At 40.5% G+C, this 72,089-nt stretch overlaps 2 protein-coding genes across 2 annotated transcripts; one reads left to right on the top strand and one right to left on the bottom strand.

Annotated features, from left to right (window-relative positions):
• Positions 1 to 21,637: 21,637 nt before the first annotated feature.
• Positions 21,638 to 23,574, bottom strand: LOC147625851 (LIM domain-containing protein WLIM2a-like). Its single transcript, XM_086817436.1, has 6 exons — positions 23,453 to 23,574; positions 22,954 to 23,117; positions 22,732 to 22,831; positions 22,588 to 22,619; positions 22,400 to 22,489; positions 21,638 to 22,048 (listed from the first exon to the last, which is right to left on the bottom strand). Exons 2-6 carry the CDS (start codon positions 23,086 to 23,088, stop codon positions 21,830 to 21,832), a joined length of 576 nt encoding a protein of 191 aa, XP_086673562.1. The 5' UTR covers positions 23,089 to 23,117; positions 23,453 to 23,574; the 3' UTR covers positions 21,638 to 21,829.
• Positions 23,575 to 45,419: 21,845 nt separating this feature from the next.
• On the top strand, positions 45,420 to 54,148 carry LOC147625850 (uncharacterized). The gene is made up of 9 exons (XM_086817731.1): positions 45,420 to 46,095; positions 46,166 to 46,271; positions 46,361 to 47,155; positions 47,248 to 47,362; positions 47,456 to 47,642; positions 47,938 to 48,335; positions 48,435 to 48,568; positions 48,658 to 48,898; positions 54,134 to 54,148. The coding sequence occupies exons 1-9, from the start codon at positions 45,420 to 45,422 to the stop codon at positions 54,146 to 54,148; spliced, it is 2,667 nt and encodes an 888-aa protein (XP_086673857.1).
• Positions 54,149 to 72,089: the final 17,941 nt, after the last annotated feature.

Below are 72,089 nucleotides of genomic sequence, written 5' to 3'. Positions count from 1 at the left end.
TTTTCTTTATTTCTTCTATTTATCTCCTCCACACATTTGGATAAATCTGATTGGCCCCTCAAAACCTTAATTTAAAATTTTTAAAAAATCAGACCCCTAGGATAAGGCCTTTTGAACAGATTATAATTGATTTCTAATGCACCTTCTGAAAATCTTTTTGAACTTCTGTTTCGGGGGAATTTATTTTAATAAGAAGAGATATTTTTCCATCTAAAAATATCTAAAATCTGAATAATCTCTCTCTAGAATATTTTCTCTCTCTAAGCCAAAAAGGTAGAAACAAGATCTTTTATATATCTGAAGAGGGATTTGATTACAGGGGAATATACTGGACATCTTGAGAGGCTGGGGAGGAATCTTACAGTCATTAGTTGGTTTTAAGATTTTAGTGAGAATATAAATTATATTATGAATCTATGGACCAAGTACAAGTAGCTCTGCACAACTTGGATCCATACAAAATGGCTCTTTCAATAAAATCTTCCTATCAAATAAGTCCATGGGTAGCTCACTCAATCAGTTGTTATCTTGAGACAATAGTGTCTCCTCAAACATTTCAGCCAAATATATAGACAAGATTCAATGTTATTTCATCCACAATGTGCATACCAACTCTAGTTTTAGTTAGATGTATACATAGTACTCTCAAAGTTTCCTTGCCTCCCACATGTAATGGGTGAAAATCTTCTTGCGAGCTTACAAGCTTTTCTTGAGCCCTATCATCATCCTCTATGAAAATCATCCCTTTCTAAGTGCATGCACCTACTTACTCGAAATAGGCTTTAAACCACACATGATAGAAATAAAAAATTTGAATGAATGATACCTTTTTCATTGTGGGTAGATGCCTACCAACTCCAATTAGTCATCTTAAACAAAAAACTATCAACAATTTGAATGAATGATATGAAATTTTCTTTGGCATTGTTACACTACTCAAAAAATTCTCTTCACAAAGAAGATATTAACATATCAAAATATACTTGCCAATATATTATTGGACTCACTTTATGTTGATTCTAAGGCGATTGAGCAGTGAGACAAGTCTAAAGTCAACATACTTAACACTATTTTAGAACAATTATAGGCAATTAAAGAAAACAGAAATAGTTTGTTTTCTTTAAAAACAGACTATTTTAGAAAAAGTATACGCGATTAAAGAAAACATATATAGTCTAAATTCTTTCCAAAACAAGATGTCCATACAAAAATGTCTTCAAAGACCTTACAAAATGTTTCCAGCCATAAAAGTTTATGTGTTCATTTTAGGATGGCAAAGTATTGGGCCTACTTGTGTTCTAGAAAGAGTTGGCTGGTGGATAAACATATCCTCATTCTTATTTAAGCCTAAAACATGGAGGAAGATGAAATATATGTGTTTTCAAGCTAGGTAAGGTTTTCTAGAAGTGGTACATACACCAAGGACAAACACCAAGGTTTTCAAGCTAGGTAAGGTTTTCTAGAAGTGGCACATACACCAAGGACAAACCTTGCAGAGAGCATGCATAGTAACTAGTTGTGTGAAGAGGGGTACAAGATAAAGATTGCATTGTATGGTTCTTGTGTCTCTGACATGGCAAATTCATTGCTACAGAGTGCGAAGCAACTTGCTTACATGGTAGGTAGGCATGTTGGAGATGGACCTAGCCTAGAAGATTTATTACACAGGGCTCAAAGTAGAAACACACCCACACCACCATAAGTAGCATGTGTGGTGCATGAAGATATGGCAAGAACACCAATGTTTGAAGAGCTTGGTACTTTACATGGTGATAAGGAGATAGTTTAAAGGAAGAGAAGACAAGCACCAAGAACTTACATTGAGAAAATATCTCATAGGTCAAGGTATGTGATGGAGACCATGGAACATAAGAAACATGGGAGACCACACAAAATCAGGTTTAAAGTTGGATCTCCAAGCAATGCAAACACAACTCAAGGACATGGGAGAGAAATTTCCACCTCGCTAAGGATCGGCAAAGGTCACACACAGACAAATCACTGATAGTCGAGGAGGGAGACCCATTTTATTTAGTTTAAGAATTTGCAATGAATCATTCTATGTAAGAACTCCAATAAACTTAAACGGGAAGTGCTTGGAGTGGATAGATAAAAAAAAATTAAGTGTAATTGGCGATATTCTAAATTTTACAAGGGGGGTGGGGCTCCTCGTTTCTTCTCTAAAAGGTGACATATTGGACGAGGTTGTCAAAAGCCGCAAATGATGTGGTTCTTCCCCCACGAAAATACACATTATTGGCACCTATATCCAAAATTATATACCAGCTTGATTTTCCTGAATCCATTAAGGTGGATGTGGGGAAAAATATCACATCTTTTGTGATAAGAAAATTAATGAAAGGTGGTTATAAGCTACACGCACTCATAGTTCATGGGCCTTCATAACTGAGAACATCCCAAGTGATGTAATCAACCAAAGAAAATACACCACAATCAACATCAACAATGTCCAAAATATCGAGCAAATGGAGACATGGACTTGTCGAGTTAAGCTCTCTTATTCATTCAACCTCATGTTTATTGCACCCTTGGGTGCCAAGTTTAGGATTTAGACTTATGCATAGAGATATGGGGCATTGTTATGTGTCATCTAAAATGCTGTTTATGTCATGTTAGGAGTGGTTATCCCGTGAGTAGGTGGTTATAGTGGAGGGGAGTCCTTGATCTTCTCACTATTATTCTCTTGTAAAAGAGGACTTGCCTTTGGTTTTAATAGTGGGGAGCATGTGGAAAGTCCTCAAAAGCTATCATCCGAAAGGGGCACTGTCCACCCTGCTTGTCTAAGCAGTATTGTAGGAGGTCTTAACAATGTTCTAATATCACATGTTGTATTTTTTGTCTAAGCTTTAACCATGGATTTTGTTAGAGAAATCGTGTTTTGTTGCCTCATGAATGTATGTATAGGCAATGTCGATCAACCCCTCACACAAGACCCTGATGTGGAAAACCTACTATCTATTATAAATGAACGATATGGACAGCAAGCTTGGTCTCAGTTTACTCAGACACAGTTATGGCTCCATCAAACCTTTTCACATATACAAAGTTAATCTTTTATGCATTTTATAAGTCTTATTTTGTCTTTTTCAATTCTGTAGGGCCCAATGTACCTGAGCTTCAACTTCCCTGGGTGTGGCCCTACTAACTTGGAATTGTAAAGCATGACCCAATCTCCCACTTTGAAGACTTTGAACTTGACATTCCTATTTACCCAAGCTTGTCTCCTTGTAACTGAGTAATTCCTCTGAGCTAAAGTTAGCATTCTACTTGCATAGTAGACAAGTCTGAACCAATTCTTGATTTTTGCCTGCATAAGAACAGCTCCTACTGCAATGTCTGAGGCATCAACAAATACATGGAATGGTAAAGACCAATCAAGAGGCTGCAAAATTGGAGCTACCACCATCATCTTCTTTAAAGTCTAAAATGCCTTTTCCTAGGCCTCTGACCACCTGAATTCTACTCCTTTCTTGGTTAAATGTGACAAGGGTGCACATACATCTGACAAATATCTTAAATGTCTATTGTGCCACTTGATCTGACCCACAAACCTAGATGTTTCCTTCAGATTCACTGGGCTCTTGGACTTTATGATGCTCTGAATTTTTCTTGGATCCACCTGTATACCTTCCTCTGAAATTACGTGGCCCAACAAGACTCCTCTTTTAACTGCAATTGCACATTTGTATGGATTCAATGACATACCATACTTCCTGCATCTCTCAAAACCTTTCCTCAAGTGCTCCAGATGCATCTCTTTGGATCCAAACACACTGAAATCATCCATAAATACCCTCATAAAAGAAGACAAATAGGGCTCAAACACTCTGCTTGCCACCTCTGAGAAAGCTGGTGGTCCGTTTTTTAATCCAAAGCTCATTACTGTGAACACAAATGCTCTCCATTGGCCTTCAAATATTCCTCTTCCTCATCTTCTACTTCATCTGCCAGGTGTATGCCTTGTGCCCACAAAGCTCTTTGCTCCTTTGACATAGTTATAGTAGATGTCATGGGTAAAGTCTGTTTCTAGTTCCCCTGTTTCAAGATCACCATATTAGCTCCCCAATCTTGCTTTAACTTAGCCTGCCTGAACCAGGGTTTTCCAAGGAGCATTGGGTAGGCCAAGTTTCCTGATTGCATCCTGAGTACTACAAAGTTGACCTTAAACTTCAATCCTGCAATGAAGATCTCTTGGTTTTTTAACAAACCTAAAGGTTGTAATCTCCTCTGATCAGCCATTTTAACCTGAAAAGGTGCTGGATGCAACTCTTGGCTCCCAAATTGAATATAAACTGACTCAAGAAGTATGTTAACTCCTGATCCACCATCCAAAAGAACTCCATGTATGGACTGGCCCTGATATTTGACTGATATGGCAGGAACTTTGAAATCAACATCTTCCACCTGAACAATATTGCTCATTGAAAAATTACTTTGAGGTGAATCAACACCTTTTCTCTGAAGAATTCTTTGAAACAGCAAATCTCTGAACCCTGGTACTACTAATGTCAGCAATTGGTTGAGAGAAATCTAAATTTTTGAATGTAACAGAGCTTCATAGAGTGAGTCAACCATAGAAATTTCCTCTTCTCCTTTGTCCTGTCCTTGTTCTTCACAAACCTCTTCTATTTGTTCTGACAATAGTTCTTCCAAAGATGGCTTCTTCTTGTCCAACTTCCTCTGAACCTTACTTTTAACTTTCTCCTGATCCACCCATTGAATTGGACTTTGATTCAACTTTGCAGCTCTTTTCACTGCCAAGGTAGGAACTTGTTGTTTCCCATCCTTATCATTTGCATGGACTACACATCCAGAACAATCACAAGCAACATTCTCAACCATATCAGAGTTGCTCTGAAACTGGTCCTCTGTCACTGTCACTGCATTTAACTGTGTTATTTGTTGGTTTTGCTGCATCTTTCCTCTCCGATTTTGATCTGCTACTACATGGTACCTTACAATTGGGATACCCCTCTCTGTCCTATGCTTGCACCATAACTCACAAGCTGGGCCCTGTCTATGGCCCTCTTTGTCACAATAAGTGCACTTCAATTCTCCTCTAAAATCTGATTGCCATGTTTGTCTAGGCTGTGATCTGAACTGTCTATTTGGTCCTCTAGCTTGAGCAGGGAAGACTTGATTAGATGAAGTTTCTTCCTGCTGCTGCTGCTTTGACCTTTGTACACCGAGGGGAACTCTTCCTCCGAAATTTGGGTTATACCAGCAATTGGTTGCTAAATGTCCTTCCTTTGAGCATATCTGACACACTGGACTGTCATTTGTTAATGCTGAGGCATACTTCAATGCTTTAAGCCTCTTTAACAGTTGTTCATCATCCAATCCTTTCTTCTTCTTTTTGCCCTTATCTTTGGACTTAGAAGATTTCTTCTTTTTCCTTTTCTGGCTAGTTGATTCATCATCTGAATCTGAGTCACTATTATATTCTGAATTATCATCAGAGCTCTTTGAGTCTGTGTCTTCATCAGAGTCAGAGTCCAAGTCTGAATGAGACCTCTTTTTCTTTTTCTTCTTCTTGGTAACACCAAACCTCTTTTCCACTCTTATTGCTGCTTGCACCAAAGCATCAAAACCTGCAACAATGTCTACATTAGCCACTACTGATCTGATTGTCTTCCTTGATCCATTCAGGAAATAGGAAGCTAGCATTTCTTTGGAAAGCCTATCTACTCCTTCCAATCTTCTAGAGAGAACCCTGAACTTCTGAGTAGTCCTCTACTAGCATTTCTTTTTGTTGAAGATCTTTAATTTTATTTATGACATCATTGGCTGTTTTCTCCCTTCTGAACCTGGCAAGAAAACTATCTCTCAAAGCATCAAAGTTTCCAAAATGTCCCAAACCATACTGGCTAAACCAATCCATTGCTGAGCCTTCTAGGGTAGCAGCAAACTGCCTCTTCTTCACCTCTCCCCCATAAAGTGTGTCATAGCCACTAGCCTCCCACCTTGTTTGGAATTGGGCTACATGGCAGTCAGGGTCCTCCTTGGGTTTTCCCCTGAACTTTGCTGATCTCACCTTTGGGTTCTGTGCTGGTGGATTTTGAGGATTCATTGCTGCCCCTCTAACTGGCCTCCTTTCTAAGACTGGTAATGGTTGAAACTGCAACCTTCTCCTACTACTTCCCCTGATAGCTCTGTTCAACAAGGTTCCTCCAAGAAATGTCCTGAAAGTGCTTGAGAATACTGGTGGATTTTGAGCATCCCCAACACTTCCTGATTCTGCATTAACATTTGAATCACTATTTAAAATTGGAATTCCCGAATCAGATTCAGAGTGTACGGAACCTGTCGGAATCCCTTCTCCTGGAACAGCATCCACAAACTGATCATGTACTTCTTCCTCATCATCAATATCCTCTGCTTCTTGATCCAATGTTTCCTCCTCTACATCTTCTTCCAAAACAGTTTTCCAAAGGTCCACTTGTCCATGGAGGAACTTCATAATCTGAATCATAATCATCACCTTCTTCATCATCATTCCTGCTTGTTAAAGCAGTATCAGCATCTCTAGCCCTTAACCTTGTATAATATCGTCTTGAATTTCCCGAATTATCTTCAGACATCCAAGGCTAGCGGTCCTTTGAATATGTCATATCCTCCCAGAACTCAGGGCATTCGAACTCACAGGATCGCTAGTGTATACATAGCCTCTAAAAGGTTCTGTACAAGACATTAACAAACAATACTCACTCAACACCATTCAGAGCACAGACTCTGATTTATCACAACAGCATAATGATTGCACAAACATCAAGAAAGACATGATAAACACTGAGCAAAGACATAGCAAAACTTCTCTTTCATTCATTAGCGATCAGAATCATCGCCATTCCCTAGATGCAACTATCAGGGAATGACCACTTGGTTCAGATCCCAAAAGGTACATCCGCACGTAACTAACCACCAAGCCCTTTGACTAAGGTCTAAGAATTACATAAGAAAGCCCTAACACATGCATGCATATAGATCAAGCATAGATGTGTTACTAAACACTTTTTTTTCTCATAAATGTATTACTTTTTTCACATGTTATGTTTTTTAGGTCTTGCATTGTTGTCCCTTCCTTCGGCTTGACATTGTCACGGGGTAAGCTCTCTTGTTCATGTAATCGTTTTATTACACCTGTAAGATTCCTCCCTCCAACTTTTGAGATGTAAAGGTGTAAGAACCTCGCCTTATGTTCTTGAAATTATTCCCCTCTCTGAAATAGGAGAAAGATCTTGTTTTACCTTGTTTTGGCCTAGAGAGAGATAATCCAAAATTTAGATATCTTTGGATATAAAAATCCTCCTAGTGTCTAAAATGGATTTCCCTAAAATAGAAGTTCAAAATGAAATTTCCAATGTGCATTAGAAATTAATTAAAAATGGTATAAGGGACCTTTGCCTAAGGGTCTATATTTTTAGAAATTTTTAGATTATGGTCCAATTAAGGTTCCAATGGGCCAATTGGATTAATCGAAGTGTTGGGATGAGATAAATCCAAAGAATGAAAGAAAATACCCAAAAATGAGTAAATGCTCACATAAGATGAAGAGGACTGAGTACAAGGTTTATTAGTTAAAAATTATGAGATATTACTAAAAAAATGAGATATTTTGAAATAATGATACATTTTTGACACCTTGGTAAGGACAGGGGGACTCTTGAGGTAGGCGCCTATTTCACATGTGTGAAAGGGTTTTTAATTCAAAAAAATTATGATATTTTTATCTCTTCTCTCTCTTGGATCAAACCATCACTTGTTTCAAAAAGACCCTCTACACCTAAGAAGGTGGTGTATGCCAAACATCATTGATTTCTTCCTCCTTCACATCCCAAGTATGTGCCACATGATGTCTCACCACTTGTGAGAGGTAGAGATTGGTTTAAGGCATGAAGAAGCACTCCCACCACCAAATGGGATGTCTAGACACTGTTTCTTCTTTCGACTTCCATATTGGTGTGACATGAAGATCAATCATCTCTTAGATCCATACATATCTTCAAGAATGTGGCAACAAATATTTGGGACCATTTGATTGGTAAAAGAAATTAAAAGGATGCAAGGGATGACTTACAAAATATTGGATGCCTTCAAAGTGCATGGCAATTGAAAATGAGAGTGGCAACATAGTTCTACCAAAGGCACCATGGGTATTAACCAAGAGGGAGCATAATAAGATGAAAAGTGTGATTGTCTCTTTTTGTACACCAATGGGAGTAATGCATTTATTGAAGTGTGTCTTCATAAAAAGACCAAAAAGAAAGGAGAGAAATAATTATATGGAGTTAAAACTTAAGACACATGATTGGCACAAAATATTATAGGTATATAAATACTCTCTTATTCAATTTCTCTTTGTGGTACATAATTTGTAAGCTCATATGCTAACTTTCATTTTTTCTATGCATAGTTTATTCTTTCAAATGCTATAGTTGGTTGTGGAGACGAGAAGGTGAGAGAGGATATTTACAAAATGTAAAGCTTGTTGAGGTATGAATCTTCCTTCAATTCACTAAGGTTATATTTCTTATTTGGCACTCTCATGCACTCACAAGTTATGTATTGGTAAATAGTACACATGATTGTTATGTATGTAGATACATATCCTTAAAGGAGATAGATCCTACATCCATTGAGATGGCTCGTCGCAATGCTATATTGAGGCCGTGTGTGTGAGAGGGGACAACTTTCCTAGAACAATTCTCACTAGACAATTGCATCTTGTGGTGCATTTGGTTGATGAAGTGGCGTTGTGTGGCGTTGTTCATGTTCAATGGATGTTTTTCCTTGAAAGGTTCCTGAAAAACTTAAAGGACTTTGTGAGACAAAGAGTAAGGCCAGAAGCAAGCATGGCAGAGGGATGGTTGATGCAAGAGTCTCTTGTGTATATCTCAAAACATCTATCTCGCATAGATTCTTCCATGCCACAATTGTGGTGCAATGACGAGGATGTCGACTAATCACTAATGTGCCTCGAGGAAAAGGACAGCAATGAAGACTAGATGAAGCATTATGCCACAAGGTGAATACATTCTGCATTCTAAATAGTCCCATCACATGGAGAAGTGCATTAGGAGATACAAGGGTGAAATCAAGAGCTTTCAGAAGAGCAAATAGTCACTTGCCATTCCCACCTAGTTTGGAACCTCTACCAAATGTGATCAATATAGAATGGCTTCTTATGGCAATATCGATGGCATCGCAAAATGGAGAGATCATCACAAGAGAAGAGCATGATTATGCAAAAGGATGTGACCCTTAAGTAAGTACATTCTTCATCTCTATCTCATGTATATTGTTTAATGCACTATACTAAATGTCATGCTTTTGTTTAATGTTAGTATAAACTATATAATGCAATATGGTCAAAGGGAAGGCACTTTCGCACGGAGCATGTGAATTCTAAAAGAACCACATTTGATTGTGGGGTAGTGAAGCCCCCGACTAATCAATTGGTTCACCAAGAGGAGAAGAGCAACTCCAAGAGTTGTTATAGAGAGAGAGAGAGCTCCAAGATCCCAAGAGAGAAAAATTTAAGGGATAATAGAGAATATGATTATTTTAATATAATACTGGCATGGTGTAGCTCCCATATTTTTTTACAAAAGACTAAGGATATATTTATAGGTGAGGGAGGCCACTAAGCAAGTCCAATTGGTTGATGTTCAATATCAATATCAATATCACTCATGATCCAATGAAGCATTTCCATGATTGATAGGTGGCTCATCATCTTCTTTGGATTGATGTTCCTCATGCTCTTGATAGGCCCCCTCCAAAATGTTTTCTTCATCGTCTTCTTCTAATGAGCCGATTTGAGGTAGTACTTGCACCTCATCTAGAGATTTGGCCTCCACATCTTGATCTTGAAAGATATGTTTTGAACGAGGGGAAACTTGTATAACATACCAACACTTTGGATCAATTCAATAGATGTGAAACATAACCTAATATATTAAAGAAAAGGGGTTATACTTTTATTAGACTACATCAATATTTAATTTGGGATTGGTTGGGTTACTAACCTGTTGACAATGTTGAGGTAGTACAAAGGTATCTTTCTCATTATCCCAAAACTTGGTGGAATTAATTTGAAAGAACCCATTCGGATGTTTCTTCACGGTTGCTTGAGCATCTCTATATATCACCTTGAACCATTTGACATCAAAGATGAATAGACTAAATGCTCTAAATCCAACCTTAAGAATATCTTGAATAGTTTCACAGTACTCAAGATTGTCCTCTATGACAGTGGTATCACATCTACTAGCAGAGCAGTGGACAAGGACAGTAGAGGGGACCTGCGTCGACTGTATTTGAGAGGGAGCCGTCTTGGTGAAGGGTGACGGGCTGGCGACAGTGGAGGGCGCCGGCTGTGAAAGAAAGGCAGGGTCCTTGGTGAGTGCGCAGGCAAAAAGGTGGAGACGCAAGGTTGGCAAGGGGAGCCGCCAAAGAAAGGATTGGAAACAGGTGGGCAGAGAGAGATGTTTGGGAGCCACTTAAGTGAAGAGTCCTGGCTGTGGTGGATGTGAGAGAGGCTGGATGCCCAGGAGGGCTCGCGACCAGTGGAGGTTCGCCGTAAAGAAAGCAGAGGGGAAACCGTGACTGGATTGAGAAGGACATGTGTTGCTGCTTGGCTGGTGGGACCGGTAGCACTGCAGATAAGCTGCAGGTGGCAGAGGATAAGTATAGAGAGAGAGAGAGAGAGAGAGATGATGGTGTAGCTGCTGCTGGCGACACATACAGAAGTGATGGGCTGCAGAGAGTTGAGGGTTAGCTGGTGGGGCGCTGTCGTGACGTGGGCGGTGTCGCTGGAAAAGCGCGGGGCTTCTAGCTATGAGAGTAACAGGTCACCAAAGACGGCATTCACATTGTCATTTCACATAACCTCTTGCTTGATTACATGACAACACAAAACCTGCATGAGATACAACTCAAAGGTGCTGATTTTTTTACATAAAGAGAAGGTATTCACACCAAAACATTAATTGCCTTTCACAAAAATTACTTCACTTTGGTGTCTCTGGAATTCCATTCTCCATTTCCTGGCACTGTATACATGCAAAATCAGCATAAACTACTCATGGAAATCAGGTCCACCACCAAACATGCAACATGGCCCTCCTTGATTATGAAAAGAATTGCCTCTCCAAGCTATCAGCAGCATGCAGCAAAGGTGTTCACCAGCGCTCCAAGGATTCCAGCACCAATACTCGTGACTATGAACAGTGGAAAATCACTAAGGACAAATTCAGGCTGAAGTCCATGCAATGATAAGGTTCCAGGAAGCGAAAAAGAGAACGCTTTTTCAGTTAGCCAAGACAGAATCATCGTTGCAACTGTGGTACATACTAATGATCGCCACATCACCACATTGGGCTTCCACCTTTCTGGACCAAAAGCTCGAAGCTTCTTCTAGTGAATAAAGAACACCACCAACTGGAGCCCCAAAGGCAGCAGCCAAGCCTGCTGCAGCACTCCTCTGATGCTCTGCAGTGTTCCCTCCTCTAAGCGGCTCCCTTCTGCGCCTGGCTACGAGGCGGCGTCTTCTCTGTGTATGCCCCCACAAGGCGATTCTTCTCTGTATACCTGCAGCTGCGCTGCTCCTCTGAGTTGCCACGCCTGTCAGCTGCACTCCAGTGTGACCCTAAACATCACAAGGCCGCCTACTGTCCTACACATCTCCCCGCTTTATCACCAGCCCCGCCTCCACGCTCACCAGTATCACAAGCAATACCAGGCGGCAATACTTCTTCCTGTCTGTAGGCTGCCCGGGGTATTCACCACCTCGATCCCACCACCTAGGCTTGAAAGCCTTCGCCACCACCGCTTCTCAGTCACCCACCGCACCTGCTCTTCCACGAGGCGGCTCGCTTTCTTTTTTTTTCCTGGTCCCCCCACGACCCTCGCCAACTTCCAGAACTTGTCTTTCACGCGCATAGCAGCAGCGCTGGTCATCTAATAAGCAGCCATGTGGCTCCTCAATAATTAGCCACGTTAATTATTTTTATTATTTTTGTAAGGTCTGATGAATGGCCACACATATTGCTTTCACACCAATGCTTTTAGATATAAGGCAACCTTGGCCCCCTTCACCTATTAATTGCCCTTCCTTCTATACACACTTCAATACAGCTTCAAGGGCCTGTTCTTTTCTTTGACACGCCCACAATCAAAGCCATCGAGCAGCTGATATCACCTCTATCTAAGCTTACTCCGGGCAGGCAAACACTCAGGTCTAAAACAAAAGTCATCCATCCTGTACACCTGGCAATGCCCTCAAAAGCAAAACCCTCCACACGCCATACATCTCATATGTACACAGGCACTTGATCCCATGCATCTGGATTTGCATTTAATTGCCTCACATGCATGGTTTCACACCATAGACGTGCCATGGCACGACATCCACCCCCTCTAAACCTGCACATCCTCTAGTATGTGCCACACAGGTCCTGGAATTCAGTGTCCATGCATTATTTGCACACCAACATTGGTATATGTACAAGCATCCAACTAGGCGTCTTAAACCCTGTCAAACCTGACCCAGTAAACATGAAACAGTAGAAGAATATACATAGTGGTACTCACAAGGGGTTATCCTTTGTTGAAACATAGCATGACATCTTAACCTACCCCCCTAGCCTACAAGATATTTATATCTCAGTAATCACATCTGAATGGTTCTGCTTTCCCACCTGGATCAAATACCAACCGCTTTTGGCATATGTGCCATATCCTTTGCTCATATGAAGCCCTATCCTCACTTAGATTCTCTGCATATGCATAATTACCCTCATCATTCAAAGTGGGATGCTCTTCAAAATGATTTACTTCAAAATTTTCCTCAGGCCATGTTTGAAGCCTTTGCACCACATATTGTATGGCCACACCAAATAACAACTGCATTAACAGCATGGAACACACACTTGATAACATCCCATCCAAATCTACCTTGCCTGGATCCAGCTCACCCACTGACAAACTTTCATTCTTCTCATCCAAAGACGGAAAAGCATCAACACATACAAAGTCCAACAAGGCATCATCGAGAATAGCCTCCAGCTCTGAATCAATCTCATCACAATCATTTGGCTTACATAACACCTGTACATCCTCACTTGCAACCGACAGTTGACTAGCATCAAGCATAGAAGAGCCCAAAGCTGATGGGGATCTATTATATACCATGAAATCATCCAATGCATCATCTAAGATAGCATCCAATCCAGGATCAATCGCATTAAAGCCATTATCATCTTGCAATCCATGAACATTCATACCCCCATAACTATATCCATTTGGTTGCTCATATGCAGCCTCTTGAGGCTCTGTGACCACACTTTGTATATCCTGCATGTTATCTCCCAGTATTTCTTGATACCTGTCTGCAGATGGGCTTAGATTTATGGGTCCCTCACCCGAGTACTCTTGAATCTGTATGTCATTGAACCCTGTATGATTCAAAAAGACAGATTCAATTTTCCTCTCCAAATCATCATCATAAACAGGCTTCCAAGCTCGAGATTGTTGCTCACAAATGTGGTTGCAAGGTAACCCTGACACTGATGACATAGCATCACCCTGTTTATTGTTGGAACACCCTGTTAGCATTCCAGAATAACCCACATCCAAAGAACCTTGGCAACCAGCTTCAGAAGCAACATCACTGTTGGAATCACCCATATCACTCACCCCCTCTAAATCAATCACACATACTTGTGGCCCGTCTGCATATTCATGTACATCATCCTGCTTATAAGCATCATAACCAGATAAGAATGCAGTAATGATAGCATCTTCTTCTTGTCTTAGATCTTCAAACTCTGCAATCATGCTTTCAGCAAGAAGCATTGGTTCCTGCTGTTCTTCATACATATGATACGACACCTGAGGAATACCCTTCAAATGAGCACTTTCGTCATGAGAATCCTCAAGTTTACACAGCTTACATGCTTCACAGCCCAAGAGGAAACTATTAGCGATGTCCTCTTCCTCGTGTATTGGGTCTTGAGCACCTGTCCTGAAGCTCTCTGAATCAAGTGTCTCCTCAAGCATAGGCATACACACATCATTTGGTATGATCATAGGACCCTGTATGTCTGCACCCTCAAACAAGGAAGACAGATTATACTTGCAGAGTTCACCCATTGCATCTTTATGAGGCTGTAGCAAAGCATCCCTTTTGGCACTGTGAAGGCCTTGTTGCTCACTAATGGCTTTTTGCAGTCCCAATTTAGCATAAACAGCCTCCACAATCTCTGTATCAGCCTTGAATGGCAATTGATTGTCCTCCATAAGACATGCATCGACAACCGCTTCTAAATTGGCTCGGATTGTTGCTGGAACACTATCACAGCTCACATTATACCTGGAACTCGCATAAATAAGTGCATCTGCAAAATCACTCCATCGTTTGGAGTGATACTCTGCTAGTTCCAGCACTTCATCTTTTAAATCAGGACTTATAAGGTATGCAAAAGATGCAATCATCATATTTTCTGGAACCCCTTGATTCTTCATCTCTGTCTCGTAACACCTTAGATAGCTTTCTGGATCGAAACCATCAAATATATTGACCCTGTTATATACCAATTGCACCGCAATTTCCACCGCTTCCTGAATTCGCTTTTCTTCTTCAATCTTCCTGAACCGCTCTTCAAGCTCTTTCATCTCTGCATATAAATGCTCCATTCTGCTAGCCATCTCTACGTACTCTCACCCCAGCGGTTTCACGTCGGGTTCACCAAAGCTGTCGTGACGTGGGCGGTGTCGGTGGGAAAGCGCGGGGCTTCTGGCTGTGAGAGTAACAGGTCACCAAAGACGGCATTCACATTGTCATTTCACATAACCTCTTGCTTGATTACATGACAACACAAAACCTGCATGAGATACAACTCAAAGGTGCTGATTTTTTTACATAAAGAGAAGGTATTCACACCAAAACATTAATTGCCTTTCACAAAAATTACTTCACTTTGGTGTCTCTGGAATTCCATTCTCCATTTCCTGGCACTGTATACATGCAAAATCAGCATAAACTACTCATGGAAATCAGGTCCACCACCAAACATGCAACATGGCCCTCCTTGATTATGAAAAGAATTGCCTCCCCAAGCTATCAGCAGCATGCAGCAAAGGTGTTCACCAGCGCTCCAAGGATTCCAGCACCAATACTCGTGACTATGAACAGTGGAAAATCACTAAGGATAAATTCAGGCTGAAGTCCATGCAATGATAAGGTTCCAGGAAGCGAAAAAGAGAACGCTTTTTCAGTTAGCCAAGACAGAATCATCGTTGCAACTGTGGTACATACTAATGATCGCCACATCACCACATTGGGCTTCCACCTTTCTGGACCAAAAGCTCGAAGCTTCTTCTAGTGAATAAAGAACACCACCAACTGGAGCCCCAAAGGCAGCAGCCAAGCCTGCTGCAGCACTCCTCTGATGCTCTGCAGTGTTCCCTCCTCTAAGCGGCTCCCTTCTGCGCCTGGCTACGAGGCGGCATCTTCTCTGTGTATGCCCCCACAAGGCGATTCTTCTCTGTATACCTGCAGCTGCGCTGCTCCTCTGAGTTGCCACGCCCGTCAGCTGCACTCCAGCGTGACCCTAAACATCACAAGGCCGCCTACTGTCCTACACATCTCCCCGCTTTATCACCAGCCCCGCCTCCACGCTCACTAGTATCACAAGCAATACCAGGCGGCAATACTTCTTCCTGTCTGTAGGCTGCCCGGGGTATTCACCACCTCGATCCCACCACCTAGGCTTGAAAGCCTTCGCCACCACCGCTTCTCAGTCACCCACCGCGCCTGCTCTTCCACGAGGCGGCTCGCTTTCTTTTTTTTTCCTGGTCCCCCCACGACCCTCGCCAACTTCCAGAACTTGTCTTTCACGCGCATAGCAGCAGCGCTGGTCATCTAATAAGCAGCCATGTGGCTCCTCAATAATTAGCCACGTTAATTATTTTTATTATTTTTGTAAGGTCTGATGAATGGCCACACATATTGCTTTCACACCAATGCTTTTAGATATAAGGCAACCTTGGCCCCCTTCACCTATTAATTGCCCTTCCTTCTATACACACTTCAATACAGCTTCAAGTGCCCGTTCTTTTCTTTGACACGCCCACAATCAAAGCCATCGAGCAGCTAATATCACCTCTATCTAAGCTTACTCCGGGCAGGCAAACACTCAGGTCTAAAACAAAAGTCATCCATCCTGTACACCTGGCAATGCCCTCAAAAGCAAAACCCTCCACACGCCATACATCTCATATGTACACAAGCACTTGATCCCATGCATCTGGATTTGCATTTAATTGCCTCACATGCATGGTTTCACACCATAGACGTGCCGTGGCACGACAGCGCCCTCTGAAGAGGTAGAGTGGCCGGGTTCTTTCTGGTGTGATTGGCACAGCAGGCAGGCGAGAGGTTCGTGGTGATGAGGATGTGGTGTATCCTCGGCAGTGAGACAGGTCAAAGTGTTGATGTGTTCGTGGTTGGAAGGCTTGGTCGTCAGACGCAAGGTCGTAATTCCTAAGGTGGTGTGGCCGTGGTGGAATTCCCTTGGCAGTAAATCCAGGCCTGAGTGTTTGTAAGTTGTGTGAGTAAGGCTTCTGTGTCGGGAGAAGCTTGTATGAAGTGTTTTCTGGGAATATATTGCTGGGTGTTTGCTTTGTCTATGGTGCCCCTGTTTTGTGCTGTCTTTCTGGCGTGGGTGGTGTGGTGAATAGTGAGAAGTGTTCTAGCCAGTGGCTGGTGGTGCCCCCGTTCACGTGTGTGTTTCCAAGTTTGGGAGGTGAAGGGCTATAGAGGCAGTGGTTCTTTTTTCTTTTTTTCACCTCACATTCTTCTGGTGCCCCCACTGAGGATAACTCCGGTGTTGTTCTTTGCCTAGAAGGGCGTATGTTCCACTGAGGAGAGCTTAGGGATTGTTACAGGTTTGTCATGATGTGGTCTTATCCAAAATTTCATGGCAGGAAGGGTGAAGATGTGTGTGACTTTTTGGAGCAAATGGAGTTGGCATGCATTAGCAATAATGTGACAAATGAAGAGCAGGTTTTGAAGCTAATAAAGATTTTCTTGAAGGGAGATGCCCGAAGCTAGCTTAAGGATTTTGAAGTACAGGATGCTGGTGTTTTGACCTTAGACAGGTTGAAAGAAGGCCTTTTGGAGCATTTTCAGCAAGCGGAGGATTCTAGTGTGCTTTGGCAGGAGTTAAGCATCTTGAAGCAGGTACATGGGCAATCACTAGATGATTTTGTGAAGGTATTTACATGTTTGTCGGGTAAGTGGTGTATGACATTAAAGCAGGAAGTTCCTCCTATGTTTCTGAAGAAAAGCTTGTTTATTGATGGTTTGCTACCCCATTTGAGGGTCAGGGTTGAGTTGAAGAATCCCAAGTCATTTGATGATGCAGTTAGGGTTGCTAGGAAAAAGGAAGGCAAGGTTTTGAAGCAGATGGAGATGGGTATTTATCTGTATGAAGGTGTTGTGTCTGCAAGGGATATGCATGTAAATTTGGTTGAGGTGGATAAGAGTTCTATGCAAAGTTTGATTAGACAGGAACCTCAAAGGCCGATACAGGTACAAAGGGGGATGTTCTATATGCCTTTTGATTTCTTTCCACAAAGTCTTTAAAGCAGGTGAAGGTGGATGAGAAGCAGGTGAAGGAGCAAAGTGAAGATGAGGAGTTGCCAGTGGATTCTTCTTTGGATTTGGACGACATGGCTGTTCATAACAGTGATTTGGAAGGCTCTATTGGAGATCATTTGCATTCGGATCTGGATGACATGCATGTACATGGAAGTAAAGAGGATGATGCCTTGGGATTGGTTGATGATAAGAAGGAAGAGGAGCTGGATACAGAATGATTTGAGGATGATTCTTTGTCAGATTTTACAAGGGAGGAGGATGGGGTAGAGACTTCTGATGAAGTGAAGATGGTTTGTAATGCGGATGTGGAGAGCATGGAGGAAGATCCGGTCTTGTACCTGCGAGATGGATGAAGTGGATGTGTTTCCATTTGATGCATTAGGTGCTGGGGAGTCTTTGGACGATGATACCACGGGGCTTGGCAACACTCAAGAAGGTATGCATGTAGATTTGGCAGATGAAGAGCGTTGTGATGTGAGTATTGTGCTTGAGGATGATATGTGGGAAGTTGCTAGCCTTGATGAGCAGGAAGCCAGAGATGGAGATGGATGCAGGTATGGTCGAGTCTGGCTTTGGGCTTGTTACAGGCCTGTCCGGAGTAAGGTCAGCTCAGGTGGTATCAGCCGTTCGATGGCTCGTATGTGGGTGCGTCAAAATACAATGGGCACTCGGAAGGTCGCATTTGAAGATGTGGAAGTGTGGGGAGCAATTAAAGATTAAAGGGCCAAGGACGTATGCAAGAATATGGTGTGAAAGCATTGAGGAGGCCATCTTCTAGGCCTTAGGGAAAATAAAAAAAATTGAAATGATAATTAACGTGGCCGCCAATGTGAAAGGCCACATGGCTGTTTAGCATGGCTGCCAGCGCAGACATTCAGGAAGAGTTACGAAGGTGGCGAGGAGAGAAAAGTCGATAGTGGCAGCCTTATACGACGGGGGCTCTGATCGATTTGCAGAGAGAACGGCGTGGAGGAGCCGCCGGGCTGCAACTAGAGGCTGGGGCCCTCCCTTGTGAAGAGCAGCAAAGAGGGCTTGTGAAGACGCAGCCGCCGCTAAAGAGTGACAGGCTGGTGTCAAAGGTGACGAGCTGGAGCGGGTAGCTACTAAAGGCATGCAGAGAAGGCCACCAGAGTGTGAGGGTCAAGGAAGAATCGCCTCGCAGAGGCGCTGGGGAGCGTGCTGGTGAAGAGCGTGGCCGTCTCGTGGAAGAGAAGGCGCTCTGGGGAGCGTGGAGCGCAGCTGTGTGTGGGAGAGGAGAGCCAACGGGGAAGGGGTTGCCGCCTTGTACGTGGAAAAGGTTGGCGGGTAAGCGTGATCACCAAGGAGATGCTGGGGCTGGTTGTGAGGTGAAAAGGCGCTGCACTGGCTTCGAAGGCAGAGGGAGCCTGTGAAGGTGGGGTGCAACTGACAGAGGGCTCGCGACCAGTGGAGGTTCGCCGTGAAGAAAGGAGAGGGAAGCGTGTGTGGAAGGCTGGCGGCTGTGAGGAGGTCGCCTAGAAGACAGAGCAGAGAGGGTGGCCAAAGGAAGCAGTAGCTAGCAACGTGGAGGAAGCTGGGCTGCTGGTGAGCAGGGGACAAGGGATGTGCAGAGGCTGGTGGGGCCGGAAGCACTGCAGATAAGCTGCAAGAGGAAGTGAGGAAGTGGCTGGCAGAGGATCAGCACAGAGACAGAGAGAGAGAGATGTTGGTGTAGCTGATGCTGACGACACATACAGAAGTGATGGGCTGCAGAGAGTTGAGGGTTAGCTGGTGGGGCGCCTTCTGAAGAGTAAGTGGCCGGGTCCTTTCTGGTGTGATTGGCACAGCAGGCAGGCAAGAGGTTCGCGGTGATTGGGGATGTGGTGTATCCTCGGCAGTGATGATGACAGGTCAGAGTGTTGATGTGTTCGTGGTTGCGAAGGCTTGGTCGTCAGACGCAAGGTCGTAATTCCTGAGGTGGTGTGGCCGTGGTGGAATTCCCTTGGCAGTAAATCCAGGCCTGAGTGTTTGTAACTTGTGTGAGTAAGGCTTCTGTGTCGGGAGAAGCTTGTATGAAGTGTTTTGACTGGGAATATATTGTTGGGTGTTTGCTTTGTCTATGGTGCCCCTGTTTTGTGCTGTCTTTTTGGCGTGTGTGGGTGGTGAACAGTGAGAAAGTGTTCCAGCCGGGGCTGGTTGGTGCCTCCATTGTGTTAGTATTTTCCAAGTTTGGGAGGTGAAGGGCTATAGAGGCAGTGGTTCTTTTTTCTTTTTTTCACCTCACAACAGCCTCTAACCAAGGGCTTGTTCCCGCACACACCCTATTCACTTGTATTTTTAACAAGGTGCTGGGTGACCACCCCTTTGCCCAAGAGTTGATCACCTACGATGCCACCCATAGGCACTTGGATCTCTACTGCCTTTCCTCACATCGTACCCCTCAGTGGAAGATGCTACTTGTTGGGAGCGACTTGATGAGATCCATCAAAATTTTCCTTCTTTTGTGGATTGAGGTATCACTCGATTTCTTTTAGTGGGGGAGCTTATAAGGTGACCCTTACCCTCCCTACTTCTTACCCTTACCCTCCTTGCTTCTTTGGTCATATAAGCTCAAAGTGATGTGAGTTAAGAATTATGTAATGCAAATTTTTGTTAGACAACTGGTCTAGGACCCTTCTAGGACTAAGATGAGAAAGTAATTTACTTTTTTGTGACCTAGGTTCACGGGAGAGGAATTGAATGATATTTGTGATAATTTTAAATAACCACTATAAATGCTTCATCATTGGAAGCTATCTTGTCTGTCAAAGTACCCCTTGCATGGTGGACTTAATTGAACCTCATGACATTAATAAAAGATCAAAATTATTTATGGAAATAATGTGGAAACAAACCTTGAGGAAATTAAATAGAGAAATGGTAACCATAGTGCTAAGGTTTTGACATTATGGTTGCGAAAGTATCAAATAATGAAAATTAGAGAAAAATCAAATTTAGCACTCTAGCTAGGGTGGTGACATTTGATTTTGTCACCACCCTTGCCCCTGGTGTAAAGGCAAGTCCCCTCATGCCATCTACTTGCTATCTAGAGTGGAGCTACCTCTTTCTTGCTAAAATTGGGAGCATCTAGTAGTAGTGGGTATGAGAAGGGTGAAATTGGGAAATTGTGCTTCCTCTCTAAGTCTAAAAATTGTTTTTTTTTTGGGTGCACAATCGCTTCTATGGGGGGGACGCTTCTATGCACTCATATGCAAGCCTTTCTTACCCAAGTAGTTGCCCAACCCATGGATTATCAAACCCAAGCAAAGAGGGACATTTATCAACAGCTCTATGCCATCATTTGAAGCTCCAAAAATCACCGAAAATTAGCTATCCATAGATTCCTCTAATAGTGTACGAGCACTTCAGAAGACGACATCGTGTAAACACACATTAACAAAGGGCTTCCTTCTTTTTTGGCTGATGTGCATGCTAACCTAAAATATCTAGATGAGTGGAAAGCAAACCAAATATACTCTATAAATAGATGAGAATGAAGGGTGGTGAAGCTCTCTATGCTGCCTTCATGGAAGAATGTGCTACAACAAAAGTAAAGTCATGTTAATAAGAAGAGATATGTGGAGAGTGCCTTTATTTTGTGAGCCTTGGTTATTCTAGGGACTTACATTTTTTTTTAAAAAGGATCAAAGAAAGAAAAAGAAGTTTGCAAACACCAAAAACAAGGACAATCTATCTATTATCACATTCCCTTGTGCTGGAAACCTTTAATCTTTTCCCAAGCCCAAGGAGATCAGGCTTTCATCACTTTTATACTTTAATCAGCTTTTCTCAAAGTGCGCGCAGTCATGACAGTCACAACAAGGTACGTACGGAAAAACACACCCATCAAAGCCATCGATCCTCGCATATTCATATTTTAATCCCCCCATACAATCAATTAATCTTGTGTTTGTGAAATGATTAACTGCAAAACCAAAGATCAGTCGAATTATATCTGGAATCAATCATGCGCGCAGTATATTATAAGCACAATATTGACACTCTGGATGAGATGTCTGGTGTAGAATCTAGATAATTAACTGGAATTTGCATGTCATTATTAGTGCACTTCTAACCAGCAAATCAAAGTATGCAGGGAGCTGCTTACAGTGCTTAGCAAGGGCGTTTAATGTAATCAAGGCGTCATTAATACATTTGGTCATGGTGTCCGCCGCCGGGTGGCGGCTTGACGGCGGGCAGCTTCACAAGCTGGCTGTAGTTTCCCTTCTCTTTGAAGAGCTGCGAGAAATGGTGCTTGCAGTAGAGCCTCCCTTCCAAAGCAGCAAAATTAGATGGGCTGATGAAGCACCCCCCATGCAAACACTTGAAGCAGGATTTGTGATACGATAATCCTTCCACGCTAACCTATAATTATAATGTTTAATACACGTAAACTCGGTAGTTTGATTTATCATAAGCCACCATACGTATAAGTTTATTACACTAATTTCCATCAATCTTAGTTATTCAATGTTACAGAAATCATACTTAATTATCCTATACAACCTGTGTTTGTTACACAGCTTCTACTAACAAGCATTTTTTTTTCCTTACATTACTCTAATTATACCTAAATCTTGAAAATTTCCGTTTGACACTAATTAAATCATAATGATATAAGGTAGCCCATGTAGCATTGCTTGCTAATTAGACTTAAAAATGCGCTTTAAGGCCAAATTAAAAGCAGTTTTATTGAACGCTACTGCTTTTGCCAACCTTTTCCAGTGGATATACTGTCTTGTTGCAGGAAATGCACTTGTCTTGGGTGCCGGAGAAGAAAGAGGACATCTTGGTGGGCGTTTTTTGCTGTAAATCATGCGCAAATAGATTGCAGAGAGGAGGATTAAGTGAGCAAAGATTAAGCGCAAAATCATTAATTAAATTTAGCACAGTAATTAACGTACCAGCTCATTCTCCACCTTGTGGATCGGCTTGTCTGCAGGCATACAGCACAGGAGAGCAAAAAATTATATGCAAATAATATGTGTGGTTTTCATAATTATAACCTGCAAAAGCATTTACAATAATTATATATATTATTCACATACTTGCTTCAAAACTCTTCTCAAAGCTTCCTGTCAACTTGAAGAGCTGCTCAAAATGAGGCTTGCAGTAAGGTACCCCCTCAAAAGACGAATAATCGCTCAGCTGCAGCAACAAAGCACATGGTGATTCAGCCATAGTTAGTATATAATTAACACAAAATGTAAGGTGTTTAATGCATGCAAAGTTGTTGTCATTCCTGAAATATTAATGAGAGCAGAGCTTGCCTTAAGGGTTCTTTTGCAGTGATGGCATCTAAAGCAGGCTTGATGATACACCACCCCATCGGCAGTGAGCTGATCTACAAGATATACAGTCTTCTCACAAGCCTTGCACTTTTGCTGAGTGCCTGAGAAGGCCATGCTGCAATGGTGGATCTAATGCTCCCACTCTTTATAGTCACCAACAAAAAGCAGTTAAACTATTAGGAGGAATAGTGGAACCACAAAAATCAAGCTTGGCATATCTTAATTATACAAAACATGGGGCTGTTGAGGAATTTAGCTTGTATTGTGGCTATTATTAGCCTTTTAACCAAGGCAAAATAGAAGCATAAACACTTTTTAAGTAAGAGAAAATGGAGACAAAAACAGTTTAACTAAGGCAAAAATTTTATCAAAGGGATTGTGGTGCTAATATATGAACATTAACTAGCAACAATTGAAGCTAAGCATTGTACTCTAGGCGGAGGCAAGTGCAAAGAACAAAATGAAGCTTGGATTTTACCCTCAAGAAGCAATCTCAGAGCCTGTAGAGAACAGATAGGTTTTGCCAATGGGGAGGGGGTGGGGGAGAAAAGCCTCAATCTTCCCATCATCATGAAAAGATGTAAAGTGGGAAAAGAAAAGAGAACCGTGAGAGTGGGCCCACCTCACTAGCTGCCCAGCCCACGTTCGCCACTTGTACACTCAACCCTCACAAATAATTGTTTACAAGTCCTCCAACACTAGGACGAGGAGTTTGCTAACTATATGTAGCTTTTGGACCTTAAATGTGAAACCTTCCCTTTTATCCTTTCTCCTACCTCTTCTAGCCTAGACCGCACTTACATGCACCAGTGCACACACAACAACAATATGTTAAGAGCCAGCCATACATAAACAAAACCCTATTATGACAAATATTTTTATCCTAGCTTTCAACATAAAGTTGAAAGGTTGCATGTTACCTCCGTCTCGCTACCTAGAGGGGTAAGATGAGTCTTTGGAAATGGGGCAAATAAATGCTCAACTTTGGAGGAAGTTGGAGCTGAGAAATGGACTAATAAACACCTTCAAACCAAGCTGACGTGCTATACTGAACCTTGTGTAAAGTTGAGGTAACGATGCTACAATGTCCTTGAGAATGCTCATCAGTTCAAGTGTTTGCAAGTTGAAAACGTTTGGAATGTGAAGGCACATGTCCAAGACCCCGCCCAAGATTGGTTTGTATTCGGCCAGAGCAAGGCAACATTGATGGGTCCTACCCGCACAACATCCTACTCAATAGCCAGCTAAAAGTGACATTGCTATTCACTACAAGAATGGTCTATACATAGCGACCCTCATATAAATATTGGATAACACTCTCTCGGCTTGCAGGGGTCTCGTCCAATGGGCTAGTGTTCACTCGGAAGTGGGAGATGGGGACAACATCTTGTTCTCCATCATCGAGGCCTTCACCACCTCCTCCTCTCCTATATTATTAATGCTCGTCTCTCATCTTGTTGCTCTCCATCGAGGCCTATACCACCTTCTACTTTGGCCACCTCGTCTCCTCCATCATCAATGCTTGCCGTGGAACGGTCTTGCTCTCCATCGAGGCCTACACCACCTTCTACTATGACCACCTTGTCTCCTCCATCATCGATCCTCGCCCCTCCAAGACGCACGACCTACCTTTTGTTGACCCCCCTTCTTGTGACTAAATATGGGAAGCCCACCAACAGGCCCTCGAATCCCTCCCCCCCTTGCATCATCTTGAAGCACGGCCTCGAACCCCTCCCCCATCGTCTTGAAGCACGAGATGTGTGAAAGTAAAGTGGAAAGCAAGTATTGAACCGTGAGTTGGTGTGCATACCAGCTGCCGCGCTAGCTGTCCAGCTGCACTTGCTGCTTTCTTCCAAGGTGGTGAATAAAACCTCACCTGTAGAAAGCTCGAGAACGACAATGTTTCTACCACAGTAGTTCTCAGCCGAGTTAGCATCCTGGATGAATCAGCATGGTCAAATTTTAACTTTACCAAGCCATCCTACATGTGCATGCTGGACTGGAAGGCAATACCAGACTGTTTGTTGCTAGCGTGTTGTTTTGTTCCTGCTGGACTGCCTCCCCCCTCTCTCTCTCTCTCTGCACAGGAACAAAACAAAAAGTTATACGTAGGAGCTTCTCGTTAGCGTTAGAGGGAGGCAGACGTAGAGGCAAAGGCAAAGGTAGCAGCACAGACATGAGGCCATTTATTGCATCCCAAACTCCATCATCGTCAGTAGCAGAAGCAGGACCACCATTACCACCGTAGTCAACAACGCAGGCCTTCATTCTCATCTCCAGCCAGTGTGCTGTTTTGTTCCTGCGCTGAAATTCGAATATGTTGAGAGTTACAACAGTCTTAGACAATGAAGTTATGAGTTGCAACAGTCTGGATGTCTTTTAGAAGCTAGGCAGTTGCCATAAGTGAAGTCGTATAAGATATATATAGATGGTTTCATGTATGCTTCCTCTTCACCAATTGTGTTTCATCCCATATTGTGTTGTCAAGTTGAATACAATCTCCCACAAAAGTATCTTCTTATCCTAGCCCCAAGATGCATATTTGGCATGCTCGTGTAGCATTTCATAACATTTAAACACATGAGCATGAGTACTTCATTCTCAATTGTTCATTCCTTCCAATCCAAGCTCAGTCTCATCATCTTCTTCAAGAGTAATTATTACTTGGCACAAGCTTGTCCCTCTCTCAACCCTTACATGCTTCCAATTACCTCAAGAAGAGGATTGGTTGGGGAGTGGGTTGGTGGGTGTGGGGTAGACCATGTAAAACACCCATATAGCACGTGCATTCAAGGGTAAAATAACAAGGAAAGGGGAACACGTTGAACACTACCTATAGCTTTGACATGTATATACATTCACCAATTTAGTAAATTTTGAGATGATAAAAGTACCCCTTGTATTTTTTTTTCACTTTTTAAATTCAATAACCCCAAATTTATGTATGTTTTTTGTACCTCCACAAGAAAATAATATTTATCGCATGTGATATTTTTGAGCTCTCAGCGATCCCAGAGCCAGCTGTCATCAAACATTTTCATCTATTGTATAGGGTATTGGGGTCAATTTATGAGCATTCGTATTTTATAAGTCATTTGGTGTAAAAATAGAATGATTTTTGATGCAAAATTCCTAAGGTGCCCATATTTGATTGGTGAAAATAGTGCCCAAGAAAAGTAGATCTATGTCTTGTTCAAGTGTCCAAGAATTAAAGTGGGAGCTAAAGACTTTCCAAAGATGAAATTTTGAAACCCAAGTAAGGGATTTCATCATCGTATTGAGCCAACAAGATTACATAATAATATAGCAAATCATTTTTTTTAAATACTAGATGATTAACAGTGTTCATAAATAAGGCACCTAAGCAACAAAGTTTTACTTTATACATTATAAAACACTAGCTCTATTTTCTTTTGTTTTAACCATAACAGTTTGAACTATAGCTCAAATTTCTTATTGTTATACATGTTAAATAGATATCCTTGCTTTCAATGGGCTAGAATACACATTCAAATATTAGGATATGAATTGACATGCCTCCCCACCCACTTGCACGCCCCCCTCCCCCCCTTCGCCTCCACACACACACACACAATGCACATGAATTGACATGTCTCCCCACCCACTTGCAGAACCCCCCCTCCCTCCCCCCCCCCCTCTCTCTCTCTCTCTCTCTCTCTCTCTCTCTCTCTCTCTCTCTCTCTCTCTCTTATATGCATGCATAATAGTTTCCATGCATATAAGTCTAATGTATTGGTCAAAATGAACTTTGCAATTACACTTGCTTTCTTTTCTATTCTTTGAATTACTTTATAGTTTACAAATGATACCTATAAATGCTTGTCATAATGCATTTAATTCCATTATTTTTGAGCATAACATAATATAAACTTCAAATTGATATAAAGAGACAACATGTATGCTTAGGAATGGAATATACTTTAGCGTTCTACTTCTCCTCCCTTAGTTCACTATTTTAACAATGCAATCCAAATGGTTATTACATGTGTCTTTAAGAAAAGCATAAAAGAAACCACTAGTAAAAGTGTATATACATAGGCATGACTTTTAATATACTTTTACTATTATGAAACACAATTAATGTAGTAAGGAAATTAATCCACATTCAAACATTACACACAAATAATGGCAAACACAATCCATAGCCCAAAGCACCCACAACACAAATTTTATTGTTTAGAAACATAAGTTCAACAGTTCAAATGCCCTCCATACAAATGGACCATGGGATACCAAAAATAAAATGCAAAGAGAGGTTACCGTTGAAAAAATAATAAAATCAGATTGCATTGAGAAACTAATCCAGCTGCTGTCAGGCTTCTTTTGTCATGGTCAATTGTAAAAAATAATCTTTTAAGGCATTACAATAGAGAACACAACATGCCCTTAGAGGCACCTCTAAGGTGTATCACTTAAAGGCAAGTCATGGAGTGAGAGAGATATTGTTCTAGGCTTAAGATATGGCCTTAAACCTTCCCTCTCACAATTTGCATGCTTCTTATTTTTACAAGTAAATAGATGTGTTGAGAAACACAATGGAAATAGATAGATGTACAACAAAAAGAGGGGTTAGCAACGGTTATAGCATAGCTTTTATAAAAGGATCTAGAAAAGTGTCAGGACATAAGCGCGACTATGAGCATCATTAATTTTTTGATGCTATAACCATTGCTATATCCCACGTTATAACCACTACTATATCCCACGCTATGAACGCTGCTATATCACACGCTATTTTCGCCACTTAGTGGTGTTGTAAAAAAACATCAACATTCCTATTTTCATTGCTTAGCGACGTTGATAAAAAAATAATAGCGTTGCTGTGAAATTTTTTTTGGGACTAATTGGGCATTAGTCCCAATCTGCCCCCAAAAAAATTATTCAATATATTGAAGACTTGGTTCTAATTTGTACAAACAAAAATATCGACATATGAAAATACATTTGAAACATAGTAACTCCCGAAATCTTATTTGTATTTAATCCCAAACACCATAAAAGGCGAGTTACATTCAGAATGCCATAATAGGCGAGCTACATCAAATATGGAGTTACATAACATAAAACAAAATAGGTCGCTCTCTACTCATCCTCCTCCTCATCATCATCATTATCATCATCCTCCTCTTCCTCCTCGCCTATTGCCTCTTCATCGTCTTTCTGTATCACACATGATTAAGTAATGTTACAACACAAACTAGATAAATTTCTAAAAGCTTATAAAACTAAAATAATATGAACTTACAGTGGGCATAGCTTCATAGTTCAAAGTGATATCCTATTGTCACAACCATTCAAATGTGGTCGAAATCCTCGAGGGGTTCATTATGTGTAAACTCTCTATATCACGTGTGTTCAAGGCCTAATTAAAAAACCCCATTATCTATAAATTTTTCATGAATAAAACACACCCTTTTTCTATTCAATCTATAAATACCCCCTTTAAATGTTACCCTTCTGTATGTAAAAAATGTGTACAAAAGGATAAAAAACCCCTTCTATTAAAACCATATGCCATGCTTACATATTTATATGAGTGACCCCCCTGAGCCGAGATCCCATTCCGATAAGCAAAGTCGTACTCCTCATCACACGAGAAGGAGAATGGCTTGCCACATTTTCCTACATTAAACACACATTAAAAAAGAACAATTTATATAAGATTTAATTCTTTGAAAACCAAAGTTTTGAATACAAAATGCTATTAAGAGTTCACAATGATCGAGGAAAGATGTCCTTCCACTCGAGATGAGAAGCCCCTCTTAAATTATGCATGTGTACTCCGGCTTCTTCTCTTTGTTGCTTGAATCGATTGGGATTTTCCTAATACGTCTTTTTAGCCTTCTTTCAATCCTTTTTTGATTCTTTTGGTGGCTTGATGTCACCATGCTTGATGGCCTTGGCAATCAATGATTTCCTATAACTCACATGACCTCCCTTATGATCCAACATCTTAAAGTCATTGAATTGTAAGTCGTGGTGGGGCACAAGAAACTCTATCTTCAATACACTTAGAATGTATTGCTTCTTTGTATTATCTTGATTTCTCTAGTCAATGCCCCGAATGTTTTTGAACTCAAGATTTACAAGGTGATGCATGCATGCTATGATATGCTTTCCCTTGTGATCCTCAATGATCAACCCATCTGTCCTCCTCGCATGGTAAGGAAGCATCGCAGGGCCGTAACATTCGGATCCACCACCTGCTGTGTTGGCACATCCTCTTATGGGGAATTGGAAGCAGATCTATCACTACCCCAAAACAACCCCTACATCCACCCCCACTAGAACGACGACCCCCACTAGAACAACGTGAAGAGGAAGACCTTCTATCTGACAAGGTCGTGGTATAAGGTCGTGGACTAGGTGCCATAGAATAAAGTGGAGTAGCCTGGTCACTCGCAACCTCCACATGAAGGCCCATCAGCCTAAAGAGGACTAGATCCTCCAATGGGAGTGGACACGGGCAACCCAGGAGTAGAACCACCCATCAGCGTACCCCCCCATCGATGTATGGTTAACTGTGGAAGGAAGCGAGGGTGGAGCAAAAATGTTCCACACATTCTCTCTCCCATGATGTGACAAACGAGTGGCCAACTATGAGAGACGCTTCATGTTTAGATCATAAGCAACGATGGACACTAAATGACGACCCATTGGGCTTCTCGAGTCTGGATTGTCCCCCCACGTCTACATTATAAAAACGAGGCGTAAAAAGCAAATCTATTATGTGTATACCTTATGCATGATCAAACTTAAATAACACAAGAATACATTAGAACTCTTATACATGCTATATTAGAACTTTATTGACACCTTCTACAATATTGCTTAAACAAGTAGGGTGGACAGTGCACCTCAAGAGATGGAATGATACTAGAGTCGCTCTATGTAGATAAGAATGATTCTCTAAGATTTTTCAAAGCTTTAATAACACAAGAACATATTAGAACTCTTATACTTTCCATATACATAAGCTCTATGCATAAGACTTATGCATAAGCTCTATGCATGAGGCTTATACAAAAGCCTTATGCATAAGCCATATGTATAAGTCTTATGCCTTAAGATCTATTCATAAGCCTTATGCACTATGGTAAATCCTAAACCTGGCACCTAAGGGTGCTGAAAGATCCCTACCCCCCCTCTATGCAATAAATTCGGGGGTGCTAGCATCGGAAGTAGCACTTCTTGAGCAGAACCTCTCACTCGGGGCCTCGCCCCACCACGGATATCCGAATAAGAGACTAATCCCTCGGTTCTTCCGAACCCGGAAGCCCAACAGACATAGGCGATTCCTCCAAGATATTTTATTCTAACGTAGTCAAAAGCCTTAACCAACCAAACTGATCCGACCGAACCCATAAGTCACATGGTCCGATCAAGGGAAGAGACTTGCATTTGGATCATAGTAGAGACCAACGCTTTTTTCCTCGTCATCACAAGAGGCACAACCGTTGATTATTTTCCATACCATAAGGACTCTGGGATTTACTTCAACTATTGTAACTTAACAGAATTGAGTCTCATTTTAGGGATCCATCAATCCAACCTAACCCCATCCAATCCCATGGGTTAGTAGCCAACCGCCCAACCACTGTAGTGATAGGATCCATTTAGGAATTTGGTTATGTTTTGCCCTGGGTGGGTACCAGGGAAAAGAGTTCCAAGGTCCCCTAGCCGGTGCTTCAAGGAAAGTTCAAGATAGTCACACCACTTACACACCCAATATAAAATTACCTTTTTCATAGATTCAGCTGTCTTTAAAATAATCTTTTAATGAAACCATAGTATCACTTGATCATAATCCTCCAAAATATCTAGCTTGAATTCTAATTTCCAATCATTCCTTCATCGGTGTACCTATGGCATCATTGGCAACAACCAGAACGCTCACCAACTATTCACTCAGGGGCCTTTTCAATAGTTCCTAGCAAATAGTACCCGAAAATATAATTACATAAGAAAATCCAAGATGGACTCTCCGTTGAAGATCAGCAAGATCAACCAACAGATCCATATAAAAGAGCCATGGACTCATCCGTTGAGGACCAACAAAGACAATCAACCAGATCCATGCCCGAGTTCAGAAAACAACTCCAACACCTTGTTCCATTTTTCTTCCTCGACGCACACGTGGGTATCTTCGACGACCCAAAGCCCGAGCACTGTATGGTCAGCACCCTCTAGGCTCCTTCGCAGGTCACCTAGCGCTTCACTCATAGGCCGCTTCCTTGGTCCCTCATCCAATGTACTAGAAGCTCACCATTTAAATCGAACCGAGGCTGGTCAAGACCTCGACCGACCTTCCTATGCGAGATGTCCTCCGTTGACTCTCCGTCAGTAGTAGCTGCTGTTGCAACTTTATCACTTAGGTGTCCACCACGACCTCATTCACAAGATGGTCAAAATGCTTCCCCAGCATTCTTGGCATAAAACAGTCATTTAAAAACAGGTCATAAATACAGTTTCTAACGAACTCTCATCTTTCCACATTGTTCCACATCATTTCTTGTTATTCCACATTCTTCTAAATCAATTCACTTTGCTTATTCCATGACCAATCATATCTATTCTTATCATCCTTCATGCATTCTCATCCAATCATATCATATACATCTCATCACATCTATCCACATCACATCACATCTATCCACATTCTTCTAAATTAATTCACTTTGCTTATTCCACGACGACCAATCATATCTATTCTTATCATCCTTCATGCATTCTCATCCAATCATATCATATCAATTCACTTTGCTTATTCCACGACGACCAATCATATCTATTCTTATCATCCTTCATGCATTCTCATCCAATCATCCTTCATGCATTCTAATTTCTCATCCAATCATATCATATTACATCTCATCACATCTATCCACATCACATCACATTCATCCACATCACATCTCGTCACATCTAGTTACATCTATTTAGATGCTCTTCACATCACGTCACATCCATCCTCATCACATCTCATCCATTCACATCTACCCATATCCACATCACATCCATTCACATCACATCTCATCCATTCACATCTATCTTGATCCACATCACATCACATCATATCCATTCACATCACATCACATCATATCCATTCACATCTACCTAGATCCACATCACATCACATCATATCTATCCATTCACATTGAATCACATCCATTTAGTTATCATCATATCACATTCACATCCATTCACATCTCATCACATCCACTCATATCTCATCACACCCATTCATATCTCATCACACCCATTCACATCTAATCACACCTATTCACATCCATCACGTCCATTCACATCCATCACACCCATTCACATCCATCACATTCATTGCATCCACATCACATCACATACATTACATCCACATCTATCCTTATCACATCACATTCATTCCATCCATATCACATCACATTCATTCCATCCACATTACATCACATCCACATCACATCTTATTCATTCCATACACATTACATCACGTCTACATCTATCTACATCATATATCATTCATTCCATCCACATTACATCACATCCACATCTATCCATATCTCATCACTGTTGAGAAAAACGTGGTTGAACAAGATATGTGGAGGAGATAAACTCACAAAATACAAGAAAATATTTTGTTTATTAAGTTGTTTATGGGTATAACTTGGCCTTGCTCAATACAAAATGCCTCCTAGCTTCACCTTTAAATAGGTGAGCTAGTGGACCTTAAGTCCATTCACACACACACACCCTTCTCCTCCCCTTTTAACATAACCTTAGTCTCTTAATAACCCCCCTCAATACCAACTATGAAAGAAAATTGAAATTAATAGGTGGTATTGGACATAGGTTGCCTTTATAACATTAGGCGTACAAGGTTAGGAATATAGGTGTGGTTACATTGAGATTTAAAACAATTTCTCAGTGGAGTTAGAGGCTGATACAAAGTTAGCCCCTCTGACTCTTTGTTAGGACATTTAGAAGTGATATGTCCTATTTGTTTACACTTGTTACATTTCATTTTGTTGGGATATTTGATCCAACAATTATTTGCCAAATGACCCACCTTTTTGCAATGGACACATCTTACTTTGATCACTTAATGTAATAGAGCTTGTTCGATATTTGATGAAGTTGTTGCATTTGAAGATTCTGCTCCTCCCTTTGGCCTCTTTTCTTCATCAAGACAAGATTGAATGACTCCTTCAAGGGTGGGATTAGGTATGTTCGTTAGGGTGGTGACTAAGGTGGGGTACACCTTCTTAACTGCTTTTAGTAAAACAGCCACTGCATCATCTTCATCCATTCTCGCATTCATTGATGCAAGTTGAGCCATAAGGCCCTTCAAGTGAGAGATGAAGGCTCCAATGCTGTCTCCCTCTTTGAGTTCCAAGCTGAAAAATTCAAATTTAAGTGAGATCTTGGAATTCTTACCACGAGCTCCATAGAGCTTGTCAAGCTCATCCCATTTCTTCTTTGCAGTCGAAAGCTGGTCCACATGGTGAATAAGAGCCTCATCAAGATGAAGCATGATGATAGCTTGTGCCCTCTCATCATCTTCAATATCTTCAGCCTTAGTTTGATCAATAACCTTAGTGCTGGAGATGAATGGCCAAAAACCTTTGGATATCATCTTGTACTTGACAAGGACTTGCCAAGTGTGAAAGCCCTCTCCCGAGAACTTCTTAATTTGGGTGTTTTCCTTTGACATTGGATATTGAAGGAAGATTACAAGAGAGTAATTGGCTGATTAATGAAGAAGAAAACAGAAAATTTGTGATGTTTTGGCTTAAGTAGAAAGAGAAAGGCTTATGAGAGTGCAACAACCCTTGATAAAGCCAAGGATGTTGCATAAAAAAGGAGATTAAAATGGTGCAGCTTATGGTTTAGCACTTAGGGTTTGTGCCCAACCACAAATACTGATGGAGATAGCTTCATTAGTGTCAAGGAATACTTTCTTTGGTGATTAAGATCACCATTAGTGTTTAGCAACACCATAGTGCTTAAGAGCATATTTTTAGCATCTAATGATACTTGTGTTGGTGATTAGATTCACCATTAGTGTTCAAGAACACAATAGTGTTTAGAAACACTCTTAAGTAGCTCCCCTTTGCTAGATTAGTAGCATTATTAGTGTTAATCAACACTATTAGTGTTTATGAACACTAATGCTAGATTAGTAGCATTATTAGTGTTAATCAACACTAATCAACACTATTAGTGTTTATGAACACTATTATCATCACAAGCTTGAGCAAGCTTCCATGGAGAAAAAAAACTGTAGCCCTGGTCTTTTGCCTCCCACGAGCGTTTTACGCATCCATTGCAGCTAAGATTCTGGCTGTAAAGTCGTGAGGCTTAGGGATTCAAATGCCCTAAGCTGATGTAGCTTACACTGCAGCACAGACGGCGTATGTGTGTACGACATCTAGACTTGATGAAAAATGAGTCTGCCTGCTAATAACGCAATGCCGGGCTGCTGTACAACGCGAATGTCACAGCTGTGAGTAGCTGGGCTGATGCACCTTGGGCTAGGAATGATATCTCCAGAAGAAATCAGAGGCTGAAACACCTTCTACAATCCTCCCCATGTCCTCCACTGACAGCTGGTGCAGAATAGCTATAGAGGTTGAGAAGATAAAGCTTCAAAATGGAGAACTTCCACCACACAACTAAGCTCAAGATACCATGTTGAGAAAAACGTAGTTGAACAAGATATGTGGAGGAGATAAACTCACAAAATACAAGAAAACATCTTGTTTATTAAGTTGTTTATGGGTACAACTTGGCCTTGCTTAATACAAAATGCCTCCTAGCTTCACCTTTAAATAGGTGAGCTAGTGGACCTTACGTCCATTCACACACACACCCTTCTCCTCCCCTTTTACATAACCTTAGTCTCTTAATAATCACATCTATTCACATCTCATCACATTCATCCACATCCACCCATTCATTCGCATTCACATCTATCCACATCCATCCATTCATTCACATTCACATCTATCCACATCCATCACATTCATCCACATCCATCCATTCATTCACATTCACATCTATCCACATCCATCCATTCATTCACGTTCACATCTATCCACATCCATCCCTTCATTCAAATTCACATCTATCCACATCCATCCATTCATTCACATGCACATCTATCCACATCCATCCCTTCATTCAAATTCACATCTATCCACATCCATCCATTCATTCACATGCACATCTATCACTTCACATCTCATTATCATCCATTTACATCACATCACACCCGTTCACATATCATCACATCTCATTCACATCTCATCACATCCATATCCACATCCATTTACATCACATCACATCTCATCCACATCTCATCACATCGCATTCACATCTTATCACATCATGTTACATCTCCTCTTATCACATTCACATCTCATCTAATCACATCGCATCCATTTACATCCCGTCACATTCATTCGGCTCTACATCACATCTTATCATATCCACTTTTAGTATTGTTTTCTACTTTCGATACCGATGGGACTTTTCTAAGTTCCTGCCAATTGCTTCACCTAGTTAAAGGTACTTTTTCTCGATGGATATTTTCATATTCTTTCTCAAAATTTTCAAGTGAAATATATTCAATATTCTTCTTTTGAGTAAAAGATTCATGGGATTTACAAAAATCAATTCTACCCATATTTTCCAATAAAATTAATAATGCTCAAAATTTCACTTTTGATAAATACTCATAATTTGAATTATGCCAAACATTACTCTTTTATCGTTTATTTACTTGGATATCAAATATCATGGGAATTCCTCTTTTTGCATAAAAATAAATTTACCAAAAATTTCTCTTTTACCATTTAATTACTTGGATCTCAAATATCATGGGAATTCTTCTTTTTACATAAAAATAAATTTACCAAAAATTACTCTTTTCTCATAATCAATTAATTATGCATAATTACAAAAAAATTATTTCTCATAAATATGATGAAAATCATTCTTTTGCATAGGATGTCCAATCCTAGAATATGGAAGACCTCTTTTAGCATTTAGCATAAAATTAAGATATGTATTATTTTCTAAAAATTTTGCCATAGCTTCGGTGCTATGACTGATAATTCTCAAATTTTTCTATAGAATAAAAACTTGTAATGGAAATATGATAGTAGTTCCTCTTTTATGCTTAAAATCAAATTATGAATTTAAATCATAATCTTAACCATAATCATAAACTTAATTATAATTATCCCACTAGATTAAGCTAATTCCATTATTTCTCATTTGTGAGATTGATAGGATAATCTATTTCTCCTTTAGAATTAATAAAAGTAGTTTTTAACTACTTATAAATAATCTAAAAGAAATAACCATTATTTTGTTAACACAAAATCATAAAAATACCATTTTCTTAATCTCTAGCTTATCAAGCCTAGAGTTTAGCTTTGAATTAAGAGACTATCATTAAGAAGCATCCTTTTTCAAAGCCTAGAGTTTAGCTTTAAATTAAGAGACTATCATTGAGAAGCATCCTTTTTCAAAGGATTTAACCATAAAGATGGCTATTCTTTTAGAGATAGAGATTTACTTAAAGAAAGCATTACAAATAAGCATAAAGATTAACTTTCTCTTAATTAAGCATTAAGACTTTAAGGGAAACCTTTATTTGAATTAAAACAATTATTTAGAAAGCTTCTCAAGCTTGAGAGGGGTTGAGAAGAAGAAAGTCATTGAGATAAATTGGAAAAAACCATAAAATTTGATTTTACCTCCAAGTTTGGCTTGATTCTCTTTTAGCAGTGAAGCCCCCGACCAATCAACTAGTCCACCAAGAGGAGAAGAGCAACTCCAAGAGTTGTTGTAGAGAGAGAGAGAGCTCCAAGCTCCCAAGAGAGAGGAAAATTTAAGGAATAATAGAGAATATGATTATTTTAATATAATACTAGCATGGTATAGCTCCCATATTTTTTACAAAAGACGAAGGGTATTTTTATAGGTGAGGGAGGCCACTAAGCAAGTCCAATTGGGTTTTAGAATTTTCCAGGTTCAGTTTGACTCAATTTGGACAAGATTTGGACCAGTTTGGCTCCCTTTTTGATTTGGTATGATTGAGGAGAGATATTTTTGAATTAAAAACCCTTCCGCACATGTGAAATAGGTGCCTACCTCAAGAATCCCCCTCTCCTTTACCAAGGTGTCAAAAATGCATCATTATTTCAAAATATCTCATTTTTTTAAGTAGTATCTCATAATTTTTAACTAATAAACCTTGTACTCAGTCAACTCCTCATCTTATGTGAGCATTTACTCATTTTTTTGGGGTATTTTATTTTATTCTTTGGATTTATCTCATCCCAACACTAAGATTAACCCAATTAGCCCATTGGAACCTTATTTAGACCATAATCTAAAAATTTCCCTTAGGCTAAGGTCCCTTATACCATTTTCAATTAATTCCTAATGCACATTGGAAAGTTTATTTTGAACTGTTTTCACGAGAATCCATTTTAGACACTAGAAGGATTTTTATATCCAAAGATATCTAAATTTTGGATTATCTCTCTCTAGGCCAAAACAAGGTAAAACAAGATCTTTCTCCTATTTCAGAGAGGGGAATAATTTCAAGAACATAAGGGGAGATTCTTACACCTTTACACCTCAAAAGCTGGAGGGAGGAATCTTACATCGTACCCAACTTAAGAAACACGAGATGTCCTCATCTCGCTAGCACGAGAATAAACTCTTTCACCTTAAGATCCAACTGATTCTGGGGTTCCTTATAGTCTAGTCAACCCATGCAGAATCCTAGGATAAAGATCCCTTCTACAAGAAGAATATACAAAACTCATTATCAGAGAACAATTCATTCAGAATATATCATTCATACCCTTAACACAATAATGGTCCATCAGACCGAAAATTTCATCTAAACATTCCTCCACAAGAATTTCAGTTATGCAAGTTCTCAATTTGTTATCCCTTAATTAGATCCACTCGGTCAAAGGTTAACAGTAGCAATCTGTCAGCATAATTCACTAATCTCATAGGTGATTTGCTGAAGTTATAATTGTCATTCCAGTTACTAACATCATCACTGGGATTCTTCCCATTCATCCTCATTGTGGCTTTGTTCAACTTATCTTCCTTCAACCAGAAGTTAGGAATCAGCATCTTTCAATCAAAATCCAAATCAACTCATCAATTCTCAACCAGAATTCTAAAATCATATCAACCAGCATTTGAATTCATCCTCTGGATAGCATTTTTGCTTATAGGTCTTAGATTTACTTGTATATATTTCTAGTAAAGAGCTGCAAATATACCCATGGTATATACGGGTAGTCACAGTCCTTGGAGTTATAAGGTAAATACCATCATATCTAGGCCTCCAACAAGTTAGGGATTCCACACAATTGTGGTACTTCCATCTGAAGACCCAATTTCCAATTTATAAATCTTCATTCTGAATATCAATTTATATGAATTTCATCACACAATTACAATCTTTTACTGGTACTACATAAATTTTTCACATTTTTTGCTTCTCGGTTGATCCACTTTAGCCAATTCGCTTAATACTAGCTGAAAGATCCCTGTCTCCTCCGCGCAATGAATTCGGGGGTGGTAGCAATGGAAGTAGCACTTCTTGTGCAGGTAGAGCCTCTCACTCGGGGCCTTGCCCACAGATATCCGGACAAGAGACTAACCCCTTGGTTCTTCCAAAAAATTGAACTTGGAAAAACTTCCCTCGCCCCCAGTAGACATAGGGGATTCCTTCAGGATATTTTATTCTAACATAGTTAAAAGCTTAACTAACCAAACTGATCTGATCGAGCCCGTAAGTCACATGGTCCGATCAAGGGAAGAGACTTACACTCATAGAGACCAACGCTTTTTTCCTCGTCAAGAGGCACAACCGTTGTTTTTTTTCATAGAACAAGGACTATCTTGGATTTACTTCAACTATCATGACTTAACAAAATTGAGTCTCATTTTAGGGATCTATCAGTCCAGCCTAACCCCATCTAATCCCATGCATTAGCCAACCGCCCAACCACTATAGTGATATGATCCATTTAGGAATTTGGTTATGTTTTGCCTCGGGTACCAGGGAAAAGAGTTCCCAGGTCCCCTAGCCACACCAGCGCTTCAAGCAAAGTTCAAGATAGTCACACCACTTACACACCCAATATGCAATTGCCTTTTTTAGAGATTCAGTTGTCTCTATGTGTGCATATACTAGGAGGCTAACCCACATAAGGCTTATGAGCATGGGAGCATGGGAACAAGCTCTAGTGGAGCATGGGTTAGGACTAACCTTAAGGATTAAGGTTAGGGTTAGGCATCCAAAGGTCACACATGGAGAGTCAAGAGTCACTTGAGAGCCCTCCTATATAATAGTGGCATGGGGCACACTCAAGGGAGGCTTGGGAGGCCAAGGCTATGCTATCTTGAGGCCAAGGCTATGGTCTCTTAATGTTAGCTTGAGGCTAGGTTATGTTATGCTCTCTTGTGTAGAGGATCATATCTACTCACCTACCATTTCACACTATAGCTACATGCTATTGGATTGGAGTTATACCTCTTGATGGTATGAGACATCAAAGTAAAGGTATGATGTATTTCATTATATTTCATGTGTGCATCCCTTGGGCTTGCGGGTGGTCGAGTTGATGAGTTTATGCCTGATTTATGCATGTTTATGCATAAAAATAATCTAGAGAGATCTTAGGGTTTTAACACACACCCATTCACATATCATCATATCTCATTCACATCTCATCACATCCACATCCACATCCATTTACATCACATCACATCTCATCACATCCACTCACATCTTATCACATCGCATTCACATCTTATCACATCACATTTACATCTTATCATATCACGTTTACATCTCCTCTTCTCACATTCACATCTCATCTAATCACATCGCATCCATTTACATCCCGTCACATTCATTTACATTCATTCGGCTCTACATCTCACATCTTATCACATCCACTTTTAGTACTGTTTTCTACTTTCGATACCGATGGGACTTTTCTAAGTTTTTACCAATTGCTTGGTCTAGTAATAGGTACTTTTTCTCGATGGATATTTTCATATTCTTTTTCAAATTTCTCAAGTGAAATATATTCAATATTCTTCTTTTGAGTAAAAGATTCATGGGATTTACAAAAATCATTTCTACCCATATTTTCCAATAAAATTAATAATGCTCAAAATTTCACTTTTGCTAAATACTCATAATTTGAATTATGCTAAAAATTACTCTTTTACCATTTAATTACTTGGATATCAAATATCATGGAAATTTCTTTTTTTGCATAAAAAATAAATTTACCAAAAATTTATCTTTTACCATTAAATTACTTGGATCTCAAATATAATGGGAATTCCTCTTTTTGCATAAAAATAAATTTACCAAAGTTTACTCTTTTCTCATAATAATCAATTAATTATGCATAATTACAAAAAAAAATATTTATCATGAATATGATGAAAATCATTCTTTTGCATAGAATGTCCAATCCTATAATATGGTAGGAAGTCCTCTTTTAGCATTATGCATAAAAATAAGATACGTATTATTTTTTAAAAATTTTACCATAACCTCACTGCTATTACTGATAATTCCCAAATTTTTCTAAAGAATAAAAACTTGTAATGGAAATATGATAGTAGTTCCTCTTTTATGCCTAAAATAAAATTATGAATTTAAATCATAATTTTAACCATAATCATAAACTTAATTATGATTATCTCACTAGATTAAGCTAATTCCATTATTTCTCATTTAGAATCAATCAAAGTAGTTTGAAACTAGTTAAACTAAACCATTATTTTGTTAACACAAAATCATAAAAATATCATTTTCTTAATCTCTAGCTTATCAAGCCTAGAGTTTAGCTTTGAATTAAGAGACTATCATTGAGAAGTATCCTTTTTCAAAAGATTTAGCCATAAAGATGGCTAATCTTTTAGAGAGAGAGATTGTATTACAAATAAGCATAAAGATTAACTTTCTCTTAATTAAGCATTAAGACTTTAAGGGAAAGCTTGATTTGAATTAAAACAATTATTTACAAAGCTTCTCAAGCTTGAGAGGGATTGAGAAGAAGAAAGTCATTGAGATAAATTGAAAAAAACCATAAAATTTAATTTTACACATAAGTAGGAGGCACACAATAATACAATGAATAATCTCTTACAAACATTACCTTTAAAATGAAATGACCCCATCGACTAACCCTATAGTGCCACCAACTCAACCAGCTAAGAAGCTTAGGGATGTTTCTATCAGCTGCCTTGCCAGTTGCCCACCATGCTCGTATCCTGCGAAATTGCTGAAGGGCACTTTCTTTGTTTGGGGCAGTCCTCCACTTCTCACACATCTCCCTGTGCTTTTCTTGATGTGGGCTATAGATGTACCTCTGCGTGTGGACACGAAGGTTGTCTTCCCAATGCCATAAACATGACCTTTCCCTTTCAATCATCTCCTTTCCGTTGTTGAAGACACGTCTTACCGCATTCCAGTTAGCGCCAGCCTCATCCGCCATAAACCCAAAAAAATTTGCTACCTTCCCTGTGTGCTCCACCATTACCAAATTCATATTTTCCCAAAACATGACTTGAGCATCCTCATCCTCTTCTCTAAATTCACAAGTTGCTATTGTCAATAGCTCACCAATCCTGCATGCCACAAATGGAAACAGAGTTATATTAAAGACACAAATTAAGCAATGCTTTCTACCGCTTGTAACTTACATGTGGTCATAAACATGTGCTCCCATTGTATGCCATCCAGTATCCACTCGATGCACATGATCAAAGCAGACCCATGCTTGATTAAGATCCCCATTACCATCCTTGTCCATTCGCCGAACAATGTCAATCCCAGAACCAGGTCTAGTAGTAGACATCTTAAAGATAAAGCAACGCTCAGTAGTAGTGGTGGCTTGCAATGGAAATCGAGAACCATGGAAGAACTCAAAATGGCATGTTCTTTTTAGATTAAGAATGGCTTCATATCCTTCACCCAGAGGCCGTGTTGTTTTTCGTGTTTGCATTACCATCTGCTTCACCCTGCATTCATAAAGCATACTTAGTGTATTAAAGATGATAATTGCATACTATTCTTTGCTAAATTGCACTTCCTACGTACTTTTTGACATTTATCAAACTTTGCAACTCTTGCGACATCTCCTGTAGCTCCCTCTCTGTCATGAATTCTCCCTGTGCCTTGTCATCATCAGTGAATGCTCTTAGAACCACCTCCCTTGCCACAATCATTTGTACCTTTCTGGGCCCAGCGTTGTGGTCGATGCCCACTGCACGTGCTACAAAGGCCTTGATATTTCGTATCGATGCTCGGCACATTCCCTTGGAAACCATGTGTGTATGTTTGCCATAATGAATAAATAGTCTGCTATGCATTGATTCTTTTGGCATAAAATAATAGACACAGGCAAGACATTCTTTAAGACACATTGGCACATGCTTGCAGAAAAAACACTCAAGGTTCCCGAAACTCCCAATTGCTAAATTCCCATATTTTGGAGATTTTATCAGCTGCCCATTCCAATGGAGTTTGTTTGGTTGATTCATACGTGTCCTAAAGGAGCAGTGCTCATTCATGCACTGGAAGGTTCCCCCGCAGAAGCTCTTCCTAAGAACAAAAGTTTTATTGGCCCTAGTTTGTGTTTGTGGCTTTGTCCAAATGTTGCCCTCGTATTTTTGCTCCATCCCTTCCATACCTTTCCCACCTTCAAGCTCATATGTACTGAACTCTGGGTACACCTTGGGAAGCTCTTTTACCTTGCCTTTGTAATCACAATCATGGATTAAAGTGTGCAAGACATCAGTAGGAGGTAACATGCGGATTATTTGAAAGCAAGAGACCGCAGTATCAAACTGAACATCTTCCTCTTCCAAATGTTGAAAGCACTTTTCCACAGGAGAGACCTCTATCTCCTCTTGCAATGACCCATGTGCTTGGACATTGATTTCTTCTATCTCTTCAGTGTCCAAGTCACTGTAAAGCACAATGCTCTCTAATTCAATGCGCAATGCAAAACAGAAAATGTCAAAGTCAAAGTTAATGCCACTTACACTGGAGTACTCTTTCGAGAACCGGGAGGAAATATAGTTGAGGGGCCTTGTTCTGGGGTCTCAAAATAATTCTCTGATTTGGCAATATATACAGAGGACAATGAATGCTCCAAGATAAAATATGCCTCGTCTCCAATCCTTGCATACAAGTGTAAAGGACAAATGGGCTCATACTCTCCTCCAATTTCAAGTAAGGCCTCCACATTTATCCCACCAATAGTTCCAAGCTTCCCCCGGATCATGTTGATTGACACAAGACATTTGCCATTCAAGAAGGGGACTCGGATGCATGCACCCATTGTAGAATGGAGGAAAACACGAGCCTCCCTGCATAATGCAATCACAACAACAATTAAGGAATTTACATTGAATATTAGCCAAAAATATTTTAATACTAGATGTTCTTGCTCTAATCAATAGCATATACTAGCTATAATACAATTTTACCAGGCTCATTTTAAGACTATGGGTAGAAGCAAATAAAAATATTTATTACAAAAATAGTCATAATGAAGGGTATCAAAAAGAGTACATGTATATATGTATATATGTTTGTGTGTACACGTGTGTGTATGTATACACACACACACGCACACACACACACACACACATATTTGCTTTGTGTTAGTTCTTGCGCTTTTTCATAATCTCCTGTTAGATTTCAAAAACTCTACCAGTTGGATGCCATAGCATAACTGTGCTATAGATTTAAATAAATCGGAAAAATATTGACCAAACCCTTAAATTTTAGTGTTGAAATTCATTAGTGTTAGGATAAAAAAATTTGTCCAGTGCCTAACTTAGGGTTTTTAGTAGTTGGCTACTTCTTATGAAGCAATTACTTAACGCTTTTAGTCGTCCTCCACACAGAAGCATCTTCCCTCGAACACACACGCAGAGAAGCGATCATGAAGCATCATACGTCTCCCCAGCAAAGAAACGCTGATCTCATGCGCAGGGCCCTCTCCCCACTCCAATCTTTCTCCCCAACAAAGAGACACAGAAAGGTATCATCATCCATGAATTTGTGCTATTTTGCCTGAATGAATTTGTGCGCTCAGCGCACAAAATAATAGGATGTTTTGCTGCCGCCACACTCCACACACAGTAGTATGAGATGTGCGGCGTTACTTCTTGCTATTTTTCTTGAATGAATTTGTGCGCTCAGCGCACAAAATAATAGGATGTTTTGCTGCTGCCACACTCCACACACAGTATGAGATGTGCGGCGTTACCTCTTGCTATTTTTCTTGAATTAATTTGTGCGCTCAGCGCACAAAATAATAGGATGTTTTGCTGCCGAGCAGTGACAAAATCATCACGATTTTGAGTTCGTTTCAAGCTTGGATCCCCCCGGCGGCAGAAATTTGGAGAGAGTAGTGTAAGAACATGCTATCTATATGGTGCTGTCTCAAACACATTGCATAGACTGTCTCTCTTACTACTGTCTATATTATGCAGACTTTGTGTATATACAAGAAGCTCAAAAAACTCACATTTGATGTCTTCTTGGTTGAGAAACGGCTCACACAGTCGAGAGAGGAGACCAGCAAACATGCGCATCTAAAGAACAATAGCACAAAAAGAAAAAAGTTTATCCTTAAAAAAGTGTTGGATTGCGAAATATCACTTCTAAAGTTTATTAGTACTCAATATTGAATGCCTTCAGATTTGGGCTACCGAATCTTTATATATTTTCCAATAAACTTGAATGCCTTGAATTGAACACCTGAAAAGGGCTCCGTAAATATTTTCCAATGGAGATTTTTTTAAAATATTCAATACGGCTTTGAATGCCTTGGAATTTGGGCCAAAGCACTCCATATGATAATCTCAAAGATATTCTGTTCGTTATAATGAGTTGGCCGTTTTGTTGGATAGTGAATGTGCCACCTTTGTTTGATGATTGTGTTGCAGTACTGAATTTAATCTCTTTAGTGAATGTGCCACCTTTTCTTTAAGTTTGTGTCGTATTACTGAATTTGCTGTTAAAATAATCAATTAATTATACAATACGAGTACAATACTATTTGAAGATTTGTTCTTGTATTTTTGCATGGCTATCTGGTTTTCAAATGAGTTCGAGTCATTTCACTAGAGCATCTTGCTTGAAAGGTTCTTGTTGTGCAAAAATGGATGAGTTACCTCTTGCTAAGCGGAAAAAGAGTGTGCAGGTTGGCCCAGGTGAGAGCTCATCGAGATACACAAGGAGGCAAGCTGATTTTTCTAGCACTTTGGAGCAAGCCGCCTCCTCAAACCCTACTACTACAGAGCATGCGGTACATATCATAGATGACACTAACCTGGAGGTGGATATGGATAGGCAGCATCTACATAGTGATGAAAGAAATAAGGAGGATGGACAAAATGTAGTGGGGGCAATTGAGGAAAATAAAGGTGATCAAAATGAGGGTGAGAATACTCAAGGTGGTGATAATGAGGATGAAGGTGAGAATACTGAGGATACTGGGAGAGAGATAGAGGGGGAAGAGAACACACATCCACTAGAGGATCAAGAAGAAACAGTTGTCACAACCCAAACTGAAGGAAGCAAGCAGAAAAAAAATAAGGTTGATATTTTTGGGAAGATTCTAGAGACATCTACTCCACAAGCCTTTTTAGATAGGATAGGAGTCAAATTTAGGTCTCCACCTCCACGTGTTCCTCTCTGTAGGATGATCCAGACGGAGGCAATCCGAAAGGTTTCTCCCTCAACAGATAAATCTCTTACTCAAAGCTTCAAAAAACTAGGTGGGTACATTGAGAGCATGGGAGCTTTCACAGTATCAATTATGGACTTGGAAGGGGAGGAGACACCATTGACACAAGAGAGGGAGGAATCTTGGGATGAGCATTGGAGGACTGTGAATCAACAATTTGAGGAAACTCTTGCACTTGACCCCGAGTGGGGTCCGTACTTGAGCCGAAAAATGGTGCATATTCTTGATGGTAATAATCGACACAATGCTTGGATGGACTGCATTTCTACAGGTGAGTTCTCATTGGGATGTTATAGTTTCTTATGCTTCTTTGTCCTTCCTAATTTTGTGTTTTATTACAGGGTTTCAAGGGGATTTGTCCATGCATTGTTGTGTTCTCTGTAAATTTTATGTGTTCGAGCGGAGGGATGTGGGTGAGCTTTTGTTTTCATTGTCCAGGTTGAACAAGTAAGTTAATTTGTCATCAGAGTCTCCTTCTATGTCAAGTAAGTTGTTTGTACTCAAGAATATTAACATATTTCTTCTTTGTTTTGTAGGACGCATGATTATGCATTTGTGCCAACCACATTTGGTGATCGTCTATTTCAACTAAGAAGATTGGGAGAGTCCGACCTAACAACTCTCATGGCACATTTGGACAATGAGGACAAGCTATGGGTTGAGAGAGAGATGCAGAGTGCATCTGCCAGAGGAAGGCCTAGTTGGCTTCATTTGCCAATCCAGATTATGACTTGGCTCTTGTTCAAGGATGAGATGGAGCAAAAAATTGATGAGGCATCAAATGGACCACTTGCCGAGTCTGCTAGGGAGAATGTGACTCGAAAGGTAGAAGTTCTCTACAGAGGAAAAACATCAAAATATGCAAGGATTGCTGATCCCTCCAACGGTGAGGCCTTTTGGTGTGCAGTGCTCTCCCTCCCATGGCACGCGTCAAGCAATCATGTGGCCACAGAGGAAAAGCTCAATATGATAGGTTCTGCTTGCATCAGAGACACAGATAAGGCTCACATTGTCAAGCTATTGGACAACTCTCAGGCTGCAGTGCGATCACTTGAGGGTATGCCAAATGATAAGACAAAGGTTAGGGAATGGCTGCACATGTACTCCTACTGGCTTCAGATCACAGAGCTGGGTTTGAGAATCCAAAATGATATTAAAAATGCCGATCGAGTCAGGTTGCCAGGTGAGAGCCGATTCACCTCTTTTGTTGTTCTATGCAGAAGAAAGTACTTCAAAAGGGCTTTCAAAGTGCACGAAGGAGGCATAAAATTTAGCCATGATATTGACCATCAACCAGGCCTACAAAGTGCTACACGGCGAGTCGTTTATAGGTTTTCCTCCAACATAACCCAGATATTCCTTGTTAAAAAACATGCATGCTTCTTTCTGTGTGTTGTTTTATCATTTGTGCTTTGGTTTGCAGATGGTTGCTTTCTGAAATTGAGGAGCACCAATTGGATATTTTACCCCCTCTCGCTAGTGTGTGGCTTTGTGTTGACAATCAATCTTATATGTATGCCGATTTGAAGCTTGGAAGAGTAAGTGATTGAATTTGTCATTTTGAATCCATGATTGAGAAACATGTTCATATTGAGGGTGAGTTATGTTTACCCATGTTTGTCATTGAACAGGCCATGTCAAGCATAGAGTCTCGTTTCTGCCCGTGGTGGTTGGACCTTGAAAGAAACCATGTGCCTGAGGAGGAGCTTGATCTGTATCGCCAACATAAGTCTATATTGGAGCTTCGTAGCCAGCAAATTGATCATAATGAGGCCACATCCACATCACATGCAACATCGATTGCATCGGCTTCTTTTCGTAAGTCATTGCCAATGAATTTAGGGAGGGAAATAGTGAATCGTGCATTGGAGGTGAATCGAGCAATGGAAGCAAATAGGGAGCAGAGTCAACAACAGACATCCAATAGTAGTGCAGGCGGGATACAACCAACTGACATCATAACCAAGACATTGCAAGCTCCAGGTATGTGAGCTTCCTACCTCATCTCTATCGTGATCCGATTGTTTTGACTTGAGACTATGTGTGTTAAATGTCAAAAACCTGTCTATAGGAACCATTTATGCCTTCAATGTCAGTATTGAGGACCTTGCAGCTACTTTTGTGAACATGGAGGATGCATCCTCATTGGGAAAGCAAGTGCTTGATGCTATGAATGTTATTTGCACAGTAGGGAATGTCAAGAGTAGAGGGTCCGATTACTGTGTGGAGTTGATATTTGCAGACTTCCCCTCAAATATCATCATTGGAGGTTGTGTTGCAAACAAGGTTCCATATTGGAATAAGATTGGGGATGGCATGTATGACTCTACTTTTAAAGTTGTTGATTCTTGTCTCTCGGATCGAGGCTTCTTTACATGCCTTTACACTATGGAAGAAGGAGTGACCATTGAGCAGGTTGCACAGAGCGTTGGGTTTGGCATTTATCATAGACAGGTTGTGAGGTGTACTCCACCTATTGGGAAGAAGATGGGACAAATGATTACTACCCAGGTATTAGTGTTGTTCTCTTTGGGGCTGTCATTTGTGCAAATCTTCTTTGTCCCATTTAAGGTGAAAATGCATGAACAACCAATGTGTCTTTGCTTGTAGGTCACTTGTCTAATATTGGCTGTTTTTGTTCGCTCAACATCTCCTGCTACAAGCTTTGTGATGCATGGGGATCAACTAAGGGATTTGGCACTAGGTGATGATCTTGATGTAGGGCAAGATCTTATCTTTGACATGTATGTATGCATTCAAATCAAGATAGAATTTAAAATGATTTTCGGTGATCTTTATGGCATATGGTTAATGGTTTGTGTGCGTTTTCAAGAGTGCCATCGGAGGATCTGGTGAAGAGAAAGGGTAGACCATGGCGGGGCGGTTGTCAGAGAGGTCAGCGGCTTAGCAAATACATCGTCTCCGTCTTCAGTCGTCCTGGGGACACGATTTTGGATTTATTTGCTGGCACTGGAACTCTTGGGCTAGTGGCAGCATTTATGGATCGCAATGTCATAATGTTAGACAAGGATGAGCGGATCTATGATCACCTGTTAGAACCATACTCAGCAAAGGTATGCATGTTGAAAAGATAAATATGTTAGTAGAGAATAATTTTGTATTGATAAAGCTTATTTTCTTTTCTTTGTGTCTCTTGCAGTTATGAGGATCACATGTCTACATCAGAATGCCATTAGAGATAGTCTTTTTTTTAATTGAGACAATCATTTTTTGGGACTATTGGAAGTAATGTTTTGATGGGGTGTTTTGATGGATGTTATGCTTCTGAATGTTTTTTACAATAGCATGTAGCTGATTGTTGGACAATTTTTATTTGGATTATAAAATTTTTAAATCCTATGGTTATGGTTTCTAAAGAGTATTATATTGTTGTGTCAGTGGTATGGCTATTAAAATTGGTGTGTATCTTAATGGCTTGATTTCTATGTTCTCTGGTCACTGTGGTTTCCATGTGGTTGCAAACAATAGTTTGTTTCTATTAGTAGCTTAATGACCAATTCAACGTCTTTTTAGCGAGCCAAGTAGTATGAGTTTTGTAGTGATTTTTTATATCCGCACCATTCATTTGAAAATGCTTTATTTGCAATAGTCATTTTTAAACTTTTTTAGTCTTCTTTGTTCTGTTCATTATAGAGTTGCACTATGGTTTCACTCTTCTCTTTAACATTACATGCTCGCTTAACATCATACCATGCCCCTACTTGCTCACTTTCACAAGGACTTTATTTCTACTCACTGCTCTGTGCTCACTGCTCTTGGCTCGCTAAATAGACGCACCCAAGATGGAGGTACACATAAAATTGACATAGGTGTTAAGGCAAATGTAAATCCTAGGTGGTTGCAAGATTAGGGTGCCCAATTTTGTCCAGTCAGACACCCTGTAATCAATAAAACAATGAGAATTTGTTTACCTTTAGTGGCTAATGTCTCCTAGCTAACGAAAGAATTTCCTTTTAGGCTCTTTTGTTAGAACATCAAATGCAAAGTTGGGAATATAATTGCATAATCTGATGAAGCATTAGATAGTCAAAAGTCCTCATTTTCTTAGGTACAAAGTCAATGTATACACCATGTCCCGAATTTGGACTGATTCCATAAAGTGTTAATATCTTTTACATATAAACTTATATTAGATTCCCACTTTGAACCTTAGATCACATAATATAGAGCTTAACTCAATTTTTGAGAAAATTTTAAGTTATCTGTCTGTTTTCTTTAAATATTTCAAGGTCTTTAAAGTCTTATAATATATGCCACTTTTTGTACCCACAATAACTACCACTTCTTCTCTACAAGCATGTAGAGGTCCCCAAGTGCAATATAGAGATAGTCTTCCTCCACTGTGCCAACATTGCAAATTAGCTACCCTGGTACTTGGGCAAGCCTCTGAGTATTGGCCTTCTCCATCTGCACAAGGGTATCTAAGCTATCATACACATGTGAGACCTTTTCAATCACCTCCTCCTCCTTTTCCTTCACCTCCTCCTCCTCAGAACTCTTATCATCTGTCTTAGATTTCTTAACCAAATTTATTTTCTTCTTCTTCTTGGGAGGGGAAGTAACTTCTTCAACTTTAATATCATCTACCTTTTATTTCCTTTTCAATGTTGGGGGAATTGCAAGGATCTCAAAGGCTTTCCTATCCCTTGGTAAGGGATAAAGAAATTTATCAAACCTGTACCTCACCCTGCTAACAAGTGTCATGTCTCTGTCCATCAAAGTGACTCTTCTTTCATAGGCAGCACATATGAAGCTATCATTCATGAAGTCTATAAGAAAGCCTTCACAAGCTTCTTGAAGACATGCCAGTGCACTGCTCTGCCATCTATAATGTCCTTGCGCTTTGATACTATCACTTACTAATTTTACAATTAGCGGGTCCAATGGTGGACATCTTGAAAACATAGCACTTCTCACCTAAGGACCCTTGACCCAGGAACCTGCTTCCATGGGGAAGAAGTCGTAAGTGCACTCTCGCTTCAGCTTCAAAAGTGCATCCAAGCCAAATCTCTCCTTTAAAAGGCCCTTGCTAGGCTGTAGTGACTAACCTCCGAAACCTAAAAATCAAATTGTTCAAATATCACAATGTACTTATCTATATTTAATAACTCTTTTACACAAACCTAATTTCCCGACCAGATTAGCATATGTCTGCATGCGGGCACTACAATAAGGAGAGAAGGATAGATAGGGAGGGATAGGAGAAGGGTTGATAGGAGAGGGGGCGTTTGGGAGAGGGGGTACTTGGGAGGAGGGCTTTTGTGGGCCCTCCTCCAACACGGCCTATGGCATGCAGGACATGTGTCCTGCATGCCACCGGCCACACCGAGTGGCCGTGGCATGCAAGCCATGCATGGCTGCCACGTGTAATGCCCGCACCCCAGGCGTTACACATGGCTGCCACGTGTGGTGCACATTGCGCATGGTGCTACATGCACTACGCACCACATGTGGCACATCCATGTGGACTGCGTAGGGTGTAATCCATGTGGGTGCCTCGTGAATTACACGCGGCGCCTACTAAAATTGGCACCACGTGTACTTCACAGTCACGTGTGTCACTCAACACACGTGGTTGTACATGGCATGCCACGTGGACTGTCTAGTGGCTCACCACATGGACTAAACAGTCCACATGGCGCGGCCACATGTAAGGCCTGAACTCAGGCATTACACATGGCTGTGCCACATGGTCTATATAGTCCATGCTAACCACGTGGTCTATACAGTCCATGTGGCCACACCGTGTGTAATGCCCACGTGCGGCGTGCCACATGGCCTGCATGGTGGCCAGCCACGCAAGGCCACGTGGTTATGCAATGGCTTTAAAAGCCATTGCACAGCCAACACTGAGGGCTCACAATAGAGCCCTCAACAACAACTCTCTCTCTCTCTCTCTCTCTCTCTCTCTCTCTCTCTCTCTCTCTCTCTCTCATCGGATCTCCACCTCTCAAGCTCGCCCTCTCTCGCTCCCTCTCACCCTCTCAATCAAGATCTCCCTCTCAAGCTCGCCCTCTCAAAGCCCCAAGCGCCGAGAAAAGCGCCCTCAATGCCCATCCTCAAACACCTTCAAGATCAAGCGGCCCTCAAAAGCAGTAGTGGTCTCAACGCTCTCAAGCTCAAGCGGTCCTCACTTGCCCAAGAGTTCTCAATCATCCAAATTCTCGAGGTAAACTTCTTTTGGTTAATATAAATGGCATACTAATTTATAAAATTTAAGAGATAGTGCATCACATGTTATTTGAATCAATAATTAATGATAATTAAAGACTAACTTAAATAATTACATCACATCTTAATGATTAAAGATTAATTTAAGAACTGTTCTTAAATATGGAGGCATATTCAAGACCCTCCACCCACGAACTCATTTTTACCAATCGAAGGGCTTCACTGAATTGCAAGATGAGATCTCTCTCTCTTGCAAGATGTGGGCATATCACAAGTGGCCATGCAAGCAAGGTAACAAACACCTCACAATTGCAGTTAACTATGGGAGTGGGTTCTTTCACGCCTGTCGACAATCGCGTGGCCCAGCAGCAGTGCCACAATTGTAGAAGAAGAGGAGTCTATGAAAGAGCTTTTCGGCCAAGTGGTTTATCGACACATCTCTACGAATTGGGTGGAGGATCACTTGGTCAACAACCAAAACCGCCTTCCTAGAGTGCCACTTTGTCACCTCCTTGCAAACCTGGCAATCCGCACGAATGAGGATTTTATCAAGGGGTTGATCTCAGAAGTGTCAAGGAGATAAAATACCAATCGACAATGGTGGCATTCATTGTCTTCCCAGGCAAATCACCCATTTCATTCGACCGTCAAAGTGCAACCGGCCACGACTTATCATTGTCAGGTGAATTTGACACGATATTAGAGGAGACCGAAGGATGGCAACACATGGTTGGGAGTATTTTTGTTGTTTGGGATGGCAACCATCGACTCAGAGCTTGGCAAGAATGGGTGAATACCAATCGAGTTTAAAAAGAGAGAATTCCCAAGGTGAATTGCAGAGTGGTCCGGTTCCTTGAGGGGAGGTGGAGTTCTTGTTGGTGCTGTGCATGATCAACAAGTAAGTGCATTATACAATATTTTTTTATGTATGAAATGAACAAACATTGTGTATGTCATCATTCACCTTGTTTAAAATGCATGCAAATTTTTCAAGGTCACTACCATTCGTGTGCCGAACACAATTGCACATGATATATTTCTGATGCAATGTGTGGGTCTTGTCGATTCACAATCATTGTTGTCAAAGTTTAGTGACATTGATTGTGCATGGGCCCCCAAAAAGCGCTTACTCATCGGGGACCCAACAGATCCAAGTGGTTGAAGCTTCCCATGGCACTCGTCACAATTAGTCTTCAAGGTGTGTGCGCATTATAGTATGTTTTGATTTCAAATTATGTTTCTTAATGTTTTAATTTTGAAGTATGTTTCTTAAATAAATATAAATGCATTGCAGTCGATGGACTGCCACGGTCCAAGCCAGGATCAGTGGCTTGCTGCCTGAGCAAGGGAGTAGAGAATACATGAATGAATGTAGAAATGTTCAACAAGAACTATAGGGATGCCCTAAAGGAGACGGAGGAACTTTTCACTAAGAGGGGACATTAGCTGGCACAAATTGCCAACCCTGAATATGGGAAAGAGTTAAAAAAAAGTGATCTTATACCAAGGCTGGGGTAAAAAGGCTAGCAAATTCACTACTCCGAAGCTAACAGAGATTGCTCGAGCACATGTTTCAAATGAAGAGTAAGCTCTCAAGCTCTCTTGACACATTACATTAAAAAAAAAAAGTAAGTAGAAACCTAATGCTTGTTTACAATGCAAGAAATGTAGGCTGCTTGACATATTGGCTCTGCTGGTGGAGAGTTCGCTACTATGAGGGACGCGCAAATTCCACCATCTGATGGAGCGTTCTTCATGTGGATCCATCATCATGTGTACTAGTTCCAATTGACCGAGTACATGCTAAAACTGTACACGAAGCTAGAGGCGGACTCACCTGCCGGCATGCACGAGAGAGCCAAAGTAGACTCTGGAGTAGGTATCACGGATGCCTTGAAATCATACAGGAAGTCTCATTTTGAGAAGGCATTTGTTAGGTGGAAAGGACAAATGCATGCCACCTTGGATCCTAACCAACAACCACACCTTCCATGCACAACACGACGCCTCTTGTATAGGTATAAAGTACCACAACTCTTTTTTTTGCCGTGCATGGTGGAGAAGTTGTCACACCTCTTGTATTGGTTTCTTAAACTTCTTTAATGTCTGTGTATTAGGTGGTGGAGAAGTAGTGTACATGATCGGGTCCACATTCTCGAGCATCCTCCAAACGCATAGGTGTAAAGGAGATAGGATTGTAAGAGTGGATCGACGAGCTTTGGGGCAAGGACACATGGATGCTTTGCCCATGGTGGTTAGACTACCCAGAGGGGGAGTTTCCTCCAGAGGAGGCAAAGCAGTTTCAGACTATGTTTCCTTATGTAAAGTATTTAATTTGTATGAATTATGAAGCTTTTTTTTTAAGAATATAAAGTTCTAATGTTGGTTGAATGTGGTAGCTAGAAAGGGCAAGAAGCCTACCACCAAGCAACAATTAGTCCCCCGAGAAGAAAAAGGGTAAGAAATCCACAATCAAGGAGCCTCCATTCCCAAAAAAGGTCACAGCAGGCCAGAGTGGGAAAGGGATGACTTTGATGAGGAATCTGAGGACAACCATTCCAAGGATGATGAGCATGAAGATGAGCGACAGTCCCACGCACAAGGTGAAGAGCAGGTGACCACTTCGCATGGTGAGACCCAAGAGCAGGGGTTGGAGAGTTTAAAAGATGACAAGGCGGACCTCTTGGCATCTAGTAAGTGAACTTAACATGTTTGAACATTCATTAGATCATTTATTCATCATGCGCATAACATGTATTTGGTGTTGTGTAAATGAAGACTACCGTCCCATTGTGGTGGACCCCTTGCACTTAGTTTTGAGCTCCAACATTGATCACCTCCATCTCGCACTTTTGGGAAAGCGAAAATAGAGGTATGATCTCTCAGGCATGCTAGTGACTCTCCATTCATCGTCATTATAACGTTTACACTCCCCTTACATGATTTGTTATTCCAAGAATCTTGCAGTATTGCAACAATTCATGGAATCGTGGGGAAGCATGGATGCCTTCGATAGCCTTGGTGTGGGCTGATTTTCCTACATATCTGTGTCTCCACAAGGGTGATTTTGTGGTTCCTCGATGGAATGTTTTTAGGGAGATACTTGTGGAGTCAGCTTTTGTGCTTGCTTGCAAAGTTCCTACAGAGGCCGATGGCACTATAGTGTGCACTCTACAATGCGGAGCACCTAGGGATTGTTGTGCGGGAGGCAGAAACTTGGAACTTCACATTGCAAAGGACTTTGTTCTTGCACGTCCCGCGATATCTATATGTCATATCAGAAGATGGCCAAGAAGAGGTGAGTGCAGGATTCTTTGGTTTTTATCAAAGTGAAGCTCAATGATTTCCCTCCCTAACGTACTTACTAGTGTGTGCACGTAGGTCTCTGCTTTGGGTATTGCTATCTTCACGCACCCCAGTGAAAGTACGTCCAGTGTCCAAAGTATGATAGGCGAGGTAGTTGCAGATTGTTCAGTTTTTAAGGTGGGCGACGATATCTTCTTGGAGCCAAAAGCGTAGGAGGAAACCTCCCCATACCAGTTGGATGGAGACGAGAATCCCATCCGATATACTCTTGAGCATAGCGAGCCTTTTTGCAAGGTAATTCGAGTAGTGAAATCATTATATAGTCATTATGTTAAACATTGTCATCCATTTGTACATAATTATGAGCTTGTACTATGGCAAGTGGTTACTTAAGACGTCACCGATCACGGGGGATGCAGTTTTAGATTGCTTTTCTAGTACTACGACCATGGCTAGAGCATGCAAGACACTATAATGACATTGCATGCAGGACACTATAATGACATTGCATCAGTGTGGAGAGCGACGAGGTGTGCCTTAGTTCATGTCTCTGACCACTTGCCGCTATGCATGATGATTTGGGTAACCAATTTTTCAAGGGTGAGGTCAGTGAGATTGCTCAATGGGAGCAGTAGATGGACATGGGGATACCATATCCTCCCAATACCCATGATCCCAAACATAGTCTAGTGCTTCATCATGGCCACCTGGTGTTCCAATGGAGCCCCAATATCGACATGTCATGCCCATTAGGAAAATTCTGGACTCAAAAGAGGGCTGTTTCAATAATAATATAATAATAGACACATAGATTGAGTGACATGAAATCTACGAACGATATTCACCGATGGTGGGACCTCTGTAGTACAAACCCACCTAAAACGTGGAGAAACTCTTATCTTCATGAAATATTAAAAAAAACCATCACCTTGTCTTAAAATATTTTAAACCGTTTTTTTGTCAGCACCTAACACAATAAAAGAATGTTTTCCACATTCCTATGTTAGACGTGGAGCACTAAAAAATTCTTTCCACCACCCCTAGAACTAATGAAGCTTGAATGCTTGGAATAGATAGATACATATTCTCCTGGTTATTCCCTCAACTTGGTTCCACTTTTGAATCTCGAAACATCTTTGGCGCCCAAAAGAACACACCGTCCCTCATTTCTTCTTCCCTCCTTGATCCACAAAAGTGGTTAGCTCAGTCATCCACTTTCTACTACTTCTTCTTTCTCATACGTTTGTTAATCTCTCATGGCACCCGAAAGTGGACTGAAACGAGCAAGGAGCAGTATCTCATCTGTTGTGTTGTATAACATAAAAGACGAGAACGAAGAATGGATTCCCCAAGTATACAGGAAGTACTCTTGGGTCACTATGCAGCCAGGAAAACGTGGCCACTACCGAGTGAAGGGAAAGGCATCTGAAGACTTGGCCAAACATTGGAAAGGAAGGATCCTTGACTTTAAGATGGCACTAGGAGGGAAAACTGTTAAAGAAGTGTTGATCCAGCATGTATTCATGCAAAAAGAGATCAACGTGGGACCATTGGAAGGACTTCCAAGACACAGACCACATTGTAAGTGCTTGTGTTTTGTATTTCAATGTTGCAAATAAGGTGATTGATATACATTTTTCTGCCTTGCACAGATTTGTACCCATCCAATCTTCAGGAGTGGGAGCCTGCACAATGCTTGATGGGATTCTTGAATGTCGTACATGGTGAGGTGGGGGAACTTCAATATGAAGGTCGTGCACCAAGTGATCTCGCAAGCAGTAGAACATATTTCTATGACTCATTTTATACCTTGCCCACTCAATCGAGTCGACATGGAAAGTTGGAACGTACTCCGTTGCCTGCACTTGATAGTCCTGAGTGGCCATTGCTTGATACAGAAGTGATAGAGTCATACAGGACCAAAATGTTTAATGATATTAAATGTGCTATGAAGCCTAGCATTGGTGCAAGAAATGTCCACTTAAGTTTGTTTGTTCCAATTGCATGCTTTGTTGATTTATTTTCTAATTGTAAACAATTGAGAAAAACTAGAACAACTTTTATGTGCAAAGATATAGATGAAACCTGGCTTGATCATTTGTTTCACAAAGGTTGGAGAGTGAAATCATCAAAGGGAGATGAGTTGATCGAATGTCGATTGAACACCTCCGACATTGCATTTCGGTGAGTGTTATAACATTCAAATGTATTTTTGTGAAACAGTTACAACGCTTATTTGATTATACTCGAGAAATTATCCTAATGATATTTTAGAATCAGATACTATATTGCCAGGCAACATCTGTGTATGTCATTTACTTATAGAAGGTGGCGATGGATCAACAACAACTGGGAAAGCATGGACCAAGATACAAGAGATGGCAGCCACTCTTGCTTGATAGATATAGTTATGATTCGACAGGGTCACCCATCATTGACATTGGAAGTGGAAGAGAATTAGACTCTTGAATATGTTAGGAAGGAATTAGAAGTAGCTATTCAGAATCCTCCAGATCAATTTTGCTTCAAGCTTGATGGTCGGAAGCTAAGTATAAAAGAAGAGAGCATCAGATCATTTGTAAAGATGTTGCAGCCCCACATGAATTGGAGGCACTAGAAGATATATGATGTGACCATGTATACGGTGACAATGTATTTTCCATATGCAATAAACTTATCTATTCAGAACATTGCTTTTGTAATGCTTTATTGTTTAAAACAATGTATTGAAGGCAAAAATTCCCCAATTGAATTTTTATGTACACAAAAACGGCTTAAAGTAAGAAAAGAAGCACTGAAGGAATACAATAGCAAATTTGATCCTCTGATTTTCAAATTAAAAGTGCATTTACAATTGATGTTCTCTCTCCAATAACACTAAATATGTGCAAAAAAATATAAATGTACATGTGTAGCTGCATATTTACAAACGTACATTTGTTGGAAGAAGAAAAAAACTATTTATTACTGGAACCCATAGGACTCGGCTTCAGGATGGAGCCATGGCTCTTCTCCCAAGTACGGAGCCCATGTAAGAGGCTCAGGGGGGCCTATCCCCCCTCGTGGATTGGGCGGGATGAAGTCCACTGGGCCATCTGGAGACATAACTTCTGCGACCTCGATCAATTTCGCAATCGTTTCCTCCCTAAACGTTTGGACGTCTAGGTCCACGTAGCGAGACATGGATGGAAACTGCCATCACAATTCATCAAGGCATAAATAAGATCCACATGATAATATACAAGAAGATAAACAAGAGTACGCATGCATATGGGAGCTAAAAAATGCTTACATCCTCTGAAGGGAGCTGAAAAATGCTCCATAGCAGCAACAATGCATTAAGTGCAACCCTCCACCCACAGCTGTAACCATCTTCTTGTTTGGGCACACTAACCCTTCGAATGGTCGATCGATCCAGGGTGTCGATGTCCATGCTCAGGCTCTCATAAGCTGCCCATTAGTTTCCTAACACCACTGCAAACAAAGACCAATCATTATCCTAATCAATCCGGACTTCTAACTCAAACAATAATATGTATCATAATGATTTTAACTTACAGCAAAACATTGCCATGGACACCAGATGTCGAATTTGCAAGGTAAATAACATTGTCTTGCACATCGACTAGTACAAGACTCCAATGGGAACTGCATCACATCCAAATAGATTTCTATTAGTTTCAAGCCAAAGGAAGCACTATATAGCTCGTGTATGGTGATTTGTATAAACATCATGCAAGAGAGATAGAGAGACAAACTCACTTTTCATGATATGCTAAAAAAAATACTCGAGCATCGTCCAGCTGGACCTCCCGAAACCAGTTCAGCACATCGAGGTACGGAACTGACTCTACTAGCAACAATGTTGAGACCAGCGAATCAATCTGGAACACTCGATGCTGTACATCCTCGGGCAATTGCGAAATAACAAAACTTCACAAGGAAACATATCAAGAGAGGCATAAACTTTAAGAGCCAAGAATGAAAAATTGTGGGAGGACAGAGAAAAGAGTATACCTTAAAACACATCTGAGCACTTTGTCGTTGACTTCAGTTTTAGGATCAAACAAAATGTTTATCTCCTCAGCATGAATCGGGAAATAACATCTTTTCCCTCTAATATTAAAGGGTACATAGAACTCCGGCAACAAAAATTGAAGCGCCTCCCGATTCATAGCGTGGAGTGCGCGAACATTTTCTCTTTTTGTTTGCAATGCAAGCATTGCCACTTGATGTTCCCTTTGAGCGCTTGTCAGAAAATTTGCCTGAGTCTGATGTTCATGATCTGGACCTCCCTCGGTCACCTCTTCAATTCTCACTTTTTGAACAGGACGAACATCCAAAATTTGCACCATTCGTGCATCAGTAAATGTAACTGGTTTAAGTAACTTATCATATCTAAAACGAAGGGCTACTAGGCTGAAAAAATCTTTGTTCATCACACTGTGACCCTGTGTGCATGGGCAGCAAGAACGTAACTATCCAAAAAAAAAATCAATCATCCAATCTTCTGTGGCCTCCTGCAAGCAAAACAGGGCCGATGCCTTCCACCTAAACAAAATTCCATTTTGCTCACAAATTTTCCTGGCAAGCCTCTGGAAAGGTAATCTTGAATAGCAGCAGTCGGGTGCTTCATAAATTTTATGATTTCTCGCAGCGCTGACGAATGCTCTGCGAAACACCTTAGTCTAGGCTGCATTTTGGATAATCGAGAAGGACTGCTTGATTTCCTCGATCTTGAGGCATTCAGAGTGCCCATCTTCTTCCCACTAGATGAGGGACCTACATTGTCAATGGGTCTAGCTGTATGCCTTACACGAGCCATCTGAAAATGCAAGCAAGAGCAGAAAACTTAGCTATTCAGTAGTACACGATTAACAATTCACCATAAAGCGAGAAAGGGTGGCCAAAAAAGCAATATGCCTTTCCTCGCATTATGGTGAATCCATTGACCATAATGCGAGATGAAGGCCCACCGAAGCATAATAATCCTCCTCGCATTATGGTGAATTAATTGACACCAATAAGAGGTGGATTATCGTGCATCCTTTGAGCTTTGATCTTGCGTTATAGTGAATTGATTCACCAGAACGCGAGACTTAGAGCCAGTCAAAGCAAAACAATCCTCCTCGCATTATAGTGAATCGATTTACTACAACGGGAGGAGGATTATTGCGAATCTCTTACCATTCCATCTTGCATTTTGGTGATTCGATTCACCATAACACATAGAGCCGTATTGAGATTCTAATGGCTCGTCGTCTGCTTTAAGGTGAATCGAATCACCATGGCAGAGGGCAAACAGTCGAAGAGAAAACAATGGTAGAGGGCAAACAGTCAAAGAAAAAACAAAACAATCAAGGAATATACAAGAAACTCACAAAACAATCAAGTAATACACGTCCATCACATTTTATGCGTGGGAATGGATGGAGACTATCGTGTAGGAGGTGAATAAATTGACACCAATAAGAGGTGGATTATCGTGAATCCTTTGCCCTTTGATCTTGCATTATAGTGAATTGATTCACCATGACGCGAGACTAACAGTCAAAGCAAAACAATCCTCCTCGCGTTATAGTGAATCGATTTACTACAACGGGAGGAGGATTATCGCGAATCTCTCACCATTCCATCTTGCATTTTGGTGATTCGATTCACCATAACACATGGAGCCGTATTGAGATTCTAATGGCCCATCGTGTGCTTTAAGGTGAATCGAATCACCATGGCAGAAGGCAAACAGTCGAAGAAAAAACAATGGCAGAGGGCAAACAGTCGAAGAAAAAACAAAACAATCAAGTAATATACAAGAAACTTACAAAACAATCAAGTAATATACAAAAACTCACATTTCATGCGTGGGAATGGATGGAGACTGTCGTGTAGGAGGTGGAATATTGGTTCAAAATTGTGGGGGTAGTCGGAAATCACCTAGAGGCAAGCAGGAGGACGGACAAGGCGAAATCGATAAGAGGACGAAAAGGTGGCGTGATTAACGGCTTTGATTAGTCTTTAGAGCGAACACACGTGTTAGCGGGCTGCCAGGGCGACTAGGCGGCGTTGACGTGTCGCATAGCATTAAAAAGGGTTTTTAATTGCCTCTCTTGCTTTGATTAGTCTTTATAGCGTGTACACGTGTTAGGTACATGGCAGGCTGCCACGTGGCATTCATGGAATGGCGGGTGAAAACGCGGTGCTGATGTGTCGCATAGCATTAAAAACGGTTTTTAATTGCTTCTCTAGGATACCCATCTCATTTATTGCCTCTCTTGGAGTTCGTATTCTCATTTATCTCCCCACCAACGGCCTTCATCTCCATCAATGACTATCTCCTCCATCCCTCCTTCATCAATCATCCTCCTTCATCCTCCTGTATCAAACGACAAAGACAAACCTCCAACCTCCTTCATCTCCATCAAAGATAACGACAACCTCCTTCATCTCCATCTCCAGCGACGTTTGTATACAATTCGTTTTCCTGGTATTTTTATCTCTTTTGTGCTTCCTTCTTCTTTTGTTATTTCGTTCTTTTGGTTTCATTCTTGCAGAACTCCTTGCTTTGTCTTTTCATTGCGTTAAGGTGAATTGAAAACCTATAACTCCTCGCATTATGGTGAATTGACTGCGAGGAAGACTATTTTAATTCGTTTGACACCTCCTCTCTCAGTATGGGTACTTGAGAAGTATCTTTATTTGTAATTCACCATAACGTGAGAGGCGACGCCAAAGGATGAAAAAGTCATCATGTTGCGGTGAATCAATTCACCATAACGTGAGCGAAGGTCCCATAGGAAGCACAATATTCCTCCTCGCATTATGGTGAATCGATTCACCATAACGCGAGAAGAGGTCCTTGACGAAGCTGCAATTTTATTTGCGTTAGGGAAAATAGATTCACTATAACGCAAGGAGGAATACCTGGATTCCTCTGGCATCTCCTCTCGCATTATGTTGAATCCATTCACCACACAGAGATTTGGTGTTTAAGACCGAATGTCTCTTGATTCATTGCTTAAACTAATATTTTCCATGTCTTATCTACACCCTTGAATTCAGCCATGGCGCAAGTTCAAGTCGAGTTTTTTGTAGACGAAGAGATTAAAGAAACACTTGCAACTCTGTTGTATGACTTCCTCTACAAATGTCGACGTCATGATTTGCACCCTTCAATTTCGTTGATGTTTAATTGCGATTTTTCTCTGGAGGATACATTTTCTAGCCATCCCGGATACTTTGAAGAGGCAAAGCAAGAGTTTGATGAGCTCACAAATGAAGATCCAGTGATGATTGATGGGAAAAATCACATTCATTTTAATCTCAAGGTGTCGCCAGAGAAGAAGCAGAGGTTAAACAGGGATTGGCACGAGATACCATGTGATAAGAAGAGAGCTTTGCCATGCCCTTTTCACAAAAGAAAATGTCGCTTGATGGAATACTCTTATGCCTTCTTATGCTTCTTGCACATGAACGTGCAATTAACAGATGAAGAATGTACAGAGCCACATGCAACAAATGAAAGTGAAGACACGGTTTCTCTTCAGGCTAGTCCCACCGTTGAGGATGTTGCTGAAGAGGAGGACACTCATCATGTGATTAAGGAGTTCAATGTTGAAGAAGAGAGGAAGCTCAGTTCGGCGGTTGATATTGAGGCAGTGAGAGAACAAAACACTGATGTATGTCAGCTTGTGATTGAATCAGATGACTTCTCCCCCATTTCAACGCCATTACTCCCCTCCTACCAAGTAGGAGATTCAGAGTATATATTGCTGACAGACATACATGTATTTAACTTAAGGGAGGACCATTGCATAGCTTTCATAGCCCAAAATCTGGAGGTCGATGACAATTTTGTAGATAATGATGGGATAGATAAGTACTTACTAGTGGATAGCCATGTGAAAGACACCGAGTTCCTATTTGCTGTGCAGCAACACTAAGAGATGATCTATGCTGATGCCCTTAAATATGAAGGAAAAGATGCCACAGAGGAAGAGCTACAATTAGCAAGGGAAAGACTGATGAATATTACCAACATAGGAGGGTTTAGGGATGTGCCAAGTAAGACAGCGGAAACCGTTTCTAGTTCGAGCACTAATTTATGGCAAGATCCCTTGCTTGAAGCAGATGAGAACCAAGAGGTTAGTTTTTTTTGTTGTGTTTTCATACTTTGTTCCGGATTTGGCTTTATCAACTTTGTCCTGAAATGTTTGGTGATGTTGTTTCTGGCTAATGCTCCTTTATTTTTTCAGTTGGAAATATATGAAGGCACATTCCTCAAACATGCTTCAGGCAAGCGTATGGCAGAATTGGGCCATGATTCGACACTAGGAACATATATACATCGCCTAAAATTTCTCAAATTGTGATATTTCACGCTAGCTTTTCCAAGGACAATGCAAGTTTTCCTTTGATGGCGATAAAGACTCTATCCAGGTATTTAGGTGGCTATCACTTAAGGCTGAATGCAAACAAGGCAATACTTCTGGAGTGGCAAGCAGCTATTCGAATTTTTGGGGAGGGACCTGGAGTATATTTGTTGAGATGTAAATATTATTTAACATATGCTGCTTACGGCTTGGCATGTGGAATCATAGATCCTAATCTGCTGAGTGATTGCGGGAAGAAGCATCTTCTTAGAATAGCAAGGCCAATGGTCCCTGTTGTGCCATTGATAGAGGATGAAGAAGATGTTGTAGAAACTTCATAAAAAAGGGCTCGGTTGGGGGAAGTCTCTGCTCCAGATTAACAGATTTAGATTGTTCCAGTTTCTAAGAAGTTTCTTCATATTTCTCAATACTCTTCTTGCTTACCATTAAAAACTATGAAATGTATATATATTGAAAACATTTATATGGGACATAGATGAAAGCTCTTGTTCTTTAAAAATCTTTTACAGTTACATCATTGTTTTATAATATGTATTTCAATGATCAATTTTCTTCCACACTCTGCCCTGTCTTTGTTGTTGTCTTAGCCATTCAGCATGATTCTGCCTTCCCTGTGAGGAGACATATATTGATCGTCTCCGTTCAGCCTGCATCTTTCTTATTGCACATGACACAGCTGATTCAGACTGTTTGATCTTCACATGAGCCCTCACTTGAATCCGCCTATACCACCACTGACATAGTTGCTTCATGGGATTACTTTTCTTCACTCCTCCTCCATGTTGAGTGGCCCTTTGATAGGCACAACGTGCTTGCCAATGAGATCTTTCCATGCCTTGGGTAGACCAAATCCCAAGGCTTCCAAACTCTTCCGCAAAAAAGGTTCCATGTGCATGCAAAATGTGCTACAAATGCTCAACAACAACAAGACATTTAGTATCGTACAATATATTTTGAACAACAATAAAAACTCAAAGCTGTAGGTATTCAAGTAATAACCATGTATTGTGTCAAGTTTGTCGCACCCCATGCCTTTTCATAGCTAGTGTAGAACTCTGTCACACAACTGCCTCAAATTTCTCAACATCCCCATCTTCAAACCTTGCTTTTTGCAACAAAGGTGCTAGGCGATCAAGTGCCAACCACGCTTTGGCCTTTGCCACCCTTGCTTGTCTTGAAGAGCCTCGATCCGGTACAGCTGCATGAAGCTTCCTCCACACCTCAAAATATGTACCCAGATGACCTCTCTGGGTATGATTAGATAAGAACTTTCTGGCTTTTGCACCTCCAAAACATGGTTTGCTAGGAACATTTCCGGTCTTCCCCGATCTTCTCAAGTCCTTCTCAATCTTCACTTGACCACAATGTAAACCTGCATCTGAAAGCACTTGCTCTATTTTTTTAATAGTTCTCACTCTCTAATGCTGGTTTCATATTCCATGAAAATTCGATGTACATGTAGACTAGTTTCTCAATTATTCTAACCAGCGCATGCAAAACACAAATATGAACTCTGATCAAAGGGATAGCAAGAATTGGATCCCAATTAGGATCCACTCCTGGAGCATCACGATTTGGGGCTTCACGCCTATTACTGATTGCATTTAGGCATTTCCATTCTCTCTCTTTTCCTCCTTTGGAGACACCTCGTTCGGTCATGCAATACAGGCAAGGATACTTGGCCATTGCTCCTTGGGAAATACCAAACATGCATTTCAAGGTTTTAAGATCTGCAGCCAGGTGCCATTCAACCTCATATTCACCATATCCTTCTATATAAAGCTTTTCGCTATTCGGATAGTGGAAGGAAGCTCAGTTTGGTTAAAGTATCACTTTAGAATTTCATGGGTCTCTATTGGAACTTGTTAACAAGAGGCCAGGTAAATTGTCTACAACATCATAACAAGAGGATAGCAACATCATAACAAGAGGATCGCAACATCATAACAAGAGGATAGCAACATAATATACTTTTTTTAAAAATGGATAGCACGTCACCTCAAATGCAGCCAGCCACCAAATCTCATTTTCGGATTGTACACTAAAGTGCCTCTCATCAGCATTACTGATACTTGCATCCAAAGCTCTATTCATTAAAGTCATGCTAACCCTTTCCAGCTTCTGTCCTTTGATCACCTCACTCTCATCAAGTTTTAAAACAAATTTCAGCCTTCTATTGCACTCATGTACACTGATGTCATAAAATTTCACCATAGCCATTTGTAATTTCCGAACATCCATAATGAAATTGTTGAACTCTGTAAGCTCTATGATTTTCTGTTCCCCGCTCTTTTTAGTCACTATCAATGTACTAGACATGTGACAAGGCTCTCCAACAAGTTCGACCATTCCCAAGTTGAGAATATTTCGAGCTTTGTTCACGTGAAATGGTTTTGGAATGGGAATTACTATTTTTTTTCCAAGCTTAGAATTGAAACCTTCTTTAACTTTATTAAACAACATCCTGTAAGACTTTGTGCTTATGCCAGCCATGTCACATATACCTTGTGCATCTGTAGGAGTGAATGCTTCACTCACCTCCTACAAGGATTGCTTTGCTATATCTGATCGAAGTCTTGCAAACTTAGGATGATGTATTGCTGACTCCACGATGTCTTTTGTCAGAACTTTGCCAAATAGATCAGAACCTTGCTCTTTTGGACCCACAACATCTATGACCATCCTGAAGCAACAACGATAGCTATTTCAGTCCATCATTCATCTAACTATACCACCCCCAGACCCGATCCCCCATCTCCAAAAAATGAACTAAAGATGAAAATAAAAAGTGAGTGCTCAAAGAAATTATAGATCCCAATACCTGCAAGCTTTTACACGACGCTTCCATTGGCCACCTCCAACATTGAGTTCTTCCAATGGTTTGATTTGTCTCTTGCGTAATCGAGCACCCAATGGTGTGTTTTTCAAATATTGTAATTTTTTGTTGAACTTTTCAAGTTGTTTTCGAAGGTGTGCATTCTCACTCTCCAATGTGAAATTATTGATTTCTCGAACTGCCAAAATTTCATTCTTCTCTTTAATAGTGTCCTGTATCTTACGAATAGTCTGCTGCAAATGATCAATCTCTTTTTGTAACCCAGAACAAACTTTTGCTTTGTCCTCATTTGAAGCTTGCAAAGCTGTTGTGATCGATGCCAAGTAAAAATTCGCACCTTCAAGCATTTTTATTCTGGCATCTCTATCACTCAAATGTCTTTCAAAGATACTTTGACATTGGCCAAACAATCTTTTGCAATATCCAAGCAATCCATTTTCACCCTCACACACAAACTTGAAGAAACTTGTCAACCCAAAGAATGATGGAGATTGAGAGGAGGTTGGATCTGGTGGGTAAATACTACCATCCAACCATAGGTCCATATTTTTCTTTCCTTCATTTCGAAGCTCAGTAATGTGGGCTTCGCATGCTGGCCTAGACCAATTTCTCTTACAGCAGGGAGCATAATCGGCTTCTACTTGGAAGTGGATGTCCACCTTTTTCTTCTTTTGTTTCACAGGTTCCATTGCATTGTTCTGTGCTTTAACAACACCAAAAAGCATCATGAACTCACACTTTAACCAAAAAAAACCAAAGATATTACACTTATCTCCCGTGAAGAAGATTGCTTCATTAAAACCAAAAGACAACATCACTAAATAATACCTCCTTGTCCATCAAACAAACTTGTTGGTATCCTGGATGCACCAAAATGTACACAATACTTGTAAGCACAACCCTCACTTGAAAAAGGTAAGAAATGGGATTGTTATTCATGCACAAGTAGGTATGGCGCATGAAGAACAAATACTTTTCCATCCTTTTTCAAAACTTGCCGCCTTGAGAAGAAGAGAAAATCAAAAACTTCCCGCTCAAAATAATTCGGATTTGGAGTGGTTGTGGTTGTGGAGTCGGGAAGACAATGAGGGAGACAATGCAAGATGATGGGTTGTAGGGACGAAGTTTGGTTCAAGTTTGGTAAGCAAAGTTGGCTTGGTTCCATTCAAAAGTGTAATGAAGAAAGAGAGTGGTGACTTTTTTCAATAAAATAAGGCACCATAGTGGGAATAAAAAACTATACTTCAGAGGCATTGTTTTGAATTAAAAAACACCCTACATGTCAGTTAATGGAATAAAGAACTCAAAAATGATACACGTACCCTCTAATATTATATGTGGGTTTATTGGCTTGCTTTGTCCACATCACCATCCCAAGGGATCTCTTACAAGGCCCCTTTTTGAGTCCAAATTTTCCCTAATGCACATACATCCCCCATAGGTTCTTTTGCGGTTCCCTCATGGGCACCACGGCCTGATCTTGCAAGGCCACTTTTTCCACCCGCACTTGCACCATTTGGTAGATCTCCCTACCCCATACCACCTTTCTTCTTCCACTGGCACATGCGGCATCCTTACTGATGTATTTCAGTAGCTTGGAATGCCCGAAATATATTGGTTTTAGACATTATTGTTGTTCACTCATATTATGTCATGTCAATGGCTTTGTTTTTTGCTTCTTCCATGGCGTTGCTTTTTGAGAGAGATGGAGCAATTGGTGTGAGATCTCGACGTTTCTATGAGAGAGAGAGAGAGAGAGAGAGAGAGAGAGAGAGAGAGAGAGAGAGAGAGAGAGAGAGAGAGAGAGTGTGTGAGTGAGTGAAAGAGAGAAAGAGAGTTTGACTGAGACATTTAAATAATAACAATTGTTCTTGAAGTAGTTATTCTTATGCTTAACGTAAGAATTCTAGTTCTCAAAAAAGTATTTTTTAATTCCTTTTAAATTTATAAAAACAGTAGAGATTTCCATGTTCCAATACTCTTCTTTGTAGACACATCCCACACCACTCTCCCCTTATATCTTCATTATATCTTCATATTGCAATAGGGTCCTTGTGAACTCCTTGCAATAGGGTCCTTGTGAACTCCTTGGTTATGGCTTCATCTAGCAATCCCTCCAATACTACTACGTTTGAAACCATCTTAAGTAAAGCTCTTCAATCTTTCATGCAACTCAAAGAAAACGAACCCAAATCGAATGCCGTTTTAGAAGCATGGACAACAACGTTTGAAGTGCATGAGCTCTACACTCGGGGGGGTCGCTCACAAAAAAATGTGAATATCACGTGAGTTCAACAGAAGCATATTTTTAATTTATAAAAACTTACATAAGGGTATGATTTAAAATTTTTGCAAAAAAATTTACAGATTCATAAAGAAAAGGGGATATTATATGGATTAAAAAATTCACAGATAAGGGATTTAAAATATAGGCCTTGAACGCACGCGATAGGGATATTCTACATAGAGTGACCCCCCCGAGGCTCTACAAGAACCTCAAAACATGCCAAGCGGTAGACCTTGTAGACAAGAACATTCTAGAGGTGAAAGCGCAACATCCATTGGGATATGGAGAGCTTTCAGCATCATTGAAGAGGAAAAGGAGGTTCCTCTTAGAGTTGAAGTTTCCACCTTCATTCACAAGTTAGAGTAGATGGAAAAGGCCAAGATGATAGTTGAGGCCCAAAATGCTTTCATATGGTGTCTTTGAAAGAAGTACAAATGATCATGTCATATCGTAGCATGTAACGTTGTGGCCTTGTAAGTTTGCTAGGGAATATAATGGAAGTTTAAGATTATATTATGGTGACTTTGTAAACGAGTTGCAATGGTAGTTGTAAACGAGTTTCATGATAGTTGTAAATGAGTTGCAATGTGTGTAGTGCTCTTGTATCCATCTACTCCTCTCCTCTACAATCACCATGAGTCACATGTGCGAGACAGTAGAGGGCGAGAAGTGTAGAGAGAGAAACTGCTCGCCTAAACACCAAAAAGAGCCCACTCAAAAATGCTCACCCAAAAAATACACCCATCCTGGTGGCCTCATTTTCTCCCGTATCTATAAATAAAAATTAAAAGTTAAACTTGAAATGATGATAGAGATTTAATTGAATGTGGAGTATTCAAATTATAAGAATACCTTATGATAGCAGTAAACAATAGACCAAAAATATGGACTCGATGATGAAGGACAGAAGAAAATCTTGATTATGGTAGACTAATGAGAAGATGAGCTTGATTATGGCACTTCACTATCCTAGGCTATTAAGAAGAGGAGCTTGATTATGGTACTTCATTATCATGGGCTAATGAGAAGAGGAGCTTGATTATGGCACTTCATTATCATGGGCTAATGAGAAGAGGAGCTTGATTATGGCACTTCATTAGCATAGGCTAATGAGAAGATGAGCTTGATTATGGAGCTGCATTATCACATGCTAATGAGAAGAGGAGCTTGATTATGGTGCTTGATTATGGCAGGCTAATATACTCAAAGATATATTTTGATTTTGGAAGAGAGGGCGCCAAAGAAGAGGCATCTATTTCAAGGTATTTGAATCTCTTCATTGCATTATCATTTCTTGAATGGTTTCACCTATACATTAATGCTATAGTAAGTGAGGTACTGCCTATGAGGTCTATGCAATGGTATGACCTCTAGAGTCCCAAACTATACAAACGGCCACTTCATAGAGAAGGTTTTAGAAAGAGAAAATAAAAGGGCACTTTTGGAGACCTCAATGTCATGATTATGGATGCTAAGATATAAAGCTAATGCAATGAAAGCCAAAAATATGATGTAATATACATAGCCTAGGATATAAATTTCTTGAGAATAAGGCACCCTAGATTTCCCATGGGTAGCCGAATGTAAACTCCATGTATATAAGACGTTTTTTGAATAATGAGATAGACACATTTCCATTGATCACTTTGAGTTTTGTTCTCATGTGCTTCATGCTCACATGCTTGCTTGCTTCTCCATGTACATGTGAATTAGATTGAGCTTGCCTCTTGAGAGTGCCTTGTGTTCTACCTTCTTCTTGTCTTCTTGTTCTTCTTCTTCCTCTCAAGAGAGAGAGGTTAGTGTGGTAGCAAGGAGATTGGAGCATTTCATTATTCTATTCTATTATATGTTCCACATATTGAATCTAGATTTTTATGGAGTGACAATAGCAAAAGATGCAATCCAACAATTAAGCAACCAGTTGGCAAACCCTTTAACAACCCTCTTGCAAGGTTAGATAGTTCGTAAGAGTGACAAGAATCTATGTACTATATTCAACTCAAAAAATGATTGTTTTAAATTGCTATTGTAACGATTTACAAAAATACTGTGTTTAGAATTCGTCTATCTTTAGTGGCATGATAACAATCCAAGTTGAGATCATGATAACATAAGCATGGTGGTAAAAAAGTCTTCATTTATAGTCACACAACCCAAAATGAAAAGTGGACTACATCTCCTAATGGGTGGATTTCCTGTTGTTGGGATTAATCGTGATAGAGCATGAATCAATTTTTATAAAGAAGACTTGTGCTTCTAGCACAATGCATTTGCATACAATATAAGGTGATAGCATTTATTTCCAATGATAACAAAGTATCTTTATCTAGAAAGTTTTCTATTGAAAAGAGAGCTAATGATAATATGATCTTCAGTACTACTCATTGCTCTATGTGTGTGGGTGTGGGTGTGGGTGTGGGTGTGTGTGTGTGTGTGTGCGTGTGTGTGTGTGCGTGTGTGTGTGTGCATGCGTGTGCGTGTGTACGTGCGTGTGTGTGTGTGTGCGTGTGCGTGTGTGTGTGTGTGTGTGTGTGTGTGTGTGTGTGAGAGAGAGAGAGAGAGAGAGAGACAGAGAGAGAGAGAGACGGAGACAGAGTCTACTTGGCTTAGTTAAGTTTGTCGCATCACAATTTGAGATGAGACTTCCATTTCAATCTTATCCCAATGGAAAATAAATTTTTAATAGTAAAGCATAGATCTCAAAAAAAAAGTTCACGAGTCTTATGCATTGCTTGTCTTGGACTCGATGGTTGTAAGGAGAGCATTTCAGCTGAGAAGATTGTTGTGATGTGTGACATGATGCCATTCATTCGTACACTAGGTTTAGAACTAAATTGAAATCTTAATAATGACCCATAGAATTTGGATGTAACATGCGAGAAACAAACAACATCCTTGCTCTCTTTTTCTTTGTGAGTTAAGAATGGTGCACAACGATGAAACAAGAAACACACTAGACAAGTATGATCTGCCCTCATATTTGAAGGGCAACCCCAAATTTTCCTTTGAAGGGCTCATGTTAACCCACTATTTCATGTGAAGGATGGAAGGGCATAGTGCTATTAGCCTTTCTTTAGGGTGGCAAAGTTCTTTCACAACCTTCTTCTTTGAAAGATGACCAAAAACACACAGGCACACCAAGGCTCCCCACCACAACCTTCAAATTCTAACTAAGGACTCAAGGGCCTAGAGGTAAGTATGATGAGCGAGCATATACACACAAAAAGAGATGTTATATATGTTATATTATAGGT

Source organism: Cibotium barometz, chromosome 23 (assembly GCF_041138505.1).
Source record: "Cibotium barometz isolate CiBa-2024 chromosome 23, ASM4113850v1, whole genome shotgun sequence".
Taxonomy (NCBI): Eukaryota; Viridiplantae; Streptophyta; class Polypodiopsida; order Cyatheales; family Cibotiaceae; genus Cibotium; species Cibotium barometz.
This window is presented reverse-complemented; position numbering and strand designations above follow the sequence as displayed.

Bases quoted from the DNA above. Each gene is read 5' to 3' on its own strand.
- LOC147625851 (XM_086817436.1), bottom strand. From the start codon at position 23,088: ATGGCCTTCTCAGGCACTCAGCAAAAGTGCAAGGCTTGTGAGAAGACT. The intron at 22,832-22,953 runs GCAAGCTCTGCT...TTGTTGCTGCAG, and splicing joins ACTGCAAAAGAACCCTTAAG to CTGAGCGATTATTCGTCTTT. The intron at 22,490-22,587 runs GTACGTTAATTA...CATGATTTACAG, and splicing joins ACAAGGTGGAGAATGAGCTG to CAAAAAACGCCCACCAAGAT.
- LOC147625850 (XM_086817731.1), top strand. From the start codon at position 45,420: ATGGATAGGCAGCATCTACATAGTGATGAAAGAAATAAGGAGGATGGA. The intron at 46,096-46,165 runs GTGAGTTCTCAT...GTTTTATTACAG, and splicing joins GATGGACTGCATTTCTACAG to GGTTTCAAGGGGATTTGTCC. The intron at 47,156-47,247 runs GTTTTCCTCCAA...TTTGGTTTGCAG, and splicing joins ACACGGCGAGTCGTTTATAG to ATGGTTGCTTTCTGAAATTG.